This window comes from Glycine soja, chromosome 14 (genome assembly GCF_004193775.1).
Source record: "Glycine soja cultivar W05 chromosome 14, ASM419377v2, whole genome shotgun sequence".
NCBI classification, from domain to species: Eukaryota; Viridiplantae; Streptophyta; class Magnoliopsida; order Fabales; family Fabaceae; genus Glycine; species Glycine soja.
Window position 1 is genome coordinate 46,690,849 of NC_041015.1, and position 69,200 is coordinate 46,760,048.

Genomic DNA, 69,200 nt, shown 5'->3' on the forward strand with positions numbered 1-69,200 from the left:
TAAAATAAGCGTAACTCAGAAAATTAAGGGAGATGAATGCATACTTTTTTATTGAATGATCATCTGTTTAAATACAAATTTATTATAACAGAAAGAAGAAATAATAACTGACTTCCTAAATCATAATCAACCACTAACATAACAATAACAAATCACTAACATAACAATAATCAACCACTAACATAACAGCTATTAAGTAACAAAAATAAAACAACTAATCCTAAAAACTTGGTCAAACAATTAATAGAAAATAACAAAGTAACAGGCAACTGCTGATACATGTTCAACACTCCTCCTTGTATCAGTGGTTGACAAATCCAAGTTTCTCTCTCAGTAGCTCAAGATTTAATGTAGTCGTATCCATGTCTATCTGAATGCTCTCTTTTTCAACACACAATGACTTTGCTTCAGTAGCTATTCATGCAGCCTCGAAATTTGTTGCAACAATAGCAATTTTCTTTTTCGCTTCTAGTTTTGGGACTCTTTTGTCTATGAAAATAATCCTCTGCTTGAAGGATGTTATACCTTTCTAGATGCTTGAATGCATCTCTTAAATCCAGAGATAACTTCATTTATCTTATTTTCTATAGATTCTAAACTAGAGTCATTGTCTGCTATTTTTGTTTCCTTTTGTTTAACTAAAGCAAAAAAGTTATTCCAATTCACCCATTAACACATCCTTTCTTTTACAAATGACTTTTTTTGTCATTTTGGATTGAATGCTCAATGGTATTATTCAATTCTAAACGAGCTTCATTCATAAATTGTGATTCAATCTCTAACTCCATTTTTTTAACCTTCAAGGCTTTAGAGGATGAAAGCCATTGGTCCATTTCTTTTGAATACATTGATAGTGTTCTCTTCATGGCAGAATCTACATTATTTAAAGCATTCATTGCATAATGGTCGAGTAAAATTGTGCATTGCTCCTCAATAGCTGCATGATGAAAATGGCATAATCTTTTGTGTCAGGCTTCTGTATTGTTTACAGTAACTGGATAGGCTGCTTGCCCCTCCTTCAATGAATCAAATGAGAAACTTTTGCCTCTCATTTTGATATTGAAAATTTCTTTGTCATTGACATCTTTAATAAAACAGTGCTTATTTTCAAAGATGACTTTAAACCCCCTTCTCAATCAATTGTCCCACACTTAGCTAGTTTTGATGAATCTTAGGTACATACAAAACATCGTAAATTAATTTTGTACTTGCACAACTTTCAATGGCTACAACTTCTTTTTCTTCAATAATGATAAGATCACCATTGCAAATTCTAACTTTTGATACGTGTGCTTTGTCCAACTCTCTAAAAAGCTCTTGATCATGGGTCATGTGGTTGGTACAACCACTATCCACTAGCCAACATTTACTTGAGTTACTGCTTATAAAACATGTTGCTACAAACAATTGCTCTTCTTCTTGTTGATCTGCAACTTAAGTCACATTCTTTTGTTGAAAATTGTTTTTGTAAATTCTCACATGATGCCCTAACTTGTTGCACTTTTCACACTTAACATCAGATCTTCTCCAGCATTTGAAAGGAGGATGACCCATTTTGCCACAGTGCTTGCAAGGAGGAAATCCTTTGTTGTCTTCATTATTGTTGCTAGTGTTAGTTGCTGCTTCTTGGGTATTGAAATTTTTCTTCTTGTATTTCTTCCACTTGTTTTTCTCTCCTTGGTTAGTTTTCAATTTAGCTTGCAATACTCCTTCCACAGAATCCTCCGTCCTTATTTTTCTTCTTTGCTACTGGGCTTGTAAAGCATTTACAAGTTTTGCCAAGGTAAGTTTGACAAATCTTTAGTATTCTCCAAGAATGTAATAATAGCCTCAAATCTTTCAGGGACAGTCACCAATATTTTCTCAACTATTCTTGAGTCGGAAAAATTAGAACCAAGGAATCTTACTTTGTTAGCAATGCTAAGAAGCTTGTTAGCATACTCTTTAATTGTTTCAGACTCCTTCATTTTTTGCATCTCAAATTCTCTAACCAAATTTAGGGCTTGCATTCCTTTAATCATTCCATCTCTTTCATATTCATTCTGGAGGAAACTCCAGATTTCATATACTGATTTGATGTTCATGATTCTAATGAAATTTTCTTTTGAGACAACAACAAACAAAGTAGCTCTTGCCTTTGACTTACTCGCTTTCCTTTCTTTTTTATTTTTTTTATCTGAGCCATTGTTGAATTAGTTAGTAAGAGAAGAACTCCGTAGTCTTCCTCAATAGCTTCGTAGAGATCATTTGCCTCCAGATGTGCCTCCATTCTCGTTGCCCAAATTTGATAATTGTCACCATCAAACACAGGCGGTGCTAGTGTTGTGTATGTGTTAACAGTTTGGCAAGTGCACCAAATGTCCAAGTAGTAAAGTACTCAGAAGTCTGAGTGTCAATTTCTACAGGGACTTTGTTTTGTACTTGTGTTGTATAATTTTCAATTTATAAGGGTAGAATTAAAAAGGAGGTAGAAGATAAATAAAGAGAACACTAAATAATTACAGCTAATTTTAGAAAAAGAAAATAATAGAAAAAAAAATTAATTAGAGAATTCAATAGAATGAGAATGTTAGGACCTAACATTCCTTGTTTGCCTAAGATGTATGATTTTTGGATTTTTATTTATCAATTAGGTGAATTTATCCTACCCACATCTATTAGATTACTTGTCTCTAATGTCTCACGATGACAAACATATTTTACCTATCTATCTCCCAAATGCCTTTACAAAGATTCAATAAATAAAATGCATGAAGCCTTAATTCTAGATGTGTGCTTTAATGCATGGGCATAATGTTATCATCCTATGTCTAGCAATGATTTCATTATGATATCTTTTCCTTTTAGTTCTATTAGAAGTTATCCTCTGTCGAGCGCCTAACCCCTAAAACTGATGTATGCATATTTTCTTTATATTCTTATTATGAGTTACCCTCTGTCGAGCATCTAACCCCTAAAATAATGTAAAGATGAGTAATATATGAAATATAAATAGGAAACGATAATAGGATAGAAAACACCTATCACATTGATAAATATGAAATACATCATACATCTCTTGGCTTTTTAGGCCAGCCAGGCCCTAATTAGGGGTTTAGCTTCTTATAGTCATGAGGGCCTTACACTGAGATAGGGGTATAAGAATTGGTGGAGGAGAGGGGATGGAAGACGGGAATAAGAAAATGGTGAGAGAGAAGAGAGAATTCCCTAAGGAAGAGTTCTCAGACTTTGGGTATGTAAAAGAGTGCTCTGAGACTCGTTGTGCCCTTTCCCTTTGGCTTGACTCCCTTTTTATAATTGTTGGAATGGACTTGGGCCTGCGTACTCACGCTTAGCGCGCTCTGCTCGCTTAGCGCGTCTTGGGCTGGGCCTAATGCTAAAATCTTCTCTTTTTTCATATTTTCTACATCTTTTTGCTTTTAATCCCTCTAATTTTTATATCTGCAAGTCGTAAATAGAAAAACATCAATTCCTAACAATTAAGCATGGATAACTACTAAATAATTATTTTTAAAGATATTTTAACTTTATTTTCATAAAAAAAAACAACAACTCTTATTTAGCAGTTATCAAAATCCCCCAAATTAAAAGCTTTGCTTGTCCTCAAGCAAAAATAAACACAAGAGCGGGATCTGAATGCTCCAACACTTTCAATAGCTGCAATTTTTCAAATTCCCTCAGCTGGACCTTCTTGCATTTGCCACGATCTTGTAATGGTAAGCAACATTGAGATAAAGATAGAATTGGTTAGTATAAAAAATCAATCAGGTCAGCATGCCTCACTTTTCCTCACAAGGCTTTAGTGTTTCTCTCTGCACACAAGTGTCTCGGGTGAGTGTTTAAGTTTTGACGACCTACAATTAATGTTCCCAGTTTTTGTACTTCATCTCAGTTAAAGTTATCCCACTTGGTGGATCACTAAGGACTTTTATTGGCTTGTAATGGGGCCTGGCTAATAAAGAATTTATGGTTTTTCTGGAATTTCAAAAATTAGAGTTATAAGAAAGCATCTATCCTAGAAAAACTTACACTTATTCAGCCTAGGCTTATTTTTCTTTCAGCCTTAGCACTTATGGCACCTTTTTTTTTTTGATACACTTTGGGCTTATCAGCTTTTTAAGGGTGCCTTATTGAGTGTTATTTTTACCTTTCTAAGATGATCTTTATCCTAGCCCTCCCCCAAATTAGGGGTATATCATGACTAAAACCCTTATGCTCTCTTAGAACCCTAAAACAAGGTCAAAGATATAAGAAAATAGGCTCAGGGGCTTTTTTTAGAAAAATAATTATCAATTTTGGCTCAACAAAGATGCAAGGGATAAATTTTCATCAAAGGTTGGCTTTTGGGCTAAAAATAAAAAGAAACATGGCCTTGATCATTTCCCCCACATGTAATTAATTTAATAGTCTAAGAATGATACAAAATTAGGAAATTAAAAACATACATAGGAAATTAAAAACACACGTTCTCTCACAAATAAGTTTCACACAACTCACCGAGACAAGATAAAGTTGTTGGCTTACCGTACCATGATTTCTTTCAACCATGCTAAACTTTTCTCTCTTTGTTGTGATTCATACTCCACTACTTGAACTGACGCTTGCCTTTATGGGACCAACATTTTCACAAAGTTGGCATGCAACATTTCAAATGTTTGAGCCGTTTCAGAAAAAGCCTTAGCAACAGTGACTTCATAAATATCATGCAATTATTTGAGAGAAAATAAAACTAAAGACATAGTAACTAAATTGAAATGACAATTATTTACAGACCAAGTTTATTTATTTATTACTATTATTTTTTTTAATTTTGTATTTTTTTTCTTGCTTCCTCAACCCAAGTCTAGCCATGGGCCCCAATAAGCAGCTGCCAATTTTGCCATGATGTCATCCCCAGCTCTAGCCTCAGTAGTCTTTCTGACCTCAGAGGGCTCACCCCCCATCAGTAAAGGGCTAGCCTCCTGGCCAAGCAACCTGCTGGATGAAGGCCTCCGGGGTTGTCAGTGGTGTGTCCATCCCTAAGTGTATGGAGAGTCTGTAAAGACCATGGACAATGATCTGCTGGCCTTGGTAGATGGACTGAAGCATCTGCCTATGCTGGTCTATAAGGATTGAGGTGGATGGCGATTGGTGGCGGACGACAGGTGGTGGGTCATAGTATTTTGGGGTGTCGTCTTCTGGGTCATAGATGTTGGAGTATAATTCTTTTACCAAAGCGACATCGATTGGCTTCTCTAGGAGTTTGGTGAGAACCTGGTGCCACAGCCTTTGTTGGAGTTCTCCGTAAAATTCATCAAACGTGCTCACGGAGAGCTCTACGTTTCGTTCTGATAAGGTGTTCTGAAGGTGAATGTTATCTTGATATTTGTGCCAAGCTATCTCTAAAGCGAGGGGAATCCAGGTGGAATCTCCTCCTTGAGTGGGTATTGCTCGACGTTTTCGTGAGGCCATCTTGGTCTTCTCAGATGGATTCCTGCTTTTCAATTCTTCACAACTGGTCCCCTCGGTAGGAATGTTTCCTTCGTGATCTAAGTCTTCCAAGCAAGATCTTAGATCTTTCTCCTTTTCATTGGGTAGACAACCCACAACATTAATCAGAGCTTTATCCAGTGAAGTTTGTGTGTGTCGCGGTGATTTTTGGATGTCAAGCTATTGATTAGCATTGACTCGCAATTTTAAGATCACCACCGATCTTTTATTTTTCCGAAGAAAAGGGAGAAAGCTCGAAAAAACCCTTGTTTTTTTTTAAGAGATCAAAGGTCCGGGGGTTGGTTACGCAAAGGGAAGGTACTAGCACCCTAAACGTCTATAGTACTCTATAGGAACCTCTTGCTTATTTTATCTTTATGCTAAATTAATTATTCGTTTGGAAATAAATGCTCAAGTGTGGAAAGATTAAAGAGATGGGTTCAAAAGAAAGGAGAAGGAAAAAGTTTTTGTTTATTTTTATTGATTTGGAAAGACAAAGTCTTTTGCCTACATACCCGAATGGGATCAAAATCATGTAGTTCGGGGTAGAAAGTCGAGTGGTTGGTTTTGATTGATTTTAAAGTTCGAAAAAAGAAGAGTTTAGGCAAGGTAAGAGGCCGAAAAGGCATAGAAGAAATAAAAGAAGTGAGTTCGATTGATTTTAAATTAAAAAAAAAAAAGTTTTGATTGATTAAAGATTGATTAAAGATTTGATTAAGAAAGAAAGAATAAAGATTGACCCCCTTTTTTTGAAATTTTGATTATGGAAAGTTTTTGGGTTTTGACTTTTTTTTTTTTTTTTTTTGATCTCTAGTTATGTAAAGATAAGTCTAAACGCGCCGGATCCCTTAAAATGACGTTGGATCAAGTGAGGGTCCTTTTCCTCGGATACGGTTCAAATCACATGATCATCCTCGGCGGAAAACATAAAAATAAATGTGAGTGTCGGTGCAGATTCTCATTTTTTACTTTTATTTACATTGGACCTAGATACATTCTAATTGGCAAGAATAAATAAAAATTGCGAATGCATTAAAATAAATATGCTAGAAGAAATAATAAAATGCATGAAATACAAAACAATAAATACATATGGTGCATAAAATAAATAAAGAAAATAAAATGCAAGACATAAAAAAAAATATAATGCTGGAAATAAATAAAAAAAATGAAAATAAAAATGCAAGACATAAAATAAACATGATGCTAAAAATAAATAAAAAATGCAAGACATAAAGTAAATATGATGCATAAAATAAAAATAAACAAAATAAAATAAAAAAATGCAAGACATAAAATAAGTATGATGCTGAAAATAAAATAAAACGAAAATAAAAATGCAATACAGAAAATAAATATGATGCTAAAAAGAATGCGAGACATAAAAATAAAAATGCAAGGCAAAAATAAATAGGGTACATAAAATAAAGAAAATAAAAGTGCAAGACAAAAATAAATATGTAGCTGGAAAATAAAATGCAAGACAAACAATTAAACATGATGCTGGAAAATAAATAAAGAAAATAAAAATGCAAGGCATAAAATTAAATATGATGCGTAAAAATAAAAATGCAAGACATAAAATAAATATGGTGCGTAAAAAAAAGAAAAAAAAAAAAGGGGTGCAGTAAGGAAAAGGGGGGTGAGAGTAGGAATCGGAAGAGAAGAAAAAGAGAAAAAGAAACTGGGCCAGAGAGGAGTCCAACGGGCCAGAGGGGAGAACCGGACCGGTTTGGTTCAAGGGAAAAAAACCAAACCGGTCCAGCCTCTATATAAGGGCTAGGGGGCCGGTTTTTTTCATTTTTCGAAAGCTTTTTCTCTCTCTTCTCTTTTTCTCTCTTCTCTTTTTCTCTCTTCTCTCTCCTCCTTTCCGAAGTTCCCTGCGGCCATGGACATTCCCCGGCGCGGCGGCCGCTGGCGGCGCCACCGTGCCGGAGTAGCTCAAGCCCCCCCCTCTTTTTTTTAACCTCTCGAACCCTCTTCACTCACTCGTTATGAATCTGAGGTTCGTTTTCAAAAAACGCGACACAGAAAGCCTAGATCTAAACTTAAAGCGGGTAGAATCCTACCCTTTTCTTTCGTGTTTGGTTGGGTTGAAACGGCTTTGGGCTGGTGACTGGTGAGTTAGGGCCGTGTAGCGTATGGTTCTGGATTCGTATTATTTTGGTTTATGCCGGTTCGGTTTTTGTGGTCTGTGTGATGATAGGGGTACGAATCGTGTGATTTGTGGTTTGAATGTGTTTCGGATTTTGATTCTGTTGGTTTTTTTTGTGGTTGATTTGTACGGTGGTGGGTGATGGCCTGAGGGAGACTGCGTTGGTGGTTTGTGGTGGCTGTGTTGGTGGTTTTCGGTGTTTGACGCAGTGCTTGTGGTTGGTGGTGTTGGGTGGCGGGTCAGATGTAGGCTTGGCCGATGGTGGTGGTTCACGGAGGAGGAGGGTGTTGCTGAGTGGTGGCTAGTGGTGGCTTGGCTGTTCCGGCATTCTGACTGTTCGTATTCACCTCTCTGACATGCACAGTAATTAATGCAGCATTTAAAGGACATAATTAGGGTAAAAAACGAAGAGCCCCTCTGGGCCTGGACCAAAAAAGAGACCGAAAAGAAGAAAAAGGAAAAAAAAAAAGGAAAGGAAAAAAAAACAAAATATAAAACAGCAAAAATAAAATAAAATAAAAATAAAATAAAAAAACGAAAAGAAGATACTAATAAAGATATTAATAAAAAACGGAAATAATAAAAACACTTAATAAAAGGAAAAAAAAAAAACTAAAAATAATAATAATAATAATAATAAAAAAGGTAAATAAATAAATAAAAAAAAAAAGGGGCGTCTTCAAAACAAAAAATGAGGTATTTTAAAATACCTCCCTGCCGAAATTTCATCTGAAATGATGGAAATTTCCGGCTTAAAAGACGAGAAAAAAAGAAATAAAACGGGTCAAAAATGGGGTATGACAGATGCCCCTATTTAAGTCTCTTCGTTACGGAGATTTAAAAGTGAAACTTTTAAAGCGACGGGTCGAAGAGATTTAAATACAGAGTACACCATTTTTGACCAATTTCAACTACAAAATGCTATGAATGCACTGTTATGCACGTAATGTTGCGAATGCTTGCGATGCAAGTATGAATGCAAGATGAGGTAAATAGCTCGACTGGGAATAACAAAACCAAATGGTACCCGATTTTGTTAAAGAAAAAGGGTCCGACTGGGGATCACATGGTTTTACTGGGGGTAAATGTCAGCTGTTCGGGTTGACGACGAACTGCCACTGACGACAAAGGAACAAAGATAAATGTCAGATGTTCGGGTTATTGCCGAACTAGCCAACTGACCAGAATTGAAGATAAATGTCAACTGTTCGGGTTATTGCCGAACTAGCCAATCTGACAAAAAACAAAGATAAATATCAACTGTCCGGGTTATTGCCGAACTAGCCAACTGATAAGAAAAAAAGATAAATGTCAACTGTTCAGGTTATTGCCGAACTAGCCAACTGATAAGAAACAAAGATAAATGTCAACTGTTCAGGTTATTGCCGAACTAGTCAACTGACAAAAAACAAAGATAAATGTCAACTGTTCGGGTTATTGCCGAACTAGTCGACTGATACGAAATAAAGATAAATGTCAACTGTTCAGGTTATTGCCGAACTAGTCGACTGATACGAAACAAAGATAAATGTCGACTGTTCAGGTTATTGCCGAACTAATCAACTTGACAAGAAACAAAGATAAATGTCAACTGTTCGGGTTATTGCCGAACTAGCCAACTGATGACATGAAACAGAGGCAAATGATGCACAAGCTGTTCATTAAAGAAATTGCCACTTGGCGGAGAGAGGGTGACATCTTTGGATCAGACACATTGGGGATGACACTTGGGGGGAAATAGAGGGTTACAAATTATTCATGATTGATTGAAATGAAAAGATAATTGAAGCAAGACTCATGATGGTTAATGCAGCCATGTATGCATGATATTGTCTTTATTGTATATGCATGAATGTGTATATGTATGAATGCCTGAATGACGACACGACTTGTATGACTGTATGGAGGATTGACTTGTATGATTGTGTGAACGATAGATTTGATGGAACAAGATTGGACAAGTAAGATTGAAAGTGACCCGACGTCGCATCACAAACACTCGGCAATCTTCAATGGGGACGATGCCACCAGGGTATATCAAAATAGTGACGGGGTAAAGCCCGCAGCATGCAGCAACTGATGGGGAATAAACATTTCTTGGGGAGAACGTGCCAATCCAAAAACATGGTAGAAGAGCCGGGGCTTCTGTGGTCATGCTTATATTTTTTTTTTTTTTTTTTTTTTTTTTTTTTTATTTTGAAAAAAAACAATTGACCACGTGCAACCTGCAAGGTTTACCCATTCTCATGGTAGCTGTTGACACACCCTTCATCTATTCACGAGTTCAAAGAAAAAGTGTTTTGTTGTTTGTGCTTCTCAAAAAAGACATGAAAGAAAATTTATGATTTTGAGAAATATTTTGTTTCAAATGCTACCATAAAAAGGAAAGGTTTTATAAGCTGAATAAATGAGAATTCCAAATGAAAGGCAACAGGCTCAAATTTATTTGAAAGAGTGGTGACCTGCCAATGGCATGGCTCCACTGATCTTACAAAGTTTGGAAAATGGTAAATCTAAATCGAAGGTTCATTGAACACAATAACCGTTGTTCCCTCTGACAACCTTGAATTCCACTGTTTGGATGCTTCAGATTCAGGGTCTCCCTGACATTCCATTGTGCCTCAAATGAACGAAGATCAGCTCGATGCGGTTACTTTGTCTTTTGGTCCTTAACTTTTGCATAGATCGCCCTTTCGGGTTTTCGACCTATCAGGCTAATTATTTTTCTGTTTGATGTCTCTAATTTTTGCCTGGGCCGCCCTTTCGGGTTTTCGACCCACCGAGACGCTCATTTTTGCCTAAGCCGCCCTTTCGGGTTTTCGACTTATCGAGCTGTTCTTTTATTTTTAGACAAAGTATTTCTTGACTGCATCCGCATTCACAGGACGAGGGAGCTCATCCCCATCCATAGTCGTAAGAGTCAGTGCACCACCAGAGAAAGCTCTCTTGACGACATATGGGCCTTCGTAATTAGGCGTCCACTTGCCCCTAGAATCGGGTTGGAAAGATAAAACCTTCTTGAGCACAAGATCTCCCTCTTGAAACACACGGGGACGAACCTTCTTGTCGAAAGCTTGCTTCATCCTCTGTTGATAAAGTTGTCCGTGGCACAAGGCCTTCATGCGTTTTTCTTCAATTAGATTCAACTGATCATATCTGCTTTGGCACCATTCAGCTTCTGATAACTGGGCCTCCATTAGAACTCTTATTGATGGAATCTCAACCTCCACAGGGAGTACTGCTTCCATACCATACACCAAAGAGAAGGGGGTTGTCCCTGTTGAAGTACGCACTGAAGTGCGATACCCATGCAAAGCATACGGTAGCATCTCATGCCAGTCTTTGTATGTGACCACCATCTTCTGCACTATCTTCTTGATATTCTTGTTTGCAGCTTCAACTGCGCCATTCATTTGAGGTCTGTAAGGAGAAGAATTGTGATGCTCAATCTTGAACTCTTCACACAAATCTTTCATCATCTTGTTATTCAAGTTTGTTCCATTATCTGTAATGATTCTGTTGGGCACACCATAACGACAGATGATCTGATTCTTGATAAAGCGGACCACGACTTGCTTAGTCACATTTGCATAAGATGCTGCTTCAACCCACTTGGTGAAGTAATCAATAGCCACTAGAATGAAACGATGCCCGTTTGAAGCTTTCGGTTCGATTCTACCAATCATATCGATGCCCCACATAGAGAAGGGCCATGGAGAAGAAAGAACATTAAGTGTAGTTGGCGGTACATGAATTCTGTCAGCATAAATCTGGCATTTGTGGCACTTCCTGGCATGCTTGCAACAATCTGTTTCCATCGACATCCAGTAGTAACCTGCTCTCAACAACTTCCTAGCCATTGCATGTCCATTGGAGTGAGTTCCAAAGGAGCCTTCATGTACCTCATGCATCAAAAGTTCTGCTTCTTGCTTATCTACACACCTGAGTAGTACCATGTCAAAGTTTCTTTTGTACAAAACATCCCCATTTAGGAAGAAATTACCAGACAATCTTCTCAAAGTTCTCCTGTCTTTGTTGGATGCTCCAGATGGATATTCCTGACTTTGGAGGAAACACTTGATATCATGGAACCAGGGCTTATCACCAACAACCTCTTCGACTGCAAGCATGTGAGCGGGCCTCTCGAGGCGCTGAATTCTGATTGTTGGCAAATTGTTCCGGTGACTCACTTCGTACATGGAGGATAAAGTTGCTAACGCATCTGCCATCTGGTTCTCATCACGAGGGATGTGGTGAAGCTCCACTTTGTTGAAGAAGGTTAGCAAACGCTTTGCATAATCTTTGTATGGAATCAAACCGGGGTGGCGAGTTTCCCATTCTCCTTTGATTTGGTTGATTACGAGAGCTGAATCCCCGTAAATGTCAAGGTTCTTGATTCTCAAGTCGATGGCTTTTTCAATGCCCAAGATACATGCTTCATATTCTGCCATATTGTTGGTGCAATCAAACTGTAACCTTGCAGCGAAAGGGAGATGATTACCTTCAGGAGTGATAATAACTGCCCCAATTCCATTGCCAAAGACATTCACGGCTCCATCAAAAATCAAACCCCATCTAGACTCGGGATCTGGACCTTCTCCAAGCAATGGTTCATCACAATCCTTCATCTTCAAGTACATAATCTCTTCATCGGGAAAGTCAAACTTGACGGGTTGATAGTCCTCAATTGGTTGGTGAGCCAAATGATCAGCAAGAGCACTCCCCTTAATTGCCTTCTGGGTGCGGTATTCGATATCATACTCGGATAACAACATCTGCCAACGAGCAATTCTTCCTGTCAAAGCGGGTTTCTCAAAGATATACTTGATCGGGTCCATCTTGGATATTAGCCAGGTGGTGTGGTTAATCATGTAGTGACGAAGGCGCTTGGCAGCCCAGGCTAGTGCACAACAAGTTTTCTCAAGTAGGGAGTACCTGGACTCACAATCGGTAAACTTCTTGCTCAAGTAGTAGATGGCATGTTCTTTCCTTCCGGTCTCGTCCTGTTGTCCGAGCACACAGCCCATAGAATCTTCTAACACAGTCAAGTACATAATCAGAGGCCTTCCTTCAACTGGAGGTATAAGAATTGGAGGTTCTAGCAGATAATTCTTGATACTATCAAAAGCCTTTTGACAATCTTCGGTCCAAACAACCCCTTGATCTTTTCGAAGCAACTTGAATATAGGTCCGCACGTGGCTGTCATGTGCGAGATGAAACGAGAAATGTAATTTAGACGCCCAAGAAAACCTCTCACTTGTTTCTCTGTTTGTGGAACCGGCATTTCTCTAATGGCCTTGACCTTGTCAGGATCTACTTCAATACCTTTCTGACTGACAATGAAACCCAAGAGTTTTCCAGATCTAACACCAAAGGTACATTTGTTGGGATTCAGTCGAAGTTGGTACTTTCTCAGCCGTTGAAACATCTTCAGCAAGTACTCGACATGTTCTTCTTCAGTGCCTGACTTGACAATCATATCATCCACGTACACTTCTATCTCTTTGTGCATCATGTCATGAAAGAGAGTGGTCATGCCTCTTTGGTAAGTGGCACCTGCATTTATCAACCCAAAAGGCATTACCCTGTAACAAAAGGTGCCCCAAGGCGTGATGAAAGATGTCTTTTCTCTGTCTTCAACTGCCATCTTGATCTGATTGTACCCAGAGAAACCGTCCATGAAGGAGAAGACCTTGGACTTTGCAGCGCTGTCAATCAGTACATCGATGTGAGGTAGAGGAAAGTCATCTTTCGGACTAGCCTTGTTCAAGTCTCGGTAGTCAACGCACATCCTGACTTTGCCGTCCCTCTTTGGAACAGGCACTATGTTGGCTAACCATTGAGGATACTCTGATGTGACAAGAAAACCTGCATCGATCTGCTTCTGTACTTCCTCTTTGATCTTGAGAGCCATGTCAGGGCGAGTTCTTCTCAGTTTCTGTTTGACCGGTGGGCATTCGGGCTTCAAAGGCAAACGGTGCTCCACAATACGGGGATCCAAGCCGGGCATATCCTGGTACGACCATGCGAACACATCGACATATTCTTTGAGCAATTCAATCACCCTTCGTTTGACAGTTACCTCAAGCGATGCCCCAATCTTGACTTCCTTCTTATCTTCCTTGGTTCCCAAGTTAATCACCTCTACTAACTCCTCATGAGGCCGAATGGTTTTCTTTTCATATTCCAATAACCGAGCAAGTTCCTCCGGGATTTCATCATCCTCCTCCTCTTCAGCCTCGTAGACAGGAGATTCGAAGTTGGGAGAGGGTGCAGGGTTATTATGTTCAACGGGCTCATAAATGCCTAGTCTGCATATGATTGATGATTGACTTTAGAAAATGAGTGAACAATGCAGACTTTTATAGTTACTTGAAATCAGGAAGTAAAAATAAAATAGTTTTGGGTTTTTTTTTTGTGTTACCATTTTCCAGAAAGAGCAATAAGCATAGATATCGGGATAAACCACATTTTCCATTAATAAGAGTAGTGCTTGAAACAAAACAGCCCTACATGATTGCGCTTTCGTCCTGGGCAAGACGAAAGGATCTTTTTTTGAAAAACAAACAAACAGAAAAAACAAAGACACATTACTTTGATGCATGAACTACTGAAGGGATGTCAACCGCGTCCCAGTTGCGAACAAGTTTTCCAGGTGTGACAAATGCAAGCACTATCTCTTCAGGAACATCTTCCAAGACAGCATTGGCTTCTGGCGAGTTGTTGATGAACCCGGCGCTACAAAAGGTGCTAGTAATGGAGCTTGATCCAACACTGTTCGTTGCGGATCCTGCAGAAGAAGCAAATCCCAGTCCTTCGCGGTTTTTACTCTCTAACAACTGCACAACTTTTCCCCATCCTACACCTGTTCCTTCCTGCACCACTTTCTGTGCGCTCTTCCAAGTAGCAAAAGATACTTCATTCTTCTCTGGCTTTTTACCCTCTACAGTCAGGCCTTGGAAAGAGGTTCCTTCTGTTTCATCAGCACCAATAAAGGAAAAAGCTGACAAATGACTAACCAACAAGGCTTCCTCTCCGCTCACAGTGATCAAACTCCCATTTCTGACAAACTTCAGCTTTTGATGCAAAGTGGATGTCACGGCCCCCGCTTCATGGATCCACGGCCTACCCAAAAGGCAACTGTATGCGGCTTGGATATCCATCACCTGGAATGTAATTTGGAAAACAAATGGCCCAATTGTAATGGGCAAATCAACCTCCCCGATAACAGACTTTCTTGATCCATCAAACGCTTTGACAACCACCCCGCTTCTTCTCATGGGGGGCCCCTGGTAGGAAAGTTGATCTAATGTGGATTTGGCCATTACATTCAATGAGGAACCGGTGTCCACAAGTACATTCGACAGAGCATCAGACTTGCAGTTCACCGATATATGTAACGCCAGATTGTGGTTCCTCCCCTCCTCAGGAAGCTCTTCATCACTAAAACTTAAATTATTGCAGGCAGTAATGTTTCCTACTATACTGTCCAATTGATTAACAGTCACGTCCCTCTCCACAAAAGCTTGGTCTAACACTTTCATTAGAGCTTCACGGTGTGCTTCTGAGTTCAATAGCAGAGACAAAATGGATATCTTAGAGGGAGTTTGCAGCAGCTGGTCTACTACTTTATACTCACTCTTCTGGATCAGTTTCAGAATTTCGTCATGATCAGAATTCTTACTAGTCCCATTGGATTGGCCTACTTCCTTCCTTGTACCGGGGCCATTCACTGTCACCTGTTTAACTGCCGGATCATTCACTTTCTTTGCAAACAATGTGGGGATAACACGTCCATTCCTCAGAACTTTACCGTCACTAGCAATGTTGTCCACAGAAATCGCAGGAGTTAGAGAGGGCAAAGGCACCTCCTGCCCACCTTCCAACATCGTGGCACTATACTTGTAAGGGACCGCTTTTAGAGAAGCATACGACATAGGTCCTGGCAAGCTAATCACCAGTGGAGTAGTAGTTGATTCCCCACTGTTATAGCTTATTTCCAACCGCTGAAACTCGGGGGTAATGACGCACACTTCTTTGTCCTTCCTCGTGATGATAAGTTCTCTGCTGTCTATCAGCCCTTGTACGTCCTCTTGTACCTTCGGGCATCCTTTTACATTCACAGGACATATTTCACACGCTGCATGATCATGGTCAAACAGAGCTGCCTCGCACATCTTGATATGTATTGGGACCAGGGGAGTTCGGACGTGCTGGACGTTCAGGATGACACCGTCTTCATCACAATCTTGTATCATGTTGACAGCAGGCCCATGGTTCGGCAGAGGGTTCGCCTGAACATTGGGATTCTGATCTTTGAAGGATAACAAGTTGGCCCGGACTAGTTTTTGCACTTCATTCTTCAGGACATAGCAGTTTTCAACGTCATGACCTGGGGCCCCTTGGTGGAAAGCGCAGGTTAAATCATGACGAAACCAGGGAGGTAAAACATCTGGTGTACGTGGGGGTGTTCTGACCTGGACAAGGTTTTTGGCGAGCAGGGCGGGGAGTAAATCAGCATATTTCATCGGGATTGGATCAAAGGTTGTTTTCTGGCGGTTTTGTGAGTGATATGGTTGTTGGGGGGTTTGCGGGCGATTTTGTTGTTTTTGAGGGTATTGTGGCTGATGGTATTGCTGTGGAGGATATTGTTGTGGAGGGTATTGTTGTGGAGGGTATTGGTGTGGAGGGTATTGTTGTGGAGGGTATTGTTGTGGAGGGTATTGGTGTGGAGGGTATTGTTGTGGAGGGTATTGGTGTGGAGGGTATTGTTGGGGGTAATGTGGCCTTTGTTGGTGATATGATGGGTTTGGGATAGTGGATGCGACATTCGCAACCTGACGATATGGGGTGAAATTCTGCTGAGGCTTACCATGAGCTACCATTCCCACCTCTTGATCTTTCTTCTTCGCAAAGTGGCCTCCAAACTTCTTGGCATTACTTGCGGCAGGGGTACTTTCCACAGTCAAACGTCCCTCTCGGACACCTTCCTCTAATCGCACACCCATGTTGACCATTTCAGTGAAGTCTGTTGGTGCACTTGCAACCATTTTCTCGTAATAAAACTGACTCAGGGTCTTCAGAAATATTTTGGTCATTTCCCTTTCTTCCAATGGCGGGACAATCTGGGCAGCCACTTCCCTCCAACGCTGGGCATACTCCTTGAACGTTTCCTTCTCTTTTTGTGTCATCGCACGGAGCTGATCACGATCTGGGGCCATATCCAGATTGTACTTATACTGCCGGATGAACGCTTCACCCAGGTCATTGAAAGTACGAATGCTCGCACTGTCCAAATTCATATACCATTTCAGAGCGGCCCCAGTTAGGCTGTCCTGAAAGAAATGAATAAGCAGCTTATGATTGTCAGTATACATGGACATTTTCCGCGCGTACATCACCAAGTGACTGCGGGGACAAGAGTTCCCTTTATACTTCTCGAAGTCTGGCACCTTGAACTTGTGAGGGATAGTAACATTTGGGACCAAGCATAATTCACAGGCGTCCTTCCCGAACAGATCTCTTCCTCGGAGGGCTTCGACTTCCCTTTGCATACCATCAAATCTTTCTTGGAGTTCTTCCATCTTGTCGAAGGCTACAACATTTTCAGCTTGGAAAATTGGTTCAACCTCTTGTTGAATAGTGTGAATCAGTGGAGCTGAATAAGTCATTGCAGCTTGAGGGAAAGAGGTATTGGGTTGCGGAACCGGTGCTGACTGCTGAGCGAAAGGAGGTGGAACTTCAGATACAGCGGGCTGGGGGCCTCCACAGACTGGAGGTGGCATTCCCCATGTACAACCTGGAGGCAAAAAGAGGGGTGGAGAAGTCACCGTAGATAGCGGGGTTGTGCTCACCAAAGGCTGCTCTACAGCAGCGGCGGCAGCTTGAGAGTTCTGGGCTGACAGGAGTGCACTCATCATGGTCGTCAACCTATCCATTCCCTCTCGTAAAGTGGCAACCTCCTCCCTGAGACTCTGATTTTCTTGTTCAACTATATCCATCCTCTTCCGATTGGCCCTGGTGTTGTAAATGCGAGTTGGTTTGTGGAGAATTCGTCGGGCCACTTTCCTTGGGCGGCGGCTGATTGACTCCCCCCTTTTTGAAGTAGTGAACACAGTGTGAGACTCGATTTAGAAACTATGAATGCAACATGATGCATGCTTATGTTTATGCAAAAAGAAAGGGAACAAATTATTATCGAAGAACTTGTTAGAGAAGTTGTAAACATCATAAACTGAAACACTTCACTTAAGAATTTTTTTTTTTTTTTTTTTTTTTTTTTTTTTTTTACAAGTCAAGAGATTTCGGGAGCTAAAATCTAAACATAAGGTCCTAAGAACTTCAGACTCAAACTCCCGGAGTAGATGGGTCCTCGGAATCTGAATGTGCACGAGAGAACAAGTCCATAAACCTCCTCTTCCTTCTAGCATCTTGGTGGAGCAAAGCGTCTTTCCGACGAAGCAAGTCGTCCTTCTCAATCATCCTCTGGTTCTGGATAAAAAGCTCACGGCTCTGTTGGGCTATCTTCCCTTTCAAAGTCTCATTCTCTTGCTCGAGCTCCTGACATTTCCTTTTCCAAGTTTCTTTTTCTTGCTTTTCCTTGGTTAATTGTTCATGAAACTCTTCCTTAGTATCAAAGGGGATAGGCAAGGATGATGGTGGGATGGTGGACGATAGGTATCTAGGTAAGCGGTAGGGTAGGCCAAAGCTCTTGGTCCTATCAATAACCCACTGGGTATAAGATTCGTGCACATAGTCTGATTTCTTTCCCAACTGACTTCTGCTGAGTCTGCGGATAGCGCTCCAAGCTTGTGCGAATCTTTCCCTTTTTGTCGAGTGATCACCATGGTTAAGATAGAATTCATTAGTCAAGGCAAGGTTGTTTGGTTTTGTCTTTATCGAGTACCCAAATTGTCGTCGAGCGAGGAGTGGGTTGTAGCTAATTCCGCCACGCATACCCAAAAGAGGTACGTTGGGATATTCACCACAACTCACAATAATCTCTCCAACATCACTAGCTACTTGGTACCAAACAATGTCAGATGGGTCAAGAGTCATGATTCGGCGAGGCCAGGAAAGCTTGTCATCATTGGTCTTGAAGGCACGGGATTGAGGCAAGTGGAAGGTAAACCACTGATAGAGTAAAGGTGCACAACAAGAAATGGTTCCCCGGCCAGCCTGGGTACGGTCATGGATAGAATGGTAGGTATCGGCGAGTAGAGTGGGTACGGGGTTCTTTGTAAGAAAGATTTTAATGGCATTGATATCGATGAAGTTGTCAATATTTGGGAAGAGTAAAAGGCCATATATAAGGAGGGCTAGGATAGAATGGAAGGCAAGTATACTAGCTGCTTCAGCAAATATGGAGGCTTGTTGGTAGAGGAAGTGGGTGGGAAGACCTTGGAGGCCTCCTTTAGAGGTAAGGTTTGCTTGGATGATGGAGGTTTTAAGATGGAGGGCGGCTGCGATGTCGGAGGGTTTAGGGGTAGGCTCAAAACCATGGAAAGGTATCTTGTCTGGCACAGGTAAGCCAACTAGGTAGGAGTACTCTTCAAGTGTGGGGACAAGCTGGTAGTCGGGAAATGTGAAGCAATGGTAGAGCGGGTCATAGAACTGAACCAGGGTCTCTAGGCATCCTTCCTCAACATCTACTCTAAGAATTCTGAGCAACTTCCCATGATGAGCTTGAAAATCAACTGGATCACTTACTAAAGATGCTAGCTCCCTTAATCTCAACAGGTCTGTTTTTTTGAAAAGGTACTTTCTAGTGCTTCTCAGTGGGATGTCCATATCTACAAAGTTTACAACAAGCTTGTCTAAGTCCTTCGATAATTTGGATGAAAAAAAGAGTTTATGCATGGATGCATGTATGCATGATTATGCCAAAGTATGGAGAAAACATGGTGAAGTTAAGTCCAAAATGTTGGAGTTAAGGGTAAACACGCCATTTGGTAAGGACTATGGTTTCACATGTACCTGTATCACGGGTTCTACCAAGTTCCCAAAGTCATTGACCACTTCCGGATATTGTCGGATTACGGGACTACTCCCGGTCTAACAACGTCCATAGGAAAGCCTCGTTTGAGTGTAGTATCGCGTATCAACTAATTCAAGACTACTCTTGATTAGCCACCGCACTACGTCCTAAAAGGCTAAGATGGGTTAAAGGTAACTAAAGGTCCTCAACTTCATAGGTCGCTTGGAAATATCAATGCTGAACACGACTACTCATGCCAACATAGTAATATTCCCAAGATCCCTCCATTGAGCGGGGTTATCACATGTGCCACATCCGAAACTCACTCTCGGAAAGACACTATGATTATACCACCATCCTATCTTATGTTTCCCTCAAGTCCGGGTGTAGGACTTATCTCACCACTCACGTAAAAGATAAACACTTAAGCACGTATTTACAGTTTCAAATAATAACAAAGCATAAAGATGAAAAACAAGATAGGTTTAACCCACTTAGGAGTGTGATCCCCAGTGGAGTCGCCATTTTTTCTGTCGCGGTGATTTTTGGATGTCAAGCTATTGATTAGCATTGACTCGCAATTTTAAGATCACCACCGATCTTTTATTTTTTCGAAGAAAAGGGAGAAAGCTCGAAAAAACCCTTGTTTTTTTTTAAGAGATCAAAGGTCCGGGGGTTGGTTACGCAAAGGGAAGGTACTAGCACCCTAAACGTCTATAGTACTCTATAGGAACCTCTTGCTTATTTTATCTTTATGCTAAATTAATTATTCGTTTGGAAATAAATGCTCAAGTGTGGAAAGATTAAAGAGATGGGTTCAAAAGAAAGGAGAAGGAAAAAGTTTTTGTTTATTTTTATTGATTTGGAAAGACAAAGTCTTTTGCCTACATACCCGAATGGGATCAAAATCATGTAGTTCGGGGTAGAAAGTCGAGTGGTTGGTTTTAATTGATTTTAAAGTTCGAAAAAAGAAGAGTTTAGGCAAGGTAAGAGGCCGAAAAGGCATAGAAGAAATAAAAGAAGTGAGTTCGATTGATTTTAAATTAAAAAAAAAAAAAGTTTTGATTGATTAAAGATTGATTAAAGATTTGATTAAGAAAGAAAGAATAAAGATTGACCCCCTTTTTTTGAAATTTTGATTATGGAAAGTTTTTGGGTTTTGACTTTTTTTTTTTTTTTTTTTTTGATCTCTAGTTATGTAAAGATAAGTCTAAACGCGCCGGATCCCTTAAAATGACGTTGGATCAAGTGAGGGTCCTTTTCCTCGGATACGGTTCAAATCACATGATCGTCCTCGGCGGAAAACATAAAAATAAATGTGAGTGTCGGTGCAGATTCTCATTTTTTACTTTTATTTACATTGGACCTAGATACATTCTAATTGGCAAGAATAAATAAAAATTGTGAATGCATTAAAATAAATATGCTAGAAGAAATAATAAAATGCATGAAATACAAAACAATAAATACATATGGTGCATAAAATAAATAAAGAAAATAAAATGCAAGACATAAAAAAAAATATAATGCTGGAAATAAATAAAAAAAATGAAAATAAAAATGCAAGACATAAAATAAACATGATGCTAAAAATAAATAAAAAATGCAAGACATAAAGTAAATATGATGCATAAAATAAAAATAAACAAAATAAAATAAAAAAATGCAAGACATAAAATAAGTATGATGCTGAAAATAAAATAAAACGAAAATAAAAATGCAATACAGAAAATAAATATGATGCTAAAAAGAATGCGAGACATAAAAATAAAAATGCAAGGCAAAAATAAATAGGGTACATAAAATAAAGAAAATAAAAGTGCAAGACAAAAATAAATATGTAGCTGGAAAATAAAATGCAAGACAAACAATTAAACATGATGCTGGAAAATAAATAAAGAAAATAAAAATGCAAGGCATAAAATTAAATATGATGCGTAAAAATAAAAATGCAAGACATAAAATAAATATGGTGCGTAAAAAAAAGAAAAAAAAAAGGGGTGCAGTAAGGAAAAGGGGGGTGAGAGTAGGAATCGGAAGAGAAGAAAAAGAGAAAAAGAAACTGGGCCAGAGAGGAGTCCAACGGGCCAGAGGGGAGAACCGGACCGGTTTGGTTCAAGGGAAAAAAACCAAACCGGTCCAGCCTCTATATAAGGGCTAGGGGGCCGGTTTTTTTCATTTTTCGAAAGCTTTTTCTCTCTCTTCTCTTTTTCTCTCTTCTCTTTTTCTCTCTTCTCTCTCCTCCTTTCCGAAGTTCCCTGCGGCCATGGACATTCCCCGGCGCGGCGGCCGCTGGCGGCGCCACCGTGCCGGAGTAGCTCAAGCCCCCCCCTCTTTTTTTTAACCTCTCGAACCCTCTTCACTCACTCGTTATGAATCTGAGGTTCGTTTTCAAAAAACGCGACACAGCAAGCCTAGATCTAAACTTAAAGCGGGTAGAATCCTACCCTTTTCTTTCGTGTTTGGTTGGGTTGAAACGGCTTTGGGCTGGTGACTGGTGAGTTAGGGCCGTGTAGCGTATGGTTCTGGATTCGTATTATTTTGGTTTATGCCGGTTCGGTTTTTGTGGTCTGTGTGATGATAGGGGTACGAATCGTGTGATTTGTGGTTTGAATGTGTTTCGGATTTTGATTCTGTTGGTTTTTTTTGTGGTTGATTTGTACGGTGGTGGGTGATGGCCTGAGGGAGACTGCGTTGGTGGTTTGTGGTGGCTGTGTTGGTGGTTTTCGGTGTTTGACGCAGTGCTTGTGGTTGGTGGTGTTGGGTGGCGGGTCAGATGTAGGCTTGGCCGATGGTGGTGGTTCACGGAGGAGGAGGGTGTTGCTGAGTGGTGGCTAGTGGTGGCTTGGCTGTTCCGGCATTCTGACTGTTCGTATTCACCTCTCTGACATGCACAGTAATTAATGCAGCATTTAAAGGACATAATTAGGGTAAAAAACGAAGAGCCCCTCTGGGCCTGGACCAAAAAAGAGACCGAAAAGAAGAAAAAGGAAAAAAAAAAGGAAAGGAAAAAAAAACAAAATATAAAACAGCAAAAATAAAATAAAATAAAATAAAATAAAAATAAAATAAAAAAACGAAAAGAAGATACTAATAAAGATATTAATAAAAAACGGAAATAATAAAAACACTTAATAAAAGGAAAAAAAAAATAACTAAAAATAATAATAATAATAATAATAAAAAAGGTAAATAAATAAATAAATAAAAAAGGGGCGTCTTCAAAACAAAAAATGAGGTATTTTAAAATACCTCCCTGCCGAAATTTCATCTGAAATGATGGAAATTTCCGGCTTAAAAGACGAGAAAAAAAGAAATAAAATGGGTCAAAAATGGGGTATGACAGTGTGGTTTGGAGAATACAGACATCTTCTTTGTTGACCTCCTCCACCTTGAAGCACCTCTTATCTTCCCCTGGGCATTTAATTGCTTCGAAAATGTTGGAGGTTGCCTTTTGGTCATCGATACTCATTTCTAGATTGTCATTCCCCATATCTACCACGCAATTGGCAGTTAGCATGAAGGGTCTGCCTAGGATAAGAGGAATTTCTTCATCTTCTTCTATGTCCATGATGACAAAATCTACCGGGAAAGTAAAGTGGCAGTTGACTCATTCCCTATGGTGCAAGGGATTGTCACGCTCTTGAGGTCTTTGAATTTCTCGGGCAACTTCCTCTGTATCACTGCACTACAGTTGCCTCCCACCATAATGCTTTCATTGTCAATGTACTTCCCCTTCTTGGTGAGGATGTCCTTCATGAATTTGGTGTAAAGCAACATCTGCTGTAAGGCTTCCCCAAATGGCATGGTTATCTCCAACCTCTTGAATATCTCCAATAAACGCTTGAATTAACACTCCTTATTCTTTTTTGATGGCACTAAAGGATATGGAGGCTCCTTTAGAGGGACCGATGGCTCTTTTTTCCTAGCCTCTCGGGCTAGCTAGCTTTTGGTCTTTGAGGTTAAGACCTTATTTTCTTCTTCTTTCTCTTTTTCCTTCTTCTTTTCTTCTTCTTTCTTTCCTTCTTTGTCTGCTCTTCCTTCCTCAGATTGGTCTCCTTCAATTTTCTCTTCCTCTCCTTGTGCTCTCTTCTGGCTTCTAGTCAACACCGCCTTGCATTCCTCCTTCGGGTTCTTTTCTGTGTTGGCTCCAAAGTTGTTGGTGGGTCTTTCAGCCATTTATTTGGCTAATTGCCCCACTTGTATCTCCAGGTTCTTGATGGAGGCTTCCTTGCTCCTATGGTTGGACATGGATATCTGTATGAATTGATTCAGCGTCTCCTCAAACCTGCTAGTCTTCTCATAGAGATCTATCCCTTGATTGGAATTCAGGGCTGGTTGACTTCCTTGCTCCTTGTTGAATTGGTTCCCCAGATGATTCCTTCATCTTGAGCCCTGTGAGAAATTCCTCCCTTGGTTGAATCCGGGCGGTCCTCCTTGGTTGTAGCCTTGGAATCTGTGGCGATTATGAGCTCCCTTGTAGTTTATACCCCTGGAAGAATCTTCTTGGGCTATGCATTGCCTTGGCTCATGTGCTCCTCCGCAGATGTGGCATCCCCCTATTTGCATGACTGGAGAGTGAGAGGGACTTACCGCTTGTAGTTGTTGTGGAAGTTTGCTAAGGGTCTCCGTTAGGGCCTCTATCTGTCGGGACAATAGCTTGTTTTGAGCCAATGTTGCACCTTAGGCTGTGAGTTCCAGAAGGCTTCTCTTTGTTGGTGTGTATGCTCGATCACGAAGGATGGCGTGATCACTGGCCGCCATGTTTTCTATTAGCTCCATTGCCTCCTCTGGTGTCTTCAGCTTGATTTTTCCCTGCGGATGCGTCAAGGAGTTACTTCTGAGATTGGTCGCAGGCCATCTATGAAGATGTTTAGTTGCACCAGCTCACTGTACCCGTGTGTAGGCATCTTTCTAAGTAATCCGAGGAAACGGTCGAGTGCCTCACTGAGTGATTCATCGAGAAATTGATGGAATGAAGATATTTCCATTTTCCCTTCGGCAGTCTTTGACTCTGGGAAGTATTTCTTTAGGAACTTTTCTACAACTTCATCCTAGGTCCGCAAAATATTACCCTTAAAGGAGTGTAGCCACCTTTTTGCTTCCCCTGCCAAAGAAAAAGAAAAGAGATTAAGGCGTATGGCATTCTCAAGGACATTGACTATTTTTACCGTGTTACATATTTCTATGTAGGTGGCGAGATGAGCATAAGGATCCTCATTCAGTAGACCATGGAAGAGGCTTCCTTTTATCAGTTGTATGAGAGAGTGGGGATAAGAGATGTTGGCCGCTTGAACCTCCGGCTTTGCAATACTTGTGAAGAATTGCGGGGTAGCTATACTAGAGTAGTCCTCTAGTGTCACTCGTCGTGCATGCTCCTCTTCCATTTGATTGTAGCTTTGTGGAGAGGGGGGAGGTGAGAGTTGACTGCTTCCTTGTATTTCTTGCTCTCTTCTTTTTCATGTAGCGTTGTTACTCCTGTAAGTGGCTTCAATTTTCGGGTTGAGAGGAGCTAAATCTTCGACTACAGTTCTACCACGCATACACAAAAACAAGGACTACCGTGCAAATTATTGAAGAAAAGATTGAAGAAGAAATAATAAAATTAAAATTCTAAAATAAAGAATAAAAGAATTAATACTTACAAATTGAAAATGTATGGAAACCAAGTACGAAGAACAAAATCCCCAGCAACGACGCCAAAAACTTGTTAACAGTTTGGCAAGTCCACCAAACGTCCAAGTAGTAAAGTACTCGGAAGTCTAAGTTTCGATTCCCACAAGGACTTTGTTTTGTACTTGTGTTGTATAATTTTCAATTTATAAGGGTAGAATTAAAAGGAGGTAGAAGATAAATAAAGAGAACAGTAAATAATAAGAGCTAATTATAGAAAAAGAAAATAATAGAAAGCAAAATAATTAATTAGAGAATTCAATAGAATGAGAATGTTAGGACCTAGCATTCCTTGTTTGCCTAGGATGTATGATTTTTGGATTTTTATTTATCAATTAGGTGAATTTATCCTACCCACATCTATTAGATTACTTGCCCCTGATGTCTCACGATGACAAACCTATTTTACCTATCTATCTCTCAAATGCCTTTGTAAAGATTCAATAGATAAAATGCATGAAGTCTTAATTCTAGATGTGTGCTTTAATGCATAGGCATAATGTTATCATCCTATGTCTAGCAATGATTTCATTATGATATTTTTTCCTTTTAGTTCTAATAGAAGTTATTCTCTGTCGAGCGCCTAACCCCTAAAACTGATGTATGCATATCTTCCTTATATTCTTATCAAGAGTTACCCTCTATCGAGCATCTAACCCCTAAAATAATGTAAAGATGAGTAATACATGAAATATAAATAGGAAAAGATAATAGGATAGAAGACACCTGTTGCATTGATAAATATGGAGTACATCATACATCTCTTGACTTTTTATAGGCTTGTCAGACCCTAACTAGGGGTTTAGCCTCTTATAGCCATGAGGGCCTTATACTGAGATAGGGGTATAAGAATTGATGAAGGAGATGGAATGGAAGATGAGAATAAGAAAATGGTGAGAGAGAAGAAAGAATTCCCTAATGAAGAGTTCTCAGGCTTTGGGTATGTAAGAGAGTGCTCTGAGACTCGATGTGTCTTTTCCCTTTGGCTTGACTCCATTTTTATAGTTGTTGGAGTGGACTTGGGCCTACATACTTGCACTTAGCGCGCTCTGCTCACTTAGCGCAGGTGCCTGTTTTCGAGCTTAGCACGCTAAGCTCGCTTAGCGCAGGTACCGGTGTTCGGGCTTAGCGCGCACTGCGCGCTGAGCGCGTCTTCGGTTGAGCTTGATGCTAAAATCTTCATCTTTTTCATATTTTCTGCATCTTTTTGCTTGTAATTCCTCCAATTTTTATATTTGCAAGCCGTAAACAGAAAAACATCAATTCCTAACATTTAAGCATGGATAACTGCTAAATAATTATTTTTAAAGATATTTTAACTCTATTTTCATAAACAAAACAACTCTTATGTAGCAGTTATCAGTATGGTATTTCAGAATCCATTTATTAGATGAATTGAAGTAAGGTGTTTAGACTTTTTTTGTGATGGTTTCACTCAGTTAATAAGAAGGCTCTAATACCAATTTGTTGTAAAATAAGCATAACTCACAAAATTATGGGAGATGAATGCACACTTTTTATTGAATGATCATCTATTTAAGTATAAATATATTGTAACAGAAAGGAGCAATAATAACTGACTTCCTAAATAATAACCAACCACTAACATAACAATAACAAGAACACTAACATAACAACTACTAAGTAAAAAAAACAAAACAACTAATCCTAAAAACTTCATCAAACAATTAATAGAAAATAACAAACTAACGGGCAAAAGATACACATTCAACAGTTATTTGCATATAGGAGCCCATTTTAGAAATCTACATATGTTCATGGATCAATTACTAAACTTTGGTGATGAAATCATGAAAAATTTCTTAGGCATGCACAAATCAATGAGCTCAATACTCTTCTCATTCTTTGTATAAGCTCATTCCCCCATATGATAACATCTGGATATCTGGTAATTGACATATTCTCTGTTTAGACTTAGACAATACACATTAGACAATATCTCATTTTCTAAATTATGTTGAATGTATATGTCAATTTGTAGGTATCAGTAACAACTCGTGATTGCAAATATTTTAGATTCTTTGTTTTCAAAAGGTTTTGGAATATCTCCTGAAAACCAAAAAGAAGATGGAACCCTCAATACATCTAGAGATGCAAGTGGGACAGGCATGGGAGAGGGTGTCGGATTAAAGGATGTAAGTTATCAGATTGCTAATGAAGGTCAGCTGCTGGGAACACAAGAACAAGTTAGTTTTTTAGCTTGTATATTTTGCTGATTTTCTAAGATTCTTCTCATATATCTGATTTCTGTCCTTGTGTCAATGCTGCAGCAAAAATAAAAGCAAGATTACTCCAATGAAGTGCCAAGTAGCAATAATACAGGGATAGAGATGGGATAGGATTTTCAGGCCGATGCTATGAGCCTTAGTGAGGACTCTGGAGAAGATGGTGATATTGAACGGGAACTCAGGAAGTCAAGATGATGAAACTGTAACCCCAGATGACGTAGGTGATGGAGAGAATGCAGATGAGGTGACTATGGACAAAGAATCAGCATATTCAGATCCTACTTCTGACATGGATATGGATTTGGATGTAAATGAAGATGCATATCTCATGGAAGATGGAGAACCCGATGAGCAAGGTGATTTAGCTGAGAACGGATATGAAGGTAAGCAGGATGAAGAGACTTGCTTGCCTGATGAAGTTATGGAAGTGGTACATACTGAAGTTGATGTGAACTCCGGAAAAGATGTTCAAGGTCAGGACCATCAAGAGAATGTAGACATGAATTTCACAGAACCAAAGAGAGATACATCTAGACATGAATTAGCATCACAGTCCAAAGTTGATTGGCAGACACACATCTGTGAATGTCCAGATTGGTGACTGCTTGGACGTGACTACTCCGTTGGTTATTGCATTTGTGGATACTGTATAGAATCTCAGCTTTTGTTACAAGTTTGGGGTCGCTTGTGTTTGACGCCCTTGAAACAATAGGCTTATTTTAGAGTTAAGAAGACTACTTATGGAAATGTTTAGCTGTTAATATTACATGAACTAATTTGAAGCTGTTAATTTTAGTTGTGGAAATGTTATAACTGTTTACTTTCATGGTGTTGCATGCTGGATTTGTTCTTGGTTTCAGGCATTCAATTCTGAAAACATTGCTTGCTGGCTAGCTTGCGTTGCATCCATTATAGTAGGGTTTGGTTTTCTACTTCATGGTCAGGGGATAATGGTTCTTTCTGTTTTTGGAGTCATGGGACTCACGCCCTAGTGAAGTGACTTTGATATGCTTGGAAAAAAAAATGCACATAGAAAATGGTTACTGTTTTTATCCTTAACATTTGTTAAAAATGTTTGCTCTTGTGCCTTCATGCTATCATGTGTGTTGGTGGTTGTTAAATTCGACAACTAAAATCCCAGGGAAGCAAGAACTAGACTGTTTGATTGGAATCACAAAACAAGTGTACATAATAGCCTTTATACAAGCATGTGGGTGTATATATTATGGAAATTGCAGAATCCCCACTTGAGCATTTTCTAATGGCTTTTTTTTGTATCTCACTTCCTTTAGAACAAGGAGATGTGTGAAGTTGACAATTTAGAGTTTTGGACTCAGCTTTGCCTCTAAATTGCTCAAATCCAAAGTGAATTCAGATTCTATTCCAAATATGTAATTTTTGTCATCCTAGCTAAAGGTTTAATTTCTGACTTGACTGTGCCTTGATATGGCTTTTACCAAAACTACGATTAGGGAAATAAGCTTAGCTTCGTTGTCTTGTGATTAACTAAGGGACTCCTTAAGCAAATTTTCTTTGGATATATTGTTCTCTTTCACGACATTTTTTAGGTCATCCTTTAATAAAGTGTTGACAAGCTATTTTTAACAATTGTGAAATGTTCCTGGTTATTATGGATTGATCTTGTAACCACGAATAATTTGTTTTCTGACATTTCGGTCAATAAAGTATATTATTTAAATTAGAACTATATTAGACATTAACCATGCTAAGGTATATATCACTTATCATAGGTCTTTATGAAAATCACCCCTTAGAATTTTCACCCGTCATTTTGTGCCACGGGAATTTAATTCCTTCTTGACCCATAAAATTGGTATCTGCATGCCTCCACGGGAATCTGATCTGACAAAATAAGGGCAAGATCGCAAGAATATGGATTGTGGATGTTGCTTACCATGATCCTAAGATTCACATCCCCGTGGATAGAAAAGGAATATACTGTGATATAATTTAAATTAAAATGCTTTAGTAGTTATAATATTATTAAATTTGGTCTTTTAATTTCTTATGTTGACTTGACTGTTCATAAATTAGATTTCAATTTTGTTGAAAACCTTTTAATGAATCTCTGCATGGATGGATTAGTTTCGAACTATTCATATAAGTATTTAGGAGCATCTTCAATATTCCTCATATAAGATTTCATTTATCTCGCTGGGTGAGTCCATGTGTCATCCTAGTTTTAAGCAATTTAATTAATTTCTAACTTAATGAAAATTCTTATCATATTATTTAACTCACAAATATTCTCTCTCCTCATATTTTCTCTTATATTTACACAAACAAATGTTACTCAACTTAATTATTATTGTTTATATAAACAATTCTTTAATTTTAACCAACCCAAAATTACAAATTCGAGTACTACTCGAGTCCGAGTATTAGAGTGATTCTCCTTGGTTTGTCTACGCACAAAATATTTTATTGATAAGCGTGTAGCTAAGCAAGTCTCATTAAAAATATTCTTAGTTCACGGAAGAAGTTAAAAGAAAAATTGGTGTTTAAAGAAGTTATTATTCTACCATAGCATTTCAGATTTTTTTTTATAAATACTAATAAATTGATTCTTTAAAGATAAAAAAATTAAATTTAGTTGTAAATATATATAAAATACTACAAATTATACAAATTAATTGTGTAAAAAATTTAATAACAAATTAATCTTTAAATCTTATAGCTTAATGTCAATTGATCCTAAAAAAAATAACTTATTGTCAAATTAATCCTTAAACACTACAACTTAATAACAAAATAGTCTCAAATTTAAAGATAAGATTATTTTTCACACTTTTTTGCACACATTGATCAAGTTATTACCCTTTTAGGGATAATTTTGATTATTTGTCCTTTGATACTGTTTTTAAAATTTTTCTTAATATTCTATATTTCAATATTTTTAAATCTTTATTTTAAATTAAATTTCATTGTATTTTTCAAAGATGTCAACAATAAAAAATAACATCACAATATAAATCATTTTTCATAAACCTAAATTATTTATTTAATAAAAAATTTAAATTATTTTTCATTTTCTTCCTATTCTCTATCGTTTACTACTTCCCTCGTGGGTATTAATATATTTCTTTCTGGGGCTTTGGCTCCTTATAGCTAAAACATAGGGAACAGATAAAATAGCAGGGTGAGATGATATAAACACAAATTTGAAAGAAGGCAGGGGAGGCGAGAGCATTCGACGTTAAAAGAGGTAGAAGTCCCATTTTGTCCTTTTTTTTATACAAAAAACAAGAAACTCTCTCTAGGACATCATAATCAGATATCTTCATTAATAAGCATGGCTTGCAGTGACAGGTACTTCAAAAAACTGTCCCAGATGCACTGGAAGGATGTCTGTGATGTTGGTTTTGTTTTACCATATCGAATGCTTTATGCCAAGGCCATTGCACGTCAATATAAGGCCCTTGTAACGGTTGAGATAATCCTACATCATAAAATGTCAGAAATAATCATTTTTTGTAAATCAAACATTTTTTCAAAACAAAATTCCTGTTTGACAGACAAATATTGCTTACAATGATATTGTAATCATATTCGTAGCGCATCCCATTTATGTCATATTCCCTCCTTTTGACTGGATCACTCAAAACTGTCCAATAAAGCCAAAGAGGTGTTAGGTTATAATAACTTGACAGAACTCACACAGTCCCATCTACTTAGTTAAGGGAAAATGATTAAGGAGGCAGATAATAGAGAGAAGTGTAGTAGATAATCAGCAGAATCTTAAGATCTGATTAGATTTAAATAGGATTTCCAACAGTACCCATCAGAGGGGTACTAGACTACAATAGTAATATCATATTTATTGAACTGCTAATCTAATCCCTTTCACTAGCTACTGTCTCAACCATAATCTATCTTCTCAGGCATCAATGGCCCATATTCGCTATCGGTAGGTTGGTAGGGAAACAAAAGTGTAAGAAGGGGTAAAGCTCCCATCTCCCTACAACTTAAAAATTCCACCAGTTGTGCTAACAATTCTTAATTTCTTATTCAATCTGACAGTCATCCCTGATGTCAAACATCACTTTAACAAGCCAAAAAAATATCTCACACATCATACAAAATTTTAAAAGGGTGATTCAATTCAAGAGGCTCCCACCAAATGGGGTTTGGGGAGGGTAAATATAAGCAGCCTTGACCCCACAAGCGGATTTCTAGGATTTTAATCCATGACATCCAGGTCACAATGCAGCAACCTTATAATTATGGCAAGGCTCACCCTCGCATCATATAAAAATTAACTACATCAAATATGGACATGGTAACAATCAAGAGGGAACCTTTTCTCTTATTTTTTTATCTTTTGCTAGGAGCAGGACAAGGGAGGATATATTCTTTTAAGCTTAGAAGACACACAGAGAACAAACCAGTACAACGAATTATCCAAGTTTTTTTGAAGGAATGAACTATCCAAGTTGTAAGCATGTTTTCGTATCTCCTTGAAGGCAGAATATTATAACAGAGCCAGGATTATCATTAACCAAAGGATGCAAAATGGGGAAAAATGAAACAGGATAAAACAATAATGTAAAAACGTGTTCAAATGCAATTAATTGACAGAAAAAGCAATAAGACCAAGGTGCTTGTTGTCCTAAAGGCAAAGGGCAGTTTTAATGAAATAAAACAAGAAATTAAGTTGATTGACCCTTTTCCCCCTTAACAATAACAGCAACAAAACATTATTCCATAGGTGGGAGGTGTTGGCTACACAAGGGGTGTAATGAGAGTTGACTATTAGTAAACTATTTGAAGAAATGCTTGAAAAATCTCAATGTTTTACTTACCAATCAAAATTGAGATTTCAATTTCACCTGTTTAAACAAATGAGCCAAGCTAGACTAGCATTTTTTCTTTTGCAAGTTAAGCTTGAGCTTTTAGTGCTCGGTTTGACTCATCCACCCCTCTAGCTACAAGGATCATCAAGTAAAGTCATTGTGTTAGGACAAAAATAAAGTTTTCACAAAGGCCATTTAGATTAAAGTCAAACCACCATACACAAGATTTAGTCATGTATTCCTCAATAGGTAAACTCCAACCTTCTATTGAATACACTCATTCATTTCTAATCTTATATTTTCTTGTACAACTACTCATAACTCATCCACCACAATGCTTATGCTCGTGGTGGCACTTCAGAACCACATGCATCAGTGCATCACTATTCTTATGCTTGTTCAAATAAATTTTAACACATGTACGCTTGCCCAAGTTTCTTTCATCCTTTGGATAATCTCAGAAGAAAAAAAGTCAATGCTAATTTATTACTTTATTAGTTTATTACACATACACTCTACCCCTATGCCAAAAAATTGATTATTTGATTCCCGTCTCGTACAGGAGCATCCTGTTCACGCAGCACTTCCATCTCAACACATTAAAATTACATTGACATCAGTCCGATACACGAATTTAACAAAACAAAATCAGTTTGCAAGCTGCCAAATAAGGGTTAGTCAATCTTATTCCTACATAATCCATTTGAACAGTGAGAACTTGACCCAATTTTAGGAGTGGTGCATTTTTCACTTGAACTATACGTACATTTTCACAAATAGGAGATATAAGTTTGGTTGGAGTGATTAAGAAAGAAGTAAAGGAGGAAAAAGTCACAGGTTTGGTCTTCTGCTAGCAAAAACTAACAAGCTCACAATTAACATTTGCCGATACAAAAACCATTTTCACAAATAAATTGTCCATGAATAATTATTGTAAACAATTTTCACAAATAAATTGCCGAAGACTTACTATTGTAAACGGTTATTTATTTATTTTTTTACAATAATAATGATGGAGAAAATGGCAATTCAAATAGAATGTATTTAAAAAACTGCTACTAACTATGAGGAAAGAAAAGTAACAAAAGAAAAGCATCCATACATAATTATATCACAAAGCAATTAGTTGTGTAAAACCACAAATAACGAACAGGAGCAACGAGTAACCCTGAACCCTAACCCTAACCCTAACCCTAACCCTAAAAGAAGATAGATAGATAGATATAAATATGTACGTACCCTGATAGGCTTTGTTTATGTCTTGGAATCGCGAGGTAGCAGAGTTATGGTCTTTGTGCTTGTCCGGGTGCCACTTCTGCGCGCACAACGAGACCCACATAGATTATTAGGCCCAATCGGAAAGCCCAACCAAAAGGAAGAAAAAAAAAATGCTTACAACACAAGACAACGCACCAGCGCGAGGCGAATGTAATTGGAACGAATAGCGTCATCCGTAGCGTCGTAATCCACTTCCAGTATCTTATAATAATCCTGTCCCCAACAAACAGCAGAAGAAGCAGTTATTACACAAGCAAACAATCCCTAATTACAATTTGAGGTTTGAAAAAGGAAGAGTTAGTTTGTGTTTTAGTGAGTGGAGCACCTTGGGTCTGGAGAGGGCGGAGAAGAAATCGAAATTGAGGTGGGAATCGGAATCGGAATCGGGTTCGGGTTCGGGTTCGGTGATGGTGTCTTCGTAATCTTCCCATTCCCACATCATGTTGTTTGAGAAGAAAAATGGAGTTAGAGAGGAACGAAGAAGGGATAAAGTGAAAGAAAGAAAATAGTATAATTGAATTGGGTGGTTCTTTTCTTTGTCTCGAAGTGCCGCTATTCCACAACAAATAAATAACAACGCAGTTTACAATCAACGTTCTCCCCCACGAAAATTCTGGATATCAATTTACACACCATTTAAATTTTGAATCTCTTTTACTTTAGTATCATCGTTGAAAATTTATTAAAAATTATCATTTATAAGAGAAAGACGTTGAATGAGATGCAAAATTTACTAAAATTGATGACTTTTAATGAATTTCACATTAGATGAACAATTTAATTCTTGAATTAGTTTCTCAAATAGGTTTTTAGTGTTTTGTTTAAGTCCCTAAAAATAACTCTTTTTTCTCATTTTGATCCCTAATTCGGAGATTTAAGTGATAATAATAAGTTTAAAGATCAAAATAAGAGAAAGTGATTAATTTTAAAGACTTAAATGAAATTCCAAACAAAATGAGAAATTTATTTGAATTAGTTTAAGAGACTAAAATGAAAGTAAGATAGAAATTTGAAGATTAAATTTATCATTTACACTAAATTTTAACTATTTATATAAAGAGGTAAAAGGAGAGTGGTCATTAGCATATAAAATATAAAATATATATTTTTAGTCTCTCAATTTACATTAAGTTGATCTTTTTAATTTTATAAGTTGAAAAAAAATTATTTAGTTTCTCTTCAATGATTTTTGCTCAGGAAAAACAATGTACATATTGCAATCTATACTGATGATAATAATGATGCAAAGTTATATTGAGTTGTTATATAAGCAACTTGTAATTTATTCGGCATGAAAGTGAAGTTTCTAATAACATTAAATTTTTTAATTTCTAGAACTAGAATTATATTTAAATCTTTATAATTATAGGCTGTAATAAATAGAATTAATTATAAAAAAATATATATGATAGAAGAATATCTTATCATTACTCTTCTTTTAAATATTTTTTTGTCTAAACTATATGTATTATTTTATTGGAAACAATCTTGTTGAGTTGGTAAGACTATTATAAAAAATAAAATTCATCTTCTAAATATCAAACATAGTTCTAAGACTCAAACTCGAGATTTCTATTCCATTTTTTGGATATTATTATAATGGTGTTAGGAATATTTTGGCAAATGCATCAATGGAACAAATAATACAATGGATATGTTCATATATCATTTCTCAAGAGACTTGTACAAAATAAGTAAGACAACGAATTATTAACTTAGGCTTAAGAACAATACAAGAAAGTACTAAAAACATGAATTTTTAAGGTGTTTTTGTACGATGATAAACAAATCACAATGAGAAACAAGAAAGTAGATGTTTTTATGTGAGTTTTAAAAAAAGAAAAACACAATAAACAAGATATTGCATAGATGATAGAAGCTATTGCCGGGATAGATTTCACTAAATATTCACTCTCTTTATGCATTAACGTGCAATACATGCTTCATTTGAGTTCATATGTTAAAATCAGTCAATACAAGTGTTTTTAATCCTAATTTCATAGGTAAAAAGAGCCTTCGATACATCTCTTAAGCCAAGATCTCTCAAAGAGTTAACCAGGGCACTGGCTTTAAACCTTGTGACCATAAAATTATAAAAAAAAAAAACTCAATTTCATTCCTAGAAGCCTCATGGACATTTTGTTTAGTTCCGGATAATAAAAGTGCTTCTTGACATCATTTACATCCCAAAATTCAGCCATAAATGACCAATTCACAACCAATATTAAGAAAAGACACAAAATACAAACATAGAACATAAATATGTGAAATATATATTAATTCATATACAAAGATATATAAGAGTTTAGAACTGACTACACTACCCCTTATAACAATAAAAAATAATCACTCATTAGAATGAACAACTCAGATTTACACATGAAAAGATGAGAAATGAATGAAGAACACATGAACACTTGAGAATTCTTTCTCCCTCAATCTAACAATACAAAAACTACAACGAATACAATGATTCTTAAAGTAGAAGGGGAATCAAAATATATTCGCAAATCAGGCCTAAAAATATAAAAACCCCTAAGTTTGAGCTATTACAATAATTTATTTTGTTTTCCCAAATTCTTTTGGAGTTTGAGTACTTCAAGCTTGCTCTTCAAGATATTTTTTTCATTTCAGACCCATTTAACTATAAAGAGATGAGATAAATTAATATAAAGTAACTAGACAGAAGTTAGTTGCAAATAGTTTAGGAGTTTTATTCTTTTCTTAGAATTGGAGTTTTAACTCGGTAGTTTGTGTAGTAAAGGTTGACATTAAAAATCTACTGACTGGGAACTTCAATTCTGATTGCATAACAGTACAGTATGTGGTTTGGTTTAAGAGAATGATTTATGTTTTTGCTTTTAACTACAAAAATGCAACTTATTTTGACTTTGTTTCTTGTTTTCATAAGAATATAAGGAAGAGTAAAGGAATAAATAATGTATGCAGTTACAGTATAAAGGGTTTTTATAGTGTCATCTAATCACAAATTGTCATGTATGATAAGTTAATGACTTTTACAATAAATACATTAAAAGTCATACCACCTATGATTTTCAATTGGTTGACAATGCTTATAAATTAAACTCATGTTTTCATTTATCCTGTACAAATGTAAAATAGAAAATATATTATCAAACCAAACAACCCCTAATATGCTCTTTGAGGAATGCTAATAAGGCATTATCTAACACATTGTTATGGGGTAGAATTTATGGTTTGTACTTTTGGCAGATAAGATTTATTGACAACACGGGTCCTGCTGGCATAGATCATCAGATTGCGCAACTTGGGCCTGAGCTAGCTTCGACACTTGTGATAGTAATTTCAAAGGTCTGCATGGAGATTATACTTTTTTGTTTAAATATGGTGTTAGTGGGATTCATTATTGTCTGCTGTTGAATTATGAATTTTGATTTATCTTCAGAGTGGAGGTACCCCTGAGACTAGAAATGGCTTATTGGAAGTGCAGAAAGCCTTTCGCGAAGCTGGATTGAATTTCCCAAAACAGGTTTAATCTCAGGTTTTAATTTTCTTAAGGATTTCCTTTTAACTATTATTGAATTATCATCTGTTTAAAACTTAAGATAGTATTTTAGATCACTGCTATGCCTTCTATTTTCATAGATTTTCTTGCCTTGTCTACATATAATTGAGCTTCTTCGGTTATTTAAAGTTTCCTTTTTCACTCTTTAATTAAACAGTGAGGTTAATAGTGTGGTTGGATATCAGTAGACACATGTTCCAACGAGTGCAAATGGAAAAGCTTGTCTCTAGGTGGATTGAAGTGAGTGGATGTTTACGTGTGTGGAAATGTAATTCCAAACATGCTCTAAGTCTTTGAATTATGGAAAATTTCTTTATAGTAACTTAATATAATATTGTTTTTGACTATTTATAATCTATCACAATTTTAGCTATTAGCAATGTGCTTAATGATGGCACTGTTCTGAATTTCTCAATGACGTGGGCCCTACACTTAGTTTTGTAAATATGTGGTCAGTTTGTGAACAGTCATTTTCATTTGCTGATGCATGGTATAATGCAGGGTGTTGCTATAAGTCAAGAAAATTCTTTAATGGATAACACTGCACGAATTGAGGGTTGGTTAGCTAGATTTCCAATGTTTGACTGGGTGGGAGGTAGAACATCAGAGATGTCTGCAGTTGGCCTGCTACCAGCAGCCCTTCAGGTAATTGGCCATAAACATAAAATCATTGCTATATTAATTTGATGTTTTATATACAATTGTAACATTTCTTGATTCAGAGCATTGACATCAGAGAAATGCTTTGCTGGTGCAGCATTAATGGATGAGGCGAATAGGAGTACTGTGGTATGCATATGTTTCCTGACATTCTATCCAATGTTTTAATATTTGAAGATTACTTTGAGTGATGTGCTTATTTAGATGGAGTTTTTTCCTGTATAACATTCTACAAGTTAGTGGTTCTCTATGGTTTCTAATTAGTAATTACACAAACATGTAGTTTTGATATATGTATAAACATAAAATAGAGAGGCTGGTAGAATGTTTCCATCTGAATCTGGCCAACTTCAAATTTGATTTGGTATTAATCTAGAGACCCATAAATTATGAAAGTATAGCTGCAAAAAGCTTCGGGTGTTATCTTTCAACTGAAACTGAGTGTGATTATGGGCATGTCAATAGTAACGTAGCTAAATTGTCTTGAGGATTATAGTGTAAAAATAACATATAGACCAAATCATCATGTTACATATGTCAGGAAACTTTGTAGACCATATGTCATGCTTTCCCAGTTCCATCAGTTTTCTACTTTCCGACATAATGACTGTAGACTCATAGAGTTTGATCCAACATCTCCTTAAAAATCTTTTGTACTTGGGTTTTCTTTGTCAAAGCAAGGATAGAAGTGGTTTGGTTAAGAACTTAAGGGATATAGCAGGTAGATTACCGAGAGGCATTTGCAAGCAATGGAATATGGGTTTTATGGTTTAATTGGTGGCTATATGGGTGCTGTTTAAAGTATGTTCATGGTTAGTGTCTGGGTTTAGGGCTTAATTGGTGGCTATGAGTCAGCCAAAGAAAATTGATTAATTAAAAATAAAATAAGGTAGAGATTAAGACGAAAGAACCTAGGAACTACACCTAGGGTTTGTTCACATTGCACAGTCAACATGCTGTTGTGCTGAAATTTTGTAAATACGATCTGATTGTTAAGTCTGATTAAAAGCATTACAGCTGTTTAAACAGGCCTCCTGTCAATTATGGTACAAAAAACTAGGAAATAGATGAAATTGGATTTTAAACAAAATCTAATAACAATTAAGTTGAGGATAAACACAAGCCTAGATAAAACTCACAACCATGAATTAGAAAATTGCCAAAATACCTCTAGAACTAGTACAAATAAAATAACAACTTGGTAAAGTTAGTAGCCCTAAACAGTAATCACCAATCATCTATTAAGGTACAATAGGTGCCAAAATCTATGCTAAAGCTAAAATACTGAGATGATTTGAATTTGGATCGTTTAGCTTATAACTACTTGATGCTGATGTGTTGTGTGAATGTTTGACCTCTAAGAAATGTGCCTCATTTCAACCTATATCATGCTTTTGTGGCCATGCAAACTGTTGTTTTCTCCTCTTGATGGTAGAGTGTTCAATAATGTGAATGAGGCAAAATTAAGAACATTAATGTTGATATTTGGAAATAGGAAAATCTGTATAGTTAAAAATTAGAATATGTTAAGCTGGTTATATCTACAGAAAACAATATTTTTTAAGAAAGTCCTTGCTTTCTTAAACATAGTGTGATTGATTGTGGTAACTGATGTGGCATTAGTTGTATTGTAGTACAATTCCATTTCCACCTTTGTTTCTACTTTACTATTCTGTCTGGTCAATTTTGATTCTCTCCTCAATCACAAAGTACTCTTATTTATTAATCTCTACTTCTATGCAGATAAGGAATAATCCTGCAGCTTTGCTGGCTTTATGTTGGTATTGGGCTACAGATGGTGTAGGATCAAAAGTATGGATCATAGAGCAATAGTTTATGAATGATTAGCATCTGCCTTCTCTTCTGTTTCATGCCACTATTGCTTATTATGATCTTCTCCTCCTTTTTATTCCTCAGGATATGGTTATCCTTCCGTATAAGGACAGCCTGCTATTATTTAGTAGATACTTGCAGCAGTTGGTCATGGAATCTCTAGGCAAGGAGTTTGACTTGGATGGTAATCGGGTATGTAAATGTGGTGTGTAACAAATCTGACTATCATTATTTTCATACTGTCTTGCATTTTTGGGTAAAAATGCGAGAAGATCTTTGTTTAATCAGTTTACAGCTGCTTCTATCTAGAAAAAGCTGAATGGACTCGTAATATCTATAGTTTTGTAAATTGTAATCATGTAGGATGTACACATTTCACTTTTAAATGGAACTCACCTGCTTTTATCATACCTGGGATATATCAATCATCAACTTGATTGACATGCTGTTGATAAAGTTTCCTAGTTTGGATTTACATCCCTATTGATCCTAGGATGATGGATCTTTCATGCTACATGTTACGTCACAATTTTGTGACTGTTTAATCTTAAACATATCAAATCTTCATGAATTAATTTGATTCCACAGGTTAATCAAGGAATTAGTGTCTATGGTAATAAAGGAAGCACAGATCAGCATGCGTGAGTTTTAATTCTAGTTTAAAGTTTGTTTTGCATAGTTCTTGGTTTGAATTGCTTAATAAAAGTTTTACCCAAAACAGCTACATTCAGCAACTGAGGGAAGGTGTGCATAATTTTTTTGTGACATTCATTGAGGTGCTACGTGATAGACCACTTGGTCATGATTGGGAGCTTTAGCAAGGTGTCACATGTGGCGACTACCTGTTTGGTATGCTACAGGTCTGACCTATTAATCAATTATTTTTCATTGCATTTGATGGTGATTCTATTTAAGATTGGATGTGGTTAGTTATGTTTACATAGTGCTAAAAAGTGAAGTTTCTACAGGGAACAAGGTCAGCCCTGTATGCCAATAACCGTGAATCCATCACTGTCACAGTGCAAGAAGTGACACCCAGATCAGTTGGTACCCTTATAGCCCTTTATGAACGGGCAGTTGGAATATATGCCTCGCTTGTTAACATAAATGCTTATCACCAACCTGGTAAGCTGTAAACATTTGATCTCTTTAGTCTGTTTTAGGATTTATGGATGTCAGTAAAATATTGGAATTGCTCTTTACTTGTCATGTAATGTGGTCGATGCTCTATGTTGGTTTGGAAGTTTGAGTGATGCAAATTAAATTGTTTTATTCTATTAGTGACTAAATTTGTGTCATCATTGTCATTTATTTAACCGCTTCTGAATCTGATAATTAGGTGTGGAAGCTGGTAAGAAAGCTGCAGGAGAAGTGTTAGCACTTCAGAAGCGGGTATTGGCAGTGCTAAATGAAGCAAGGTACAGTGTACTATGTTTGTATACATCAGTCTTCTCTGTCTTAGCAAGAAATATTAAAAAATATACGGGCATGTGTATTTGACTTATAGTAAGAACTAAGAACATAGAAGCGTATTTGAATTTTCGTTATTAAATTTTGAGATGATTGCCCTTCTTGTGGCTCAGGATTAGATTCCAATGTTGTGCATGTTATATGCTCACTATTAAAAATAATAAGACTGAGGATCAATATCTGGAATTCATACTGAGCTTTTGTATCTAGCATCCTTAGTATTTACCAATGTATTTTTCGGTTAAATCCATCACTGATTACTATTTATCTGTTTTATCTTCAGCTGCTAGGAGCCTGTCGAACCATTGACACTTGAAGAAGTAGCTGACCTTTGCCATGCCGCAGAAGATGTATATACTCATTGCTCCCCCTCTGTTAATTTCCCAACTTAGGTTTATTAATCACCTCATTTAAGAACCGAGTCTGATCTATTCAGTAACATTTAAACTTTTTCTTTAGATTGAAATGATTTACAAGATCATTGCTCATATGGCTGCCAACGACAGAGCACTGATTGCTGAAGGTAACTGTGGTTCTCCGAGGAGCATCAAGGTTTTTCTTGGAGAGTGTAATCTTGATGAACTGTATGCTTGAGTTAGACTAATGAAATCCTCATTCCATAATGGTATAGATGTGTTTGTATACCCATCAAAAGAAAGGAAGCTGGTTGCAATAAATTGTTTTGGTTGTTGGATCTCTCCATCTACAATGAAGATGATTTTTTTTATATTTAAATTTATTTAGACAAACTCTTTTTTGAAAGGGTGGTTGAGTTTTGGTGATCTATTTGAGTCATATTTAATTTAAACATTTGAATGTATCATATAACGAAATGGAGAATCAGGTTAGCAATATATAATTAAGCAAGCTGATCTTAATGAAACTGGCGACCTTTTACTTTTACCAGAAAATTCGATGAGCCTTTTCTAGATAAGTTGTTGATGATAGAATAAGATTAGCCGATTAGGCACAAACAGTACATTGCAAAAGGGCCATGTGATTCAGATCATGAAATATATTGTAATGTGTGATGCTACTTTAATTCGGTTCCTTTACATGTGTGTATCCTCAGCCAGTCATGTTTTGCTCACTTAGTCACAACTGTTTGCTTCTGAGTTGAAATCCTGACAAATGAATTTTCCGGCTTGCTTAAAAATAATTTTTTAATACAAATAAATTTATCTTAAAAATCGTGTAAGATCACATCATTTCTTTTAATATCTACTTTATATAATGTAATGATAATTCTTGCTAACGTATGCAACATGAGTTAATATTAGATGTTGTACCTAATAAAGCCACTGAAGAGGACAATTGAACGTAATATGTTTCTATCAGGCAATAAGCATAAACAATTGGGTGGATTCAAAGATTGTTCGACTAAATTGTCTCATTCTTCTGTCTATGATTTTTTTTTTATTCTCAATTATTTGTCACCTAACAAATGAAACTTTCACACGCAGCTGTCAATTGAAATTTAAACACTGTTGCCTACTTGCTTGGCTATCTAAAGTTTTAAAATAAATAAGTCAAAACGCGTTCATATATTATCCACTTTAATGTAAAACACTAAAACGTCTCTCTTGCTATTGCACCTTGTATTGTGCTGAATGGATGCTCAGGTGTACCACACCTCACCATGCCTATAATATGACCCATCTTCTCTAACATAACTTCCGCAGCTACATTCCTCCATTATTACCAAAAAACCATAACGGGTATATTTTATTTAATTCTATTCCTTTTTTATTCTTATTCTTATGTGGGTTCTAGGCTTCTTCTAGCTGAGGTGTTCATTAATAAAATTAAAAAAAGTTTGGTGGCACGTGGATCATTCATTATTTCATAAGGTAACAACCAACCAAGTACCATTGCGACTCCTAAGTCAAAATGATAATGTCATGATTAAACATTTGAAATGGGGAAAATGTCAAATATCATGAAAAGTTTATCGTTATATTGACATTCAAAAAATTTCAAATTAACGTCGCTCTTCACGGGCTATAAGTTATAACAATCCTTCATGATTTTAGCCTTCAACGTGAAGGATATTCATTCCTCTTGTTGGCTGTGACAACAATTTTCCTTCTTCCCTTCAATAGCACTATGACACGATCCACTCATTCACCGTCCTAACCATGTTGTGCCATGCCAGTGGCTGTTTTGGTTGTAGCCAACAACAACATATGAACATAACAAAAACATAGATTAGGGTTAAGTGGGACCCACCACCATCTGCATGTGCCACGTGGGGACCCCTTTTGCTCCTTTGCTCATTTTTTTTCTCTCAAGCACAAGTGCGAATTTTTTTATTGTTAAAGACAAAAGACCATAAAGTGGCCCCACTACAACGTTCGAGTTTCGACCCAATCTTTAATGTTGGTTTGAATTAAATATATATAAAAGCTCAATTAAAAGCAAATTGATAAAACTACGTATCTTATTGTTATATAAAAATACGTGCGCTTTATTTTCGGACCCGTCAGCGAATTTTTTTTACCCTTTTAAGTCGGTGATAAATCAGTAAAATAAGTGTAAGTGGTCGTCCTTTCACGCCGAGAAAACGGCGTCGTAGTAGCACAATCGTGTTCATAATACGTCGCGTTTAAATCAAAACTTTCTAGTTTCTATTATCACACATATTTTAATAATATATGTTGGAAAACGTTCCTATTCAGATTTTGATATGTATGAAGTGTGTTTTCAATTAAATTCATGTTTTTTAAATATGTTTGATAATAATTTAAGTATATATTTAATAAAGACATCTAACTGATAATTTTCATTTAAGGAAAAACTAAAAAAAAGTCTTACAACAATAATAGAAATTCATCACACAAAATCTAATTTAATTATTTATACAGTATGTATGTGATGGGAGTTGTTATAAACTTCTAGTATTTATTTTTAATTTTTCTCAAAAAATATTTTTTTCATAATAATCTTGTAAAGAAAATATATCATGTTAAAATATTAAATTATAAAATTGATCTTCCTAATTTTAAATTGATATCAAGCTAAGATCGAAAAAAATTGATTTGATTTTAAGATTACTATTTAAAGTATATTTTCGATATTAGTTTAGGTGTTTATTAATGAGTAAGATTTTAAAATTTTCCATCAATAAAAGAACATCATCAAGATTATTTAGCAACATTTACGTCAGATTTTTTACAATAATAAACAAAATATTGTTATGATATATTACAGAATACTTCCTTAGTAACATCATCGTATTTTTATTTACAATATAAACGGTCATCATTTGGTGTTATTAGATCATTAAAGAATACATTAGTGCACTGCAGTGCAAACCCACCAAAATGAAAGAGACAACAAGGCCGCAGCGCAGAGCATAGAACGCTTTTGAGTTTTGTGGGTCGTTTCTTCTGTTTCTGAGAGTTAGTGAGTGCTAACAAAAGGAAGCTTTTTGAGTAAGCAAACCCCTTTTTCTCTCCCCTCAAATCTCGCACCCCATTAGGCTCTTCTAGTTTCTATTCTATTCACTCACTCACTCTCTCCACCAGAGTTTCTTTTTTGCCATTTGGAACCCTCTGTGCTGCAAAACCCTTTAACCTTGTGTTCTTATACTTGTCAGAATGCGATAGTTTTCTTCGTTCCTTGTAGCACCCTTTTGCTTTGTTTAACCAAAAGCTGCGTCTTTTGTGTTAGGCCTTTCATTTGGAAGTGCATTTGCATCAAAGGGTTGCTTATTTGAGATTTCGGCGGTTAGGTTAAGATGTTCACCGAAGGCCTTGACAGAAATGCACTTCGATGGGTTAGAGAGGTAACCTTCACTCGTTAATCCCCCACCCTTTTGATTTGCTTTCTTAAAGTTTGATTTTTTTTAAGGGTGTATCAAAATGGGGTTTTCTAAATTCGGCTTAATATTTGTAAAGTTGTGCTTTTGTTTTTTTTTTTGTTTTAATTGTTGTGCTGGTGCTCCGGAACAACATTACCACTACATTGAGGTCACGTTAATGTTTGTAATGTTGTGGTTTTTTTCTTTTTGTGGGTTAGTGTTTAGAGGGAAGTTTCATTCTCCAAGTTCACCTTGAGATCACATTAGTGTTTGTGAAAATTCTGATTATTTGTTTTGTCCTTGTTGGTGATTAGAAGGAAGCCCCGTTCTCAAACACTGCATTGAGATCTCGCAATGATCCCATCAGTGGGATGAAAAGTGGTGCTGGCAGAGGGTTTGGGTTACCGCCCCCATCAAAATTCAGAAGTGGGCATCTTCCTGCTAATGCAATCCCTGTATCAACAGTTATGCTGGGTGAGACTGGCGACAGCGGTTCAAATTCTGATAATGACGACAGCATCGAATCGGAGGAGGAGGTTTATGGTGGCAGGTATTCATTGGATTCGTCACCGCAAGACCGAAGAGTCCCCAATGGTGCTGCTAGGAGATATGGGAACCTCACTGGACCCCGGTATGCAAGTGATTATACATATTCCGAGGTCAGTTCTTCCAGGGAAACATTGGTTGGGAGACCTGGTACTGTGAGGGATCCATTGATGAGGGGGGCAACAAATGTAAGGCAGAGTGGCTTCACAGAGGATGATTCATCAGATTCTGCAGCCAGCTCCGAATTCTCTACCACACAGGTAGGAGGAAGTATCAATGGAGCACTGCCAAGAGGTAGAACTTATTTATCTGAAGGGTATGCTTCTAGTGTGCCTTCAAGGATGAATGTGAAAAGTGCTGCAGAGAAGGTATGGAATGGTGGCTATGATATAGATTATTGAAGTGCACGGCTGTAATGTGCCTACGGTACTACTGAAAATGCTATGACTGTGGCTAAGAAAGTTTTTTGTAACTTTTGTACCTGATATTTCTTTTAGAATAATTGGTAATACTGATTTTTTATTTATTTATGAAAATGGTTATAAAAATATTGTTTTTAGAATAGCATATTTTTTTACAAATTAATATGAATTTGATCATGCAAACTACTTCCCACAGTAATTTAAAATATATATTTGATAAGACAGATACTGCATTACCCACTATCACTGGTTAGCCACATCACTGGTTACCCACTAGTATACAACTGTATTGCTGAAAATTAGTCTAACTTCTTGAATTGTGTTATGAAATCCCCAGAATGGAAGAATATCTGATGATGAGGAGGATGACATTCCCAGTGCACCCCCATTTGCTGGTTCTACTCAAGAGATCAGACAAACACATGAGGAAATTCCTGCTTCAAGAGTTGATGCTACTCCAAATAAAGCGGAATCAAGTTCTTTGAAATCCATGTCCGGGGATAAGATAGAAAACCATGTCGAAAATGGGAGCCCTGACCAATTTGCTAGGTTTGTATATTTGATAATAATTGTATCTCTCAACATTTGAGTTCTTTAACCGCTTTAAAAGTGCATGCCTTCCCAGCCAAACAAGTTATAGGAATGTATAGCAATCGGATATTATTTAATGTCGATTTATGTTCACAGAACTGCTACTGGTTCAGAGGCTGCTACATCTTCAAATTCACACCCACCTCGCCTTCCAACATTTCATGCAAGGTATTTCATGTGTTTTTCATTGTGCTGAATACTTTTCTCTTTGAATGTGCGCTAATATGTAAATTCATTTCAGTGCTCTTGGGCCATGGCATGGAGTGATTGCATATGATGCTTGTGTGCGTCTTTGCCTTCATGCTTGGGCAATGCAGTGCATGGAAGCTCCTATGTTTTTGGAAAATGAATGTGCTTTACTTAGGGACGCATTTGGGTAAGTTAAGGCTCTTCCTCCACTGCTCTTTCTTCCCTCTCCTTCCTCGAGTCTTGATGTATTTAGTTCTGGTAAAGATGCTACTGCTTTACGCTGCTGTGTATAATCTATGAGTATAAATAAGTGTTGTTGACTGTACATGGTCTGGTACCATGAGTAGATAATATCTTGAGAATCTAAAACAGGTATTCAGTATGCAATGCTGAGTCTGGCCAGAACATTTTTTAAAAAAACTATATTTTGCTGCAACCGTGAAACAAGTAAACATTGAGCTTGCATGATTCCATTCAGAAAAATTGCTGGTTCAGGAACAAATAGGATAATAAAAACCATATTTGAGCCAATGGGCGCCTTTCTTTTCCAAAGCTTTCCACAACTTGGCACTTGATCTTATTCTTTCCCCAAGTCATTAAAAACCATATGCAAGTCTTTTACTTTGCTTTGGTACTTTTCCATTAGCTCCTATAGAAGATAAATAACTTCTATTGTAGACCTTCTTGGCATAAAATGAAATTGATTCACTGCAATTCCAATTCTTAATCTATGCTCAATCCCCTTTATATTCTGACTAACAATGTTGTCCTTGATTCATTTTCTGAACTGTTACTATTGTTAGATATAAAACTGCCTTCACCTAACATCTTATGCTTTTGGGGATGTTGGTCCTTAGCATGGTACCATAGACTCTGACCAAGTGATCGGTAGTTTGATCGTTGTTGCTCTCATTCTTCTAAATAAAAGTTGATCTTCAGCATAAGGAGAGTTGGCTTGTAATATTGTCTTCAAAGTTTAAATGGCTTGTGTGAATGAAGTGTGATATATATAAAACCATTCACATGCCTCTATTTAACTAAATTTTTTTTTAATTGGTCCTTGACAACTACTTTGGTTCTTATTGGTTTTTTGTTTTTGAATATGTAGATTAACTGTAGTTTTTTTAATAGTTGGTACTTGACAACTACTTGGCTTTTATTGGATTTTTGTTTTTGAATATGTAGATTGCGACAGATACTATTACAATCTGAAGATGAACTAATGGTGAAGTGCAATGCAGAGCCTTCCAGTGAGGGTGTTGCTCCAAAACCCAAAAAACTTATTGGCAAGATGAAGGTGCAAGGTACATTCTCATGTTATCTTTTACTAATAAAATTATTTAACTTATTCCAAGCGAGTCTTTGTTGAGACTTTCTTCACTTTGCAGTTCGTAAAGTTAAAATGGGCTTGGACCCTCCTACTGGCTGTAGCATGTCATCAATCATGACGCACAACATTAAAATGGAATCCGTGCGACACCGTTTCTCCAATTTGCAATCATCACTATCTGCTGGATGGCAAGCTCTCAGAAGAATTCGATTTCTACCACGTTTGCCTGCAAATGGTTCCTTGGCTCGACAGAGCTTGGCATACGTGCATGCGAGCACCCGCTACATACAACAGGTGTCTGGACTCCTGAAAGTTGGTGTTGTAACAACTCTAAGGAATAATTCATCATCCTATGAAGTTGGGCAAGGTATGTAAGAATGCAACATTCATTATAATTATTCATTATCACTATGCATTGTTGGTTGTGGTACTCCTTAGTCCTTACTCAGGATTCTGTAATAATAACATTCTTATCACAATTAAAATTAAAATTGCATTGTAGCTAGAGGTTGACATAAAGGTAGAAATAAGATTGAATAGAGTCAACATAAAAGTCGTCCAATTTCTATTGTGATCTGTAAGGTCTCATTGACAAGTGTGTCTTTCCCTGACCTTATATTTGGGAAACTTTCTCTCAACTTTTTATTACTAAGAAAAAAGAATTGTGCTCTAGCTATAAGGTATACTCCTTGGCTGAAACTAACCTTAATGGTTATGAGAGATTCCTTTGGATGGTATTTCTGTTTACAGCTTGAGTTAAGAAAAATTATTCCTTTCCATTTTATTATATGAGTTATTGCTGAATTTGTGGATCTTCGGTTGACTTTTATACTTCTTTACATGTTTTATTACTTGAGTCTGTGATTCATGATGTTGCTGTTCTAAATGCACCTACCTGATTCTCATTTCACTAGTTTGGTTTTTGCCTGGGCTTTGTCCGCTTTATTTATTTTTCTATCTATGCATGTGATCAGAGACATACTCATGTTTCTTGAGGCTGAAAAGCACAGTTGAAGAAGATGCAATAAGGTTGCAGCCTGGATCTAGTGAAGTCCATATGTTGTAAGTTTTACTTGTTTGTTTTGTCTTTTTAATCTTTTATGATTGTACCTCTTGAATAAATTTCTGAATAATTGTACAGTTTTCCAGATAGCCTTGGAGATGATTTGATTGTTGAAGTTCAAGATTCCAAGGGAAAGCATTTTGGCCGTGTTCTTGTCCAAGTGGCTGCTATTGCTGACGATCCGGTAATACTGTATGTTGCTTATTTTTCTGGATGTTATTGGTGCCTGTCATGAGTGATGATTATCATGATAGAATTCATGTTCAACTGAAACAGGCTGACAAATTACGCTGGTGGCCTATTTATCGTGAACCAGACCATGAGCTTGTGGGCAAGTTACAACTGTATATAAATTATTCAACAAGTGCAGATGACAATAGTCATCTTAAGGTTAGTTAATGTGAACAGTGAGTTATTTTTTTTGTGGACCTATAAGCTGTAGCAGTGAGAGCCTCAGATCTTGTGAGCTGTTCTTTCTTAAACCACCTTAAAAAAACTAGGGATTTTTCTAACTGATAAGTTATTTAAAATAGAAAAGATAATCATATCGCCTGGTAAATTCCCAGGGCTTCTTATATAGATAATTGAAGTTATTTTTATTTTTTAGAATCCATGTTATGATATCTAGAACTGAATTTACATGATAACGTTACAAGCCATTGTGTTTTTGGGCTGCCAAAAATATAATACTATTTGAAAAATTATTTTGATTTTAATGTTAAACTTTATTTACATTCATTCATCAGACATAAATTGTGTGATTTTACAGTTTAGCTTAGATGCAATGTAAGGATCTGTTTAGTTTCAAAGACAATTACAAAATTGCCACATTGTTTGTTTGTCTGCCATGATATGTTGCCATCAGACATACTCTGTTTCTTGTTTTCAATGATTTGTATAGGAAAAGCGGTCCTGAAAACAGGAAACATTTCTCAAATAGTATTGGCCCTATTTTTTTCAATTCATAGGCAGGTGTCACTCTCTGCCAACCCCCTTTCCTTTCTTGTATGTATCCTCAACAGAAAATGCAAAAAGAAACAAAGATATCATTATTTTTTTGACAACATATCAGAAATGGGAAAATGAAAATGTTTCATGTGCTTTATGTTGGAGTATTCATTTGCTCAATGATGTGCTATTTAAAATTCTTGAGTTTTCTAATATATTGTGCCTTGCGTATTCACAATCTATTGTCTTTTCTTGCAATCCCAGTACGGTTCTGTAGCAGAGACAGTTGCGTATGACTTAGTTATGGAAGTTGCAATGAAAATCCAGGGATTTCAGCAAAGGAATCTATTGTTGCAAGGTCCATGGAAATGGCTTTTGACACAGTTTGCATCCTATTATGGGGTATCTGAGATATATACCAAGCTGCGGTAAAGTGAAGTGGATTTGCACTTTTCCCCTGAATATTTGATTTCTTATATGTGTAGTTTCACACTTTTTCTAATTATACTAATGGTGTTCATAACATTCTGTTTAAATAGATATCTATCTTATGTCATGGATGTGGCTACACCTACAGCAGACTGCCTCAACTTGGTGTATAACCTGCTAGCACCTGTTATCATGAAAGGCAATAGCAAGACTTCTTTGAGCCACCAGGAGGTAGCATTGACATCTTTTAATTCAAGTGATTATAACTTCAACTGCTCATTGCAATGTACTGTATTTTAGATGCTGTCAACATACTTGAACTAATTGTTTTGGTAGCATTTGCTTGCTACTAAATTCATTATTATTTTGTCATGTCTAACATGGTATGCTTTTGGTTCATCTCCAGAACCGAATACTAGGAGAGACCAAGGATCAAATTGAACAGATACTTACACTTGTTTTTGAGAATTATAAATCACTTGATGAGTCTTCTTTCTCGGGCATCATAGAGGTTTTCAGACCAGCAACTGGTCAAGCAGCACCAGCCTTGGAACCTGCTGTTAAACTCTACAAGCTTCTTCATGATATCTTATCTCCTGAGGCTCAAACTGCATTTTGTCATTATTTCCAGGTTAGAGAAACTTGAGTTTCTTTTATGTTGTCAATTGCTAATTGTATTCACATATAAATTTATTTGACAACTAGTATCTTCCCAGGTTGCTGCAAAAAAGAGGTCCAAGAGGCACCTGAGTGAAACAGATGAATATATTACACAAAATAATGAAAGCAGTTTGATGGATGGCATGGCTATGTCTACTACTTACCAGAAGATGAAAACCCTATGTATAAATCTTAGAAATGAGATCCATACAGATATCCAGATTCATAATCAAAATATACTTCCTAGGTATTATTTGTTTCTCAAAGCATCTTCTATGTATTTAGTTTGCTAGAATTTTGATGCTGGTTATGTGTATCATTTCTCATCTTTATGTTCACTCTTAAACAACTTAACTATTTTATTTTTATTTTGGTCTTTGTTCTTGTTTATTGCATTTTGTATTTTACTTGTTTAACTGTTTATTTTGGTCTCTTTAACCCCAACTGTTATATCTTGAATCTGTATTCACATGTGACAGCTTACCTTTCTTAGTAAAATGATTACTTTGGTTTTAAGCTTGGCTCAGGCATACCCAATCATCATTTTAATTGCTTTATTAGATGCATTTCAAACTTCATCTTCTTTAGTTTTAAGTATTCTTGCGTGTTATATTAGTTTGTCTAACTACTATTGTAGGTTAAAGGTTCTAATGTAGCTGGTTCGATATTTTCGCAGCTTTGTGGACCTGCCAAATCTTTCTGCTTCCATATACAGCACAGAGCTTTGCAACAGATTAAGAGCCTTCCTCATATCTTGTCCACCAATGGGCCCATCATCACCTGTGGCAGAACTTGTTATTGCCACATCAGATTTTCAGAGAGATCTTGTAAGCTGGGGTATTGAGTAAGTGCTACTATGCTTTTTAGTTGGAGAGACTAGGAGTATAGCCCTGTTTTAAGTCCTAGAACGAATCCCTACTATTACGCAAGTCTAACTTGTTTTATTTCCTTCTTAGTTCTATCAAAGGTGGAGTAGACGCAAAAGAGTTGTTCCATTTGTATATTCTTGTTTGGATACAAGATAAACGTCTATCTTTGCTGGAGTCGTGCAAATTAGATAAGGTATTTATTTTTAACATATCACAATAATATTGTCATATTCCATTTTGTGTCTTCAGGACTTCATCATATTCCCTTTAGGTGATCTAGGTTTCAATGAACCATTTGATTTTGAAGGATACTTCAAAACTGGTCATATGTTAACTGCTGCATCACTTCAGTAGTAAATTGTTTTGTGACAGCGGGGTTGTCTTAAATCTAAATGCTGTTGCAGGTGAAATGGTCAGGAGTTAGAACACAACATTCTACTACTCCCTTTGTTGATGATATGTATGAGCGGCTGAAGGAGACATTGACAGACTACGAGGTCATCATTTGCCGCTGGCCAGAATATACCTTGGTCTTAGAGAATGTATGCCAGTTCCTATTATTTCTTTCCCCCTTTTTCCCCCGTGAATTCCAGATGCTATTCATTTCCATTTTCATCTTTTGATCTCTCCTATAAGCAAATACCTATGATAAGTTTTTTTTTTTTAATTATTGCTCATAATAAAAAGGCATATTTTAGCACTGGAGTTTTTATTCCTTGATACTAAGTGTCTTATTGTATGAGATGGACAAAAGATTGAAGGATGAGTTTGATTTTTTTTTTTTTTGAAAAAAATTGGCAACAGGCCATTGCTGATATTGAAAAGGCCATTGTGGAAGCTTTAGACAAACAATATGCAGATGTATTATCTCCTCTCAAAGAAAGCATGGGTCCTAAGAAATTTGGGCTTAATAAATATGTCCAAAAACTTGCCAAACGATCTACATGTGCCTATGTGGTTCCTGATGAGGTGAGTTGAATTTCTGAAAAACTCAAGTGTTCTTCTGGCTTTTATATATTTTGTTTTTGTTTTTTTGATAAGCAAATGTTTTATACTTTGTTTGAACTTATGTCACTTTTTTCAGCTTGGAATTCTTTTGAATTCCTTGAAGAGAATGCTCGACAGCTTGCGCCCTAGGATTGAATCCCAGTTCAAGACATGGGGTTCTTGCTTGCCACATGTTGGAAACACGACACCTGGTGAGCGACTTAGTGAGGTGACAGTGATGCTGAGAGCAAAGTTCAGGAACTACGTGCAAGCTATTGTGGAGAAACTTGCAGAGAATGTTAGTAGCCTTTGGAAAGCAAATTTACTGTAGTTAGGATATTTAACTTAAGTAGGTAGAGCACTACTGCAGTTAGGATATTTATGCACATATCAATGTTTCAAATATTCTAAATTTCTGATACTCAATTTTTTGGTTTTTATAATGGAGTAATACTCAGCAGAGTTTGTATATGACTGACACCAGAATATTACTATTAAATTGCAAATGTGACTAATTTCGGTTGCGCCTGGGAAGTTACTGTTTTCTTCATATTTATGCGGTGTATGATATCTCAATTTTTTGTTCCCATTTCAGAATAATGTTAATAAAGTATTCACGTATCCTAATATCATCTTCTATATTGTTCCAGGCAAAGTTACAGAATACCACAAAATTAAAAAAGATTCTTCAAGATTCAAAGGAAACTGTGGTGGAGTCTGATTTAAGAACTAGAATGCAGCCACTGAAAGATCAGTTGGCTAGTACCATAAGTCACCTGCACACTGTCTTTGAGACTCATGTTTTCATTGCCATATGTCGAGGCTATTGGGATCGTATGGGACAGGTCAGTTCACTTTCATCTGGATTTCGTTGCCCTGCCTTGAGCATTTTTAGATTTCAGACTCTTAAGATATTAATTGCATCATAATAATTGTATTTCTATTTAACAGGAAATTTTAAGTTTCTTGGAGAACAGAAAAGAGAATAGATCGTGGTACAAAGGTTCAATGGTCGCCGTTTCTGTAAGTAGCTACCTAACAGCTTAATTTGTTAACAGTGTGTTTTTATTTGTACTAAGTGAGGAAGAATGACAAAGATGTTCTTTTATATACTGCTTGTTTCGCTAAAACAAAAATGCATGTGTCTGTCCTTGAATTTTTAGGCATCAAAGACTACTGATACCATATCGATTTTGACATAGTGAATTTAGCCCTTGATTGTCTCGAAGTTGTGAAATTATTTTTCGCACTTTCTAATGAAAAGCACACATTCCAATGTAAATTATGTGTTTCACATTACTTAACTCTTAAACTAAACCAGTACTTAATCTTGATTTGATAACAGTGTATTTGCTTGGTTAGATACCAAAACAAAAAATGCATGTTTCTTTCCATGAGATTTTAAGGTCCCAAAGAACATTGTTGTAGATTGATTAGAGTAGTGAATTTAGCCCTTGATTGTTTCGAAGTTATGAAATTATTTTTCACACTTTCTAATGAAAAGCACACATTCCAATGTAAATTATGTGTTTCACATTACTTAACTCTTAAACTAAACCAGTACTTAATCTTGATTTGATAACAGTGTATTTGCTTAGTTAGATACCAAAACAAAAAATGCATGTTTCTTTCCATGAGATTTTAAGGTCCCAAAGAACATTGTTGTAGATTGATTAGAGTAGTGAATGTGCCAAAAATGCATCCCTTGTCTAGTTTCTATGTGATCTATTTTGTGCTGTGATGTCTGACCTGAAGTAATATGTGCAGATTTTGGATGATACCTTTGCTTCACAAATGCAACAGCTTCTAGGAAATGCATTGCATGAGAAAGACCTGGAGCCACCTAGATCCATCATGGAAGTTCGTTCCATGCTATGCAAGGATGCTCCCAATCACAAGGACAACACTTTTTACTATTAGGCCAATTCTACATGTAAATATGAAGAGAGGAATACATGGGGGTAAAGAGAATGGATCACCAATTTTGCAGTAGGAGTAAGCAACTCAACTGCTCCCAGAATTGATTGATGTGCTTTTCAATGGGAATAGTGATTTTTTTTTTACATGGTATATATACAGTAAATTACTCATTGTAATACTTGGTAGTAGTAATATATATAATTAATTAGTTTTTTGCATTCTATTAATCAAACCTTGGCCTTTTGATTAACTAGTGGCAGTGTCTAATGGCACTAATATCTTGTTTATAACTAATATGTTAACTAAATAACATGCTCTGACAGTATAAAGGTTTATTACATTATCATTTAATTACAAATTTATTTGTACAATAAGAATTAGTGTTGATTTTTATGATAAGAAATGATCATAACAAGGTTCATGAACCCAAATTGAGTCTAGAAGCCACACAATCATGCTTTTTCTTTTAAATGAAAAAAGTGTTACAGTATTTGAATGAAAGCCTTAGTTTTTACAAAATCTAAATTCATGCTATTAACTTGTGTATTCTAACATAGAAAATACCTTTCTAACAAACAGAAATCACCATTCTGGTTCAATAATCAAAATTCATACATCCTCATAACGCGTGGGAGCTACAGCATAAAGTGTAACAGTGGAGATTAATTTAATTTCAATATTAATGACCAAAATAAATGATAGTTAAAATGTAGTTAATTAGCTACAAATTACCTATGATTTTTATTCTTAAAATTAGTAACAAATTGTAAACTTTCTTGTAGTGATTTGAAGTGCAACAGTTTCTTCATAAAAAGACAAATGAAAATATAGCACATAGGTATAATACTAAACTTGGACGGGCCTATTGTTCTACGGTGACCGGGGATCTAATAACCTACTAAAACCATAACCTGCTCCCATAAATATTCAGCCTAATTTTGCAGAGTTGAATCTTAAAAGGAAGCCTAAAATATTTATGGTATTCAATCTATTAAACAATGTAATAATAAAAAAGTACTCATCTTCTGATTGACTTCCTCTAATTTCTTATGAGCATCTTTTAATAACTCCTCTAGGCGAGTTATTTTCTCTTGAAGTTTTTCATTTTCTGCCATAGTTAGTCAGAAATTATTATGCAATGCAAGATTATTACGTGTCTGTAATATTTATTATTTATTAATTTTTAACTTTATTATGGATACGAATATTTGCATGAATTATATGAATTTTACCCTAAACACTAAACTTTAAATCCGCATGCACGCACATGAACACATTGCATGCACACTAGTGCGTGCACACACAAACACACTGCAAAAATTGTGTTAAACTAGTACTCTAAATATCAATAAATTTCTTAAAATAAGTTTCAGACAATAAGAAGAAGAATAATAAAGTCAGGGGGGCAAAGAAAGAATAGAGCAAAAGGAAGAATATCACAATTAAGTTTGTTGTTTTAGGTATACAAATTGGGAATTATTTAAAAATTATTATTCTCGCGGTGGTTAACATTTTTCCAACAGAAACAACATAGGATGGGGTTGTCTAATCCCATTTTTAGTTGGGATTATTTAGATTCAGGTGACAGATTTTTTCCCATTCCACGATTTCACCCTCTGCAGAAGGTGAGAAATTCTTCCTCCTTTACTCTGATTATGTTCTTATTTTATATAATTTTTTTATTATTAATGTTTGCTATAGTATAACAAGCTGGTATTGGCGTTTCTAAGTTTGGGCTATGATTATAAATGAGAAGGAGAAACAATTAGTTTGAGTATGGCATGGAATGTTGTAATATGGTCATTGAGGACTCAGGGCTGGATTTTATTTGGTATTCAGAAACCAGATATTTTGATGGCTTACACTTGATAAAAACCAGGTTCGGATCGGTTTAAGGGCAAAAAGTGATAACACCCCATTTTCAAACCAGTGCATTAATCTTCTTAAGTGTGTTCATAAAACTTGTTAAGATGAATATTTTTATTTTATATACTATAAAATATATGTATAAGAGTTTAAATATCTTTGAATTCCTTCCTAAAATAATGTTTTAATCACAAAAAATATTCGGTGTTATTATATGAATCAGAATAGATCCATCTATAGTTGAAATGTAAAAATACACTATGCAAATCATTAATTTAAATAGTGCTATTTTTAATTCTATAAAAACCTTTTATAGAACGAAGGTAAGAAAGTCTTCTCCTTTAATTTTAAAGGTTTCGGTTTTTTCTTAAAAGAAGAGAAAAACACCATTTTAAACTCTTATTAATTATTTTACGTTTATGTAACAAAAAAATCTTATTAATTATTTTACTTTCTTCTTGCACATCGAAAACAAAAACAAGAAGGAAAAAGATAAATAGTTACCTTTTAATATTAATCTTTTTTCATTTTTTAATTTAAATTTATTAGTGCATTTTTTAATTTCTTCCATTTTTTGTATTATGATTTTCCTTTTATATTTATAATCAACATCAATGCCTCCCATATTTGAGCTTGGTCCCTCCTCTTTAGGTGAACAAAGGCGCTGATTTTTTCTAATACTAAGCACTATTTAATAAAATACTTAAATTTAAACAAAAAACAATTTATATTTTTTATGAATCGAATACTATACTGATTTACGCAGAAAAATCATTTTTTCTTTGCTAAGCATCCCGAAAGTGTTGCAGTATTTGTATTTGTTATGAAAACATCAATGCCTCCCATGTATGAAGTTGGTCACTTCTCTTTTTTGTTGAGCTAAGATACTATTATTTTGTATGCACCAGTGATACCATAATAAATAACTTCATTCAAATTATTTGGGAAAATATATAAAATTAATTCAGTGGATTAATTTTGACAAAGTAAAATTAAATAAAAGTAAATTTAGTTTTTTTTTATAAAAAAATACAAGTTTTGAGCTAAAAGATCTATATCATAATTTTTGCTTCCCAAATATATCAAAATGCATCTAATTGCTTTACTTAATATATAAATATACTCAAAGACATGTCTATTATTCTTTACCTTTCTTTAGGAACAAAAAATTAACTTAAAAGTTTTAGAATTTCATATAAATAGTTTTTAATCGTTGCAAGAGAAAATGTAAATTTATATGTAACTTTATGTTTTAACCTTTTATATTTTAGTTATTTAAGAAAAAAAAGACCTTTTTTAACTCAAATTATTTATGTAGTATGATAAAAGAAAATATTTACAAGATCTATACATTATTTTAATAAAAATATTCATGATATTCAAACCTTTCATTTTTATAATTTATAAAAAACTAATTATTTATATAATCTCAATAAAAATATTTTAAAAACTCAAGTCTAAATTGACATAATTATACATGCACCCAGAAGTCAGTTAAGACTTGCTGCAATATTTGGTAGGAACATGCACCCATCTCATATCAGGACCAATTGATGTTGTACCTATATCCCTTTGCTCTAGCTACGGACGTTCAACTTATCTTCAAAAGGAAACTTTGAAATATGGACTGAAACTATACATATCTAGAAAAATGGCCTATCAGAAAGAAAAATTCATGACATCCAATATAGTTCAATATTTGAAAAGAATCTTAAGAACCAATAAAGTTAAATTAATTAAGTTATAATAGATTTATAAGTAAAGACATAATAATGAGAAATAATGCAACATGACTTACCCAACAGGAGAAAAGGAGAATGAGACACACATCAAAGTGAAGCATTTGGGTTCTGTTGAGTCATCCAAGGACAAGGGCACAACGCCTAGAATAGGCGCATTTGTCTCCTTGTCTCTCCACGGACAATGATTCATACTGTTCTCTAAGTTTCTAGCTTCTTCGGAGAGAAGCCTCCTCAGCACTCACCTCCATTGATTACATCGTCTTCCCGAGTCTTAATTGCTTCATTGTAGTATCCATCACCCCAAACCAGAATCCTAAATTAACATAACATATAATATGTGTCACACTTATTATTAAGCATACATGCATGTGTAGATTACAAAATACATTACAAAGTATATGTGTGTACTTTGTAACCGACATACAAAATATACTCATTATTAAATTAACATAACATATAATATGTGTCACACTCATTATTAAGCATACACTTACACTCATACACACATACAAAGTACACGCATGTGTCGGTTACAAAGACTAATTAAGCAACATTAATCAGAAGAGTAATTAATTAATCATTATCATATGAGACAATTTGCGTGGATAAAGTGAATTAATAACTACGTACACTTGTTGTGGAGAAAGTTGCCAGAAGATGCCATAAACCCAGTGAACAGATTCCACTGCAGCCTTCAACATGCTTTGAAGGCCAGTGTGTAGTGGTGCAGCCATTGTTTCCTATGACAACAGGGTTTTGAAACAGAGGGCTTTCAATTGGTTTATGGGTTTTGGATCTGAGCTGAAAATCAAACCTTTTATTCCCAATGAAAAGGAAGAGAGAAAATAAGATCAGGGGAACTTCCAAGGAGAGTAGAGAAGGTAAAGAAATTGGGACCTGCAGATGTGTGTGTTGGAAGAAGAAGAAGATTTTATTTCATTTGGCACACAAAATACAAGAGTATGATCCCCTATTTATACTAAAATAGAGTGACCACTCACATAATTTGCTTATTCAAGAATACTAAATGCTCACATAATTACTTATTCAAGACTTTGTAACTTACAACCTTACAACTTTCATCTTCCACAATTTAAGGCTCATAAAACTTGTTATTATTATTTTTCTAATTAAGATCTAACATCCTCCCTTAATTGGAAAATTCTTCTGCACACCAAGTCTTGCTCGCAATCTTCGAAAATCTTCAAATTTGAAAGGCTTGGTGAAAATATCCGCAACTTGATCTTGAGTTTTCACATGAGTCAATTCTACTTCTTTCTTTGTAATGCACTCTCTAATGAAATGATACCTTGTATCTATATGCTTACTTCGTTCATGGAACACCAGATTCTTGGCAAGCTCTTGTGCAGATCTATTATCAACATAGATTTTTGTGCTTTCCTTTTGCAACAACTGAAGTTCCTCCAACAATCTTCTTAGCCAAATGGCATGACATGTGCAAGAAGTTGCAGCTACATACTCGGCTTCACAAGTAGAAAGTGTCACAATGCCTTGCTTCTTAGAACTCCATGTAAAAACACAATCACCCATAAAAAATACAAATCCGGTAGTACTTTTTCTATCATCAACATCTCCGGCAAAATCACTATCACAAAATCCCACAAGCTTATAGTTATTGGAGGGAGAATAAAACAATCCAAAATCAATTATACCTTTCAAGTAACCAAGAATTCTTTTTGCGGCTTTTAGATGAGGAGAGGTAGGAGCCTCCGTAAAGCGACACACAACTCTCACCGCATATAGAATATCGGGCCTTGTATTGGTTAGATACCTTAAACTCCCCACAAGACTCTTGAAGACCGTGGAGTCTACCTTCTCTCCTTCATCAAACTTTGATAACTTCAAGCCAACCTTCCATAGGTGTGTTCACGGGATTGCAATCAAGCATATTAAATTTCTTCAACACTTCTTTTGTGTAGCTTTCTTGTGAGACAAAGATACCATTCTCCGTTTGCTTCACTTCCATTCCCAAGTAATATGACATGAGTCCCATATCTGTCATATCAAATTCACGAGACATGGACTCCTTGAAGTCTTCAAACAAATTTGGGTTATTACTGGTAAAGATAAGGTCATCCACATAAAGACAAATAAATAAGACATCACCATTATTAAAAGTTTTAACATAAAGAGCATACTCATTTTGACAACGAACAAACCCATTGTCTTGGAAGTACTTGTCAATGCGAGTATTCCATGCCCTCGGTGCTTGCTTTAGACCATACAACGCCTTGTTCAATTTCAAGACTTTTCCTTCTTGACCTTCGATGACAAAACCCATTGGTTGTTCAACATAGACATCTTCTTCAAGATAGCCATTTAGAAATGTCGATTTTACATCAAGCTGAAAAATTCTCCACTTCATTTGAGCTGCCAAGGAAATAAGAAGACGAATGGTTTCCATGCGGGCAACCGGTGCAAACACTTCATCATAATCAACTCCATATTGTTGCTTGTAGCCTTTAGCTACAAGTCTTGCTTTGTGTCTCTCAACCTCTCCTTTTGCATTCTTCTTGATTTTGAACACCCATTTGACTCCAATTGCTTCATGACCTTTGGGAAGGCTTGATAACTCCCAAGTGTTGTTCTTCTCAATGGCTTTGAATTCTTCTTCCATGGCTTGTCTCCACCCTTTGTCTTTCATTGATTCATCAAAGTTTAAGGGTTCACTGTCAACAAAAAGACAAAACAAATCATTTATAACTTCAGTTTCATCATATAATTCTTGAATATTTCTCATTCTTCTTGGCCTTTCACTTGAACTCCCTTCGGAAGATGATGAGGCTTCATTGGTTGAAGGAGTTGGTGAAAGTGCTGGAGTTGAATCATTTGGAGTCAAGGCTTCTTCATCTATTTCTTCAAAGTACGGGAAAAAATCATAAGTGTCTTCTTTCTCCTCCCAATTCCATGTGCCTTCTTCATAGAACTCGACATCTCGACTCACAATTGTCTTTCCATTGTTTGGATTGTACAATTTGTAGCCTTTTGAGCTTGCATCATAGCCAATGAACACATGTTTCTCACTCCGATCATCAAGCTTGAATCTTCCTTGGTCGGGTACATGAGCATATGCAATGCTCCCAAATGCTCTCAAGTGATCAACTCTTGGCTTCACTCCACTCCATGCTTCTTGTGGTGTTTGATCTTTGACATTCTTTGTTGGGGAGCGATTGGACAAATAAACGGCACATGCAACAGCTTCGGCCCAAAATTCCTTTGGCATATTTTTAGCCTTCAACATACATCTAGTCATATTAAGAATAGTTATATTTTTTCTCTTCGCTACCCCATTTTGTTGTGGAGATCTAAGAACCGTTAGAGGGCGACGAATCCCATATTTTTCACAAAATTCATTAAATTCTTTTGATGTGAATTTTCCACCTCTATCGGATCTTAGAGCTTTGATTACATAGCCACTCTCATTTTTCACAAGAGCTTTAAAATTTTTAAAAGCTACAAATGCCTCAGATTTTTGCTTTAGAAAATAAACCCAAGTCTTTCTACTATAATCATCAATAAAAAGCAAGAAATATTTATTGTTACCACATGAAGGAGGATTGATTGGGCCACACACATCGGTGTAAACAAGTTGGAGAGGCTCATTTGCTCTTGAATTAGCTTCTTTTGGAAAACTCCTTCTTGCATGCAATTGATTAGGATGGTTGATGTGAGGCATCCCTTTCACCATCTTCTCCTCTCCTAAGGATTTTAGTGCTCCAAAATTCAAGTGCCCAAATCTCATATGCCAACACCATGATTCATCTTTTATGCTAGCCTTCAAACATTTTGCTTCATTGGTTTTAATGTTCAAAGTGAACATTCTATTTCTTGACATAAACACCTTGGCAATCAAATTAGAATTTTGATCTCGAAGCCATAAACAACAATCTTTCATATGAATTTCATACCCCTTTTCAACAAGTTGTCCCAAACTCAAAATATTGCTTTTTAGTTTAGGAACATAGTAAACATCCGTGATTAATTTGTGAGCACCATCTTTTAAAGAAATTAAAATGGTACCTTTTCCTTGGATTTGCACCTTGGAAGAATCTCCAAAAGAAACATTTCCTTTCACTTTCTCATCAAGTTCCACAAATTTCTCTTTGCATCCACACATGTGATTGCTTGCTCCATTGTCAAGATACCATAAGCATTTGTCTTCCTTCTCACTATTATTAAGTGATAGTAGTAGTGTTGACTCTTCAACTTCTTTATCTTCTTTATCATCAACAAGATTGACCTTCTCTTCAACATTTGTTATACACTCCCAAGAGTAATGGCCATATTTATGACAATTAAAACATTCAACATTAGATTTATCATACCTCCTTTCATATGCTTTTTCATAATTGTTTCTACCTCTTCCTCTTCCACGACTTCTAGTGAATTGATGGCTCCTCCATTCATTATTGTTAAAATTATCATGATCTTCTCTTCCTCCTCTTCCTTGGCCATGACCACGTCCACGACCACGTCCTCTTCCACGTCCACGTGCTTTTTGACTACTTTCTCCTCCATTTTCTTTCAAAGAAGCTTTGGCTTTGAGGACTTGCTCCAATGGCTCATCATGTCTTCTATTGAACCTTTCTTCATAGGCTTGAAGAGAACCCATCAATTGATCTACGGTCATTGAGTCTAAATCCTTAGACTCTTCAATAGCACAAACCACAAAATCAAATTTAGCGATTAAGGAGCGAAGGATCTTTTCCACCACACGAACATCTTCCATATTTTCTCCATAACGCTTCATTTGGTTCACAATAGCCAACACCTTGTTGCCAAAATCTGAGATAGATTCAGATTCCTTTATATGCAATGATTCAAACTCTCTACGTAGAGTTTGTAGGCGCACCTTTTTTACCTTATCAACACCTTCAAGGGAGGTTTTCAAAATCTCCCATGCTTCTTTGGATGTGGTTGCATTTGACACCAACTCGAACATAGCTTCATCCAAACCTTGATGAATGAAAGTAAGTGCTTGTTGATCCTTCTTCTTCGACTTCAACAAAGTCTCCTTCTCATTTGGTGACAAAATAGCCTCATTTTGAGGTTGGGTATAACCTTTTTCTACAATCTCCCATGCATCTTGAGAACCTAACAAGGCTTTCATGCGACGACACCAATTATCATAATTCTCTTTGGTAAGACGAGGGAATTGAAACATACTCAAGCCATTGCCTGCCATCTCTCAACTCACAAAGTGTTTCTCTCTCAACACTCTAGAACTCAAGCTCTGATACCACTTTGTTGGAAGAAGAAGAAGATTTTATTTCATTTGGCACACAAAATACAAGAGTATGATCTCCTATTTATACTAAAATAGAGTGACAACTCACATAATTTGCTTATTCAAGAATACTAAATGCTCACATAATTGCTTATTCAAGACTTTGTAACTTACAAGCTTACAACTTTCATCTTCCACAATTTAAGGCTCATAAAACTTGTTATTATTATTTTTCTAATTAATATCTAACAGTGTGTGTGTTGCGTAAAGAAATTAAGTATATATAGACTTGTAGGTAGTCTTGGTTATTTTGTACTTATCTGAGAATTATAACATGTAAATACAATATATCCTTGATCCAGTTGGATTGTCTCCTAAGAAGCTATAGAACTTTGGATGATTGTAGAATGGTTGGGATATCCTTGTACGTACCTCCCATTAATACAATTTTTTTTTTGTGATAAAAAAAAGTTGTGAAAAAACTATGAAGTCCTGTCATTGATAAAAATGGAGTGAGAAACAGTGAACCTATTACAAGCTAGTGGTATTCCTAGGTGTATCCTATCCCAAGAATAGAAATGAGCTAGAACATTATATGATGAGAGAAATGGCAAATAATGCTGCCAGTCATGTTTGTAAAATGAGAAATGTTGCTAATAACAGAAAGAGTGCTTGATAGTTTTTTGTACCTAAATATCTTTAATGGATTTCGGAAGAAACACAAATGCATATGCCCTACTAAAAAGACAAGAAGATGTCATGCCAAGGAAATTTTGCAGTGAGCCCAATCTTGAAAGGAAGACAAGAAAGTTAGACATGTGTTTGTTAGGGGGAGAGTTACTGCTAGCGAGGATACACACAAATAAAATAAGTTTATACATATTAAATTTATCAATGCAAACACACAACTATAAATTAATGTATTCTAATCCTTAACAAGAAGTTTAATTATAATTAAACCTCTTAGTCCCAATGAAAAAGAAGAGAGAAAATAAGGTCACGAGAACTTCCAAGGAGAGTAGAGAAGCTAAAGAAATTAGGACCTGCAGATGTGTGTTGCGTAAAGAAATTAAGTATATATAGACATACCATAAGTACTTTCTTCTCAAAAGAAGAAAAAATAGATTTAATTTGAGCCAATTGCTTCGGATCAAAAGATTTTCTATGTGCGTAAATAATCTGCATTTAAGCATGCCATAATTAAGCATGAATCAGTTTAACAATTTAAGATAAAATTACAAGACATGAATGACTGAGTAATAGAAGGAAAACATTAATTTTACGTGCTGGAAAAGAGAGCGAGCAGCAGATAAAAGAAAATTAGGCAGATGTGTCTCATGGTGAGAACAATGCCACAAATTGAACAAGGTAACTCTACACTTGAGAGACATTGCACCCAAAACTCCTTGATAGCATGTGTGCTTTTCCTGAAAATATTATCCAAAGAAGGATGAGATTTTCAATAGCAAGATGCTCAATATCCACAAGAGTTAACAAAAAATCAGATACAGCAAAACAACCACATAATACTAGCAATAAGCACATTGACCGGCATTTGACCAAATGGTAAGGAAGAAAAATAGCCACCTTTAGTCTTAAAATTTAACAGTCATTTACCAAGATGTAGAAAATAATTGGAAGAATTCTTTTTTTTTAATTAATATCCTTTTTAAAAACCTAAATCAATATTAATTACTATATTTTCAACTATGTCGGTACCTCTATCTAATTGTTAAATATTTTACAGACTTGTTATAAATGAGAGAGAAATAATAGTAGCCATATTAGTAAAAATAATTTAATATAGCCAAGGAAATTTAATACATTTCTTCACTTGTGTACTGTTTTTTAAGTGGATTGATGAAAGAAAAAGCTTAATTGTAACTTTCTATCTCCAATTTTTGTTTTTAGTGAACTTTACCTATAACAAAAATTAATTTAACGGATTTTATCTCAACTTTACAAAAAATTAAAAATTTCACCTTCTAACGTTTGTTCATTAGTTGTCCCCAAAAGTTAGATGTAAAATTCACAAAAAATTAAAAATTAAAAATAAAATTTATTAAAAAATTGCGATAAAAAATACAATTATATTAATATGTCATGTCAACTCTCTATTAGTCAATTAGCCGACAAATGATAAATGAATGATAAAATTTGCAAGATTGAATAAGTATGAAATTAGAAGTAAAATTTATCAAGTTAAGGGTAAAAATAAGAACTGGTATATTTTATTATTTGGTTTATTTAACTTTTTCCGAATTTCCTGAAACTAGGTTTTCAAAATTAAGATATACATACTCAATTATGTTGAACATTTCCTTAAGCAATGCAGAATTTCTTCCCCGTGTCATGTATATATTAACAAACAGTACATGACTTATATAGCTTAAGGGTAATGAAACCCCAATATTGACTTAAGTAATGACTAATGACCTTAGTTTATTCGAAGCACCAATAACTCAACATCAATAGCACATCAAGAATTTCGTGATGATCGAAATTATAAAATCAACTCACGTGATCTGAAACACAGTTGATGCACAGAAAGGCTCAATGAGCATGTGGGGTACTGCAATTGTATCAAAGCCATCAATCATTGCAGCTTACTATTTTAAAAACAAAGATAGTAAAATAAAAACAGTATACGTTGTAAAAAAAAATCTATAAAAATATAAAAGTATTTAATACCTTTTTAGTGATAAAAATTGTAAAAACAAAGAGACATTCTCAATACTATTTTGATAAGATAATAATGACATGTTGAAACTATTAGTCTAAACACTATATTTAAACAACAAGTAGTCTTACTTGGCTATAGTAACTAAACTAGTTCCTTTTTTAGAAGAATTAAATTAAACTAGTAGAGTTGGAAACAGTCAAACTAACATCAACGGGGAGGAGATCTAGAGGATAAGAGTTAACATTAAATCATTGATCACTTATACCAACCTACAACTACATTATATTTAATACTATCAACATATTTTTAGATTAATTGTTAATAAGAATATAATACACTCCTTATCATATGTTCCAATTTATATTAGTTTCATTACGTAATAAGTAAGAATCGGAGAGTAATTTCAAAACCAAAATTTTATGAAGCAAGCAGAGTATGAGTTTTAGAAACTAAAAAGGTGTGTTGTTTAATTACTTTCTAGTTTTGTTCCTTCTCCTTACGTATCTTGTGCATAACGCAGGCTCCACATTCTCCGCCACGCTCGTGCAAGACTCTCTCAGATTGGGCATTGACACCCTCCCAAGCTACGCCTTCAGGTGCGTCAACTCCGCCTCCGGCTGGACCCTCCCGGCCCAAGCCCAGGCCTATTGGGCTTGGGCCAAGGGCCCTTGTCACTCCCTTCCCAATCCTCCTGACTCTACTCCGGCATTAATTTTCTCTTACTGCCTCCCCAGTTTCCAGTCCTCCTACTTTTCCGGGTCCTTAAAACTCGGGCCCACGGGCCAGCCCAGAAGAATCCGAACCACCCCGCTCCTCCGAAACCCGCGACGGCCCTCTCTCTACTACGTGAACCTCACCGGCATCAACGTGGGCCGGGTTAGGGTATCATTACCAACCGACTATCTCGCATTCGACCCGAATAAGGGATCCGGAACCATCATAGATTCCGGTACGGTCATAACGCGGTTCGTGGGACCGGTTTACAATGCAATAAGGGATGAGTTTAGATACCAAGTGAAGGGACCGTTCTTCATCAGAGGGGGATTCGACACGTGCTTTGTGAAGACCTACGAGAATTTGCCCTATGAGAACACCCTCATACACACCGCCTACGGCGGCATGGCGTGCTTGGCGATGGCTGCAGCGCCGAATAACGTGAACTCGGCGCTAACCAACTTTCAGCAACAAAACCTTAGGGTTTTGTTTGATACAGTTAACAATAGGGTTGGAATAGCGCGTGAGCTTTGTAACTAGCTGGTTGATCATGTGTAGTTTTTGTTTGTCTTCTTAATCGGTACGTTCGTTTTTGTTTGTTTGTTTAATTTCCTAGGTTGTCTTGGTTTTTGGACCTTGTTTCAAATGGCTGTGGTGAATAAGCCGTGTGGGCACTGATTTGGTTGGCTTTGGAGTTTGGAGTATTTTCTCAAAATAAGATGTGTTGTGGACTTGTGGTACTTCGTGTGTTTTTTGTTTTGATTAATTGATCTTTTTGGTCTAGGACCTGGCTGCTTCAAATTAAATATGCCAAAAGAACTTTTAAAAAGTTTTGGAGATACAAGTCGTGCTTTTCAAAGCTACTTTTAAAAATATAGAATTTTTTCCATAAAGAAACTCTAAAAAACACTTTTAACCTTATATCAAACCAGGCTAATCATGACTTAAAATTGATGAACTTATTTAAAAACATTTTGTATAGAATCACTTGTTATTTGTTAAGTTAGGTTACAAAAATCTCTTTGAATAGGTTAATTTTGATACAAAAGCTAAGTTATAAGCCTTATATCTATTTTATAGCCTAACAAGAGCAAGTAATAGTTCAAAATTTGATTGATAAATATTGATTCATTGAAGTTAGTTCATGAATCAAATGTGTTAAATTTAAACTTAAAATTAAATTAGTTAAATAAATGAATAGAATATGAGATTGTGTATAATTCGACTCGTTTGATTCATCAATTGATATATATATATATATATATAATTCATTAAATTTTCTATTATTTTATATATGTAAGGTGAGATAACTTTTATTTATGTAGACTTTGATTGTAATTATATTTTTTATTATCATAACTTATGGTCCTACAAAGATTCTTATCTTCTTAAAAAATTAAACAATCATTTTGTCAAAAATTTACTAATAAATTTAAAATATATAGGATTTGAAATTTTAATTCTTAATTTATATGATTTAGTTAATAAATTGAGATGAATTGTTCAAAAACTTGAACCGAATCAAGTAAAAAGAAAAACTCATTTAACTCAAATTGAATTTCAAACTAAACTAAAATATTAACAAATTAAGTCAAACTAAATTGAATTAACTTGTCAACTCATTTCTAACCCTTTTCACGTTTCCTTTTTATGGAAGTTTATTTATGAAAAGATGTGACAGAAGAGCACATCTCATGCTCGACCTATCCAAGGACAAAACATCAAGTAATGTTCATTTATTAATTTTCCTCAACAAACTGACCACAAGTCCCTTCTAAGTTCCATCTGATTTCTGTCTCTTGTCTAATTCTTCTCCGTTCATATCTGATTCAAGGTATGATCAAAATTCTTTTTATGATTATGAAATGATAGGATAACTTAAAAATATAAAAACATAATAAAATAAAAATAATATAAACTTTAATTTTATTTACTATTTGATCTACACCATATAATAAATTAAATAATATTATTATATTATCTTGTATTTTATATGGACCAAATAATTAAGTTTTTACCTAGCTACGATAAAATTTTCTATTATCGTATTATTAATCTTATATTT

General features: G+C 35.9%; 6 protein-coding genes and 1 pseudogene across 6 annotated transcripts; 3 read left to right on the top strand and 4 right to left on the bottom strand.

Moving 5' to 3' along the window:
- Nucleotides 1-9,818: 9,818 nt before the first annotated feature.
- Nucleotides 9,819-16,684, bottom strand: LOC114384480. The gene is made up of 2 exons (XM_028344147.1): nucleotides 14,220-16,684; nucleotides 9,819-13,936 (listed from the first exon to the last, which is right to left on the bottom strand). Exons 1-2 carry the CDS (start codon nucleotides 16,673-16,675, stop codon nucleotides 10,471-10,473), a joined length of 5,922 nt encoding a protein of 1,973 aa, XP_028199948.1. The 5' UTR covers nucleotides 16,676-16,684; the 3' UTR covers nucleotides 9,819-10,470.
- An 11-nt stretch (nucleotides 16,685-16,695) lies between these two features.
- Nucleotides 16,696-17,852, bottom strand: LOC114384148. Its single transcript, XM_028343810.1, has 2 exons — nucleotides 16,785-17,852; nucleotides 16,696-16,702 (listed from the first exon to the last, which is right to left on the bottom strand). The coding sequence occupies exons 1-2, from the start codon at nucleotides 17,624-17,626 to the stop codon at nucleotides 16,696-16,698; spliced, it is 849 nt and encodes a 282-aa protein (XP_028199611.1). The 5' UTR covers nucleotides 17,627-17,852.
- A 120-nt stretch (nucleotides 17,853-17,972) lies between these two features.
- On the bottom strand, nucleotides 17,973-19,415 carry LOC114384149. The gene has a single exon (XM_028343811.1). The coding sequence runs from the start codon at nucleotides 19,413-19,415 to the stop codon at nucleotides 17,973-17,975; it is 1,443 nt and encodes a 480-aa protein (XP_028199612.1).
- An 11,255-nt stretch (nucleotides 19,416-30,670) lies between these two features.
- On the bottom strand, nucleotides 30,671-34,226 carry LOC114383475 (chaperone protein DnaJ-like). Its single transcript, XM_028343158.1, has 5 exons — nucleotides 33,942-34,226; nucleotides 33,752-33,829; nucleotides 33,578-33,653; nucleotides 31,076-31,149; nucleotides 30,671-30,984 (listed from the first exon to the last, which is right to left on the bottom strand). The coding sequence occupies exons 1-5, from the start codon at nucleotides 34,056-34,058 to the stop codon at nucleotides 30,913-30,915; spliced, it is 417 nt and encodes a 138-aa protein (XP_028198959.1). The 5' UTR covers nucleotides 34,059-34,226; the 3' UTR covers nucleotides 30,671-30,912.
- Nucleotides 34,227-36,555: 2,329 nt separating this feature from the next.
- On the top strand, nucleotides 36,556-41,988 carry LOC114384150 (annotated as a pseudogene).
- A 2,433-nt stretch (nucleotides 41,989-44,421) lies between these two features.
- On the top strand, nucleotides 44,422-55,109 carry LOC114384975. Its single transcript, XM_028344850.1, has 22 exons — nucleotides 44,422-44,913; nucleotides 45,243-45,842; nucleotides 46,234-46,445; nucleotides 46,584-46,655; nucleotides 46,729-46,863; nucleotides 47,862-47,980; nucleotides 48,065-48,373; nucleotides 48,981-49,068; nucleotides 49,148-49,253; nucleotides 49,346-49,459; nucleotides 50,282-50,445; nucleotides 50,557-50,677; nucleotides 50,853-51,077; nucleotides 51,163-51,353; nucleotides 51,783-51,950; nucleotides 52,063-52,168; nucleotides 52,380-52,517; nucleotides 52,780-52,944; nucleotides 53,060-53,260; nucleotides 53,613-53,807; nucleotides 53,914-53,985; nucleotides 54,730-55,109. Exons 1-22 carry the CDS (start codon nucleotides 44,866-44,868, stop codon nucleotides 54,880-54,882), a joined length of 3,702 nt encoding a protein of 1,233 aa, XP_028200651.1. The 5' UTR covers nucleotides 44,422-44,865; the 3' UTR covers nucleotides 54,883-55,109.
- Nucleotides 55,110-65,087: 9,978 nt separating this feature from the next.
- LOC114384151 (aspartyl protease AED3-like) lies at nucleotides 65,088-67,917 on the top strand. Its single transcript, XM_028343812.1, has 2 exons — nucleotides 65,088-65,106; nucleotides 66,879-67,917. The coding sequence occupies exons 1-2, from the start codon at nucleotides 65,088-65,090 to the stop codon at nucleotides 67,673-67,675; spliced, it is 816 nt and encodes a 271-aa protein (XP_028199613.1). The 3' UTR covers nucleotides 67,676-67,917.
- Nucleotides 67,918-69,200: the final 1,283 nt, after the last annotated feature.

Excerpts from the sequence above, each read along its gene's own strand:
- LOC114384148 (XM_028343810.1), bottom strand. The coding sequence starts at position 17,626 with ATGGATATAGTTGAACAAGAAAATCAGAGTCTCAGGGAGGAGGTTGCC.
- LOC114384975 (XM_028344850.1), top strand. The coding sequence starts at position 44,866 with ATGTTCACCGAAGGCCTTGACAGAAATGCACTTCGATGGGTTAGAGAG. Across the intron at positions 50,678-50,852 it reads CTTCTTTGAGCCACCAGGAG|AACCGAATACTAGGAGAGAC; the intron begins GTAGCATTGACA and ends GTTCATCTCCAG. Across the intron at positions 53,808-53,913 it reads ATTGGGATCGTATGGGACAG|GAAATTTTAAGTTTCTTGGA; the intron begins GTCAGTTCACTT and ends TCTATTTAACAG.
- LOC114384149 (XM_028343811.1), bottom strand. The coding sequence starts at position 19,415 with ATGGACATCCCACTGAGAAGCACTAGAAAGTACCTTTTCAAAAAAACA.
- LOC114384480 (XM_028344147.1), bottom strand. The coding sequence starts at position 16,675 with ATGGTTGCAAGTGCACCAACAGACTTCACTGAAATGGTCAACATGGGT. Across the intron at positions 13,937-14,219 it reads TCAGTAGTTCATGCATCAAA|ACTAGGCATTTATGAGCCCG; the intron begins GTAATGTGTCTT and ends AATCATATGCAG.
- LOC114383475 (XM_028343158.1), bottom strand. The coding sequence starts at position 34,058 with ATGATGTGGGAATGGGAAGATTACGAAGACACCATCACCGAACCCGAA. Across the intron at positions 31,150-33,577 it reads CATAAACAAAGCCTATCAGG|TTTTGAGTGATCCAGTCAAA; the intron begins GTACGTACATAT and ends TTTATTGGACAG. Across the intron at positions 30,985-31,075 it reads AATATGATTACAATATCATT|GATTATCTCAACCGTTACAA; the intron begins GTAAGCAATATT and ends TTTATGATGTAG.